The following is a 60,948-nucleotide window of genomic DNA, read 5'->3' as shown; positions in this document are numbered from 1 at the left end:
TTTTTTTCTCCATTATGGATAATGTCTTCCTGCTTGCTAATTTTTTATTAAATGCCAAACATTTTGGCTCTCAGCTTGTGGGTGCTGAATATATTGTGTTCCTTTTTTAAAATCTCTCAATGATTTTAATCCCTAGTTTTGATAAACAAAGTAAATTTCTACCTACTTCTTTTACATAGAGCAAAATGTAGTAGTTTTAAAAAAGTGTACATTCTTTAGCTTTCTCCTATACTTTTTTTTTGCCTGTCTTTCAAAACTGAACACTGAATATTTTTAACACAGTAATGTGATGTTATATATACATTTTATTTTTTTAAAATATTGTATTTATTTATTTTACAGACAGAGATCACAAGTAGACAGAGAGGCAGGCAGAGAGAGGTGGGGGGAAGCAGGCTCCCTACTGAGCAGAGAGCCCAGGACGACCCAGGACGCTGGGATCATGACCCGAGCCAAAGGCAGAGGCTTTAACCCACTGACCCACCCAGGCGCCCCTATATATACATTATAATTGCACATATTAGTAATAAAATAACTCCATGTTTTGGTAATTCATAGCATATTTATAAAATGAAAAGCTTTCTATCAAAATATACTTTTCACTGGGAAAAAGAACTAAAACAGACAAATCAATCTATACAAAGTAAAAATAAACTTAAAGTAAATTTTTAAGTAATTTTAAGTAAATTTTAAAGTAATTTTTACAAAGTAAAAATTAACTTAAATTTAAAAAATTAACTTTGGTAGGTTTCAGTGCAGGACAGTTCTTAACAAAACTATTTGCCCTTATTCCCCCAGAGCGGCTCATCTCTTGAGTTAAGATTTTAAAAAATATTTTTCATTGAGATTATTATGTTGACATTTGTTTCTCATTCCACATGCTCTTCAGCCAAGCTCTGAGCACTTACAATTTCCCTGACTAATTGTTGGAAGCTTGGTCAGAAGCATCTGGAACGTTGGCGGCAGAAGAATTTGCTGTAACCCTTGCAATAAGTGCTGTGGCCATCCACACACAGCAGTTGCATTTGTCAGATGGTCTACACCCTTCTCGTATTTACCTCAAGCTGGCAACTTTTCTTCAAGGAAGAACTTCTGAATAGCTTCACCATCTTTAAGGTCCAGTAACTTGAGAAGTCCAGTTCTCTCCTTGGCAAACTTTTGTTTCTTGGTTCTTGAGGCCTGTTCTCGAAGCTGGGGTCACTCCGTCTCTTGTGGTGGAAGTAAATATGGTACCCGATGAAAAGACTCCTGCAGACACCTGCTGTTATGGTTCTGCCCCACCATCCTCTCTTGACCAAGAAGCAGGAATGAGCTCAGCAACGTTGGGATCCAGGTGACAAAGCAGTAGCCTGTGAACCCTCAGAGCGGATCCCCCTGCTCCCACCCGATGCTTGCCATGAGCGATGCAGAAAGGCCTATGTTTGTGATCTTATAAACACTCTTGAGCTTTGTTCTGAGGCTGATTAATTTACCGGGAAACATTTTTATCCTTTCAAATTATTCCTTTAAGCTTTGTTAGGACAAAAGCAACGTTTGGTCTAGGGCTAGTTTTTTAAATCAATGCACTGAACACAGTAGAGTTTTTTTTTAAGATTTTATTTATTTTTTTGACAGAAAGATTACAAGTAGGCAGAAAGGCAGAGCAGAGAGAGAGAGGGAAGCAGTCTCCCTGTGGAACAGAGAGCCTGATACGAGGCTCGATCCCAGGACTCTGAGATCATGACCTGAGCAGAAGGCAGGGGCTTGACCCACTGAGCCACCCAGGTGCCCCTAGGGCTAGTTTTTTCACAATACGGAGGCAAAAACCTTCTGAGTACTCTACCCAATTCTCCATCATTAATGAAGTTTTCTACTCTGACTGGTGGGAACAGGAATGTGGTAGGTGGAATTCTAAGATGACTCCTCGTGACCCACACCTTTATATAATCCCCTCCTCAATGAGTATAGGCCCTCCCCGAATGAAGTCTTTTTTTTAAATACTGCACAATTGATGTCAAGAAAGGTTGATTCCCCTAGGTGAGCCTCACCTAATCAGGTGAGCCCTGAAAGAGGACTAGGTTCTTCCCGACAAAAGAAATTTGATGTGCAAGAGGGAGGGACTCAACATGAAGGAAATTATCCCTTGCTGGTTTTGAAAGTAGACTGGGTCACATGGTAAAGACCTGAAATTAATCTCTAGGATCAGAGCAGCCCCTTCTGACAGCCAATGAAAAAATGGTGTCTCAGTCCTAACAATGGCAAGGATCTAAATTCTTACAACGACAAGTAAGTTTGGAAGTGGATTCAGCCTCAGAGCCTCCAGAAAGACCCAGCCCATCCAGTGTCCTGGCATCAGTCTGTGAGTCCCTGAGCAGAGGACCCAGGTAGCCTACATTCAGACTTCAGACTTACAGAACTGTGAACTTATAAATGGGTTTTATTTTAATCCACTAAGTATGTGGTAATTTGTTCCACAGCAGTTGAAAATTAATATAAGGTATCATTCTTGGCCTTGTATGACCTCTGAGAATGGATTTTATGTTACCTCTTTTGGTTGGCCTCAAATATTTCTTTTCTGTGCATACCCTGATCAATCCTTGGTGGAAGACTGAAGTGGGACCTTCTACACATCTTTGGAGTTCTGTTTTGTGTTTTCTCCTTACTCATACTCTGCCTTGAGAACTCTAGTCTCCTTGACCTTTCTGAACTCCAAGTTCTGTCTGCTTAATTCAGGCAGGCTGCTAGGGTCTACTTGAGATCCTTCTTTTTGCACTTTTGAAATTCTCTCCAGGCTGTAAACTGGGAAGCAATAGAATTTGTCTCATTTGTTGCTGTTGTTTAATTTTAACTAGGCTCTGCAGCTAACATGGGACTTGAATTCATGACCCTGAGATCAAGAGTTTCATGCCCTACTGACTGAGCCAGCCAGGTGCTTGTCTCATTTGTTTTCTATCTCTCAGAGATCACTGCCCTTTGTTAGTTGATGTCTTGTGTTTCCAAAACCATAGCATCATATATTTCATCTATTTTATTTCGTTGTTTTGAGACAAAAGAAGATGTCACTTTTTTTTAGCAGTGTTACATAGTTATATTAGTTAGTAATGTTCTAACTTGTATTTTAAAAGTAAGCATTCTGCTAAACATTTTCCTCTTTGGTTCCATATACAACATACTTCTTACTATTTTTCAGTGTTTGACATGATGCCTTACATGTAAGCACTCAATAAATGCTTGACTTGGTTTTTAAATTTGACTTTCAAAAACTCACCATTCATTTGCAGTAACCTTTCAGAGATCTCATGGATGCCATTACTGATTTCACATTAGTTGTCACGAGTATCATTGCATAACCACACTGAAGCTGGTTATTACAATATATTGATATATGCATGTAAATGTAAATATATACTCTACTGCCTTAGTCTGGCTTCCCTAAGAGCAGCTTCTAAGATTAAGGCTTGTGGGCAGGTAATTTATTTAGAAATATGGTTTCAGAAAGCCGATGTGCTTAAAAAGGAAGTAGAACAGAGAAGGAGGAAAAGAACCAATCCACATACAAATAGAGTTGGCCACCATTGTAGAACACTGGTGTTTAATCCATCCAACTGGGATCTTTTGTAAAGTGTGAAAAAATGAGTCTCAGAACTGTCTGTTTAGGGATCAAAGGCAGAATCCTTTATCTATTGTCTCCTGTTCTCCAGTGATCAAGAGTGACCCTATGAGTATTAAACTCCCTCACATTTTCTAGTTGTCCATGTGTGAATGCAGAAGGAATTCCTACTGTGAGAGGAAGAAAAGCCTCAGGGAGGGAAATAGAACATGTATGACACTAGCCAAGGAGAAACAGTGTTCAACTGCGTCGATGTAAAACCAGTCCAATTCTGAAAGCAACTGGTCATTGCAGTGGTGGCTGAAGTAAGAGGAGAGGCCAGGAGGATTTTGGAATCATAGGGAGGGCTTGTCCAATACACAGAAAATTCTGGAAGTTATTTAGTGATATAATTTATTACTAGTTTCTAACAGTCTGAGATTGACATCCACGCAATTTTGAGTAGTTTCAAGCTATAAGAACACTAAGAACCCCAGGAAGTGATAAGAAGGAGCCATTGAAGATAATGCACTCAAATCGGCAATGATATCCTTGGAATAGTATTTTTTCCAGCACTATTGAATATATAATTGACATATAACATTGTAGAAGTTTAAATTATTAATTTGATACATTTATATATTGCAAAATGATTACCACTGTAGCATTAGCTAACACCTCCATCACATCTAATAACTACTGTTTCCTTTTTCTAGTTAGAACATTTAAGATCTACTCTCCTGGAACATTTCAAGTATATGATATGTTATGGTTAACTATAATCACCATGCTGTACTTTAGATCCTTAGAACTTATTTATCTTATAACTGTACATCTGTATGCTTTGACCAGCATCTCCCCTTTTCTCCCATCCCCTAGCTACTGGTAACCACTTCTATGAGTTCGTCTTTTAAAAAATGAGATCATATGGTATTTATCTTTCTCTGTTTGACTTATTTCACTTAGCATCATGCCCTCAAGTTTTATCCATATTATCACAAATAGCAGGATTTCCTTCTTTTTCCTGGCAAATGATATCCCATATATATCATATGCATATCATATGATATATATGTATATATATATCCATGCATCCCATTGATAGACACTGAGGTTATTTCTATATCTTGGTTGTTGTGAATAATGCTGTAATAAACATAAGAGTGCAGATATCTCTTTGATATCCTGTTTTCATTTTAGAGTAATAATTTTTAAAATCATTACTGTTAGAGTTCTGTTTCTGGCCAGATTTACCTTCCTGCCTAAAACAACAGAAAAACAGGCAAAATATATGAAACAGAGCTTTTCAAGACACTGGATTTTAGGCAACGAAAGAGAGTGATACATGAGAGACAGGAAACAAATGTGGAGAACCCCATTATTGCCCCAGATTGTTGCCTTAAGAGAGTTTTGAGGCTATGGCACAGAAAGAAGTAAACCAAGTAGAATATGGTGGACTTCCTGGCTAGAGGAGATGAGGCTGTGTCCAGGAATACCAGTGGGGCTAGAGTTCACAGGACAGATTATATGAGAGAAGAGAACTCTACAGATTTTGAACTTCAAAGATCTTCAAAATGCCCCTTGAGTTTCAGCTGAGAACTGATCAGTGCATATGTCCAAGGAAACTACCTAAGTCTGGGGAAAGAACCATTTGAAAGGATTAGAAGAAACAGTACCTAGTGTTCACATAGAGCTGATAATAGTACCTGTGTTCAACAACCTGACTGCAAGGTCTCACAGTTCATAGAATGTTGTATTCAGAAGGTTCTTGCCTCAGTAATGAGGGATAATTAACTCTAGATAAAACACGCTTCTTATTTCATATACTAAATTTTATAATTTATTATAAAAGACCTAAAGAATCAAACTGTTTCCAAGTAATGTAGCTATATCCCAGGAAAAAAAAAAAGCTTACAAATATTTATAAGAATACATTCAGCACCCATAAAGGTAAAATTCACAAAGTCTTGTAGCCAATAAAAAATTAGCAGGCATGCAAAGAAAAGAGAGTTGACTCACAATGAAAGAACAAAGCAATTAATAGAAACTGATTCAGACTGACACAAATCTTGTAATTAGCCAAAAAGGACAATCAAACAGCTATTATAAATATTTTTCATATGATCAAAAAGTTAAGGATAGACATGGAGGATGAAACTGAAACTTCTATTGATAGAAACTACAATGTGTGAGGTGAGATAAAAAATATAATGAAAGGGATTAATGACAAATTAGGCTTTGCAGAAGAAAAGATTAGCGAACTTAAAGAGATAGAAATAGGATTTATCTGAAATACAGAAAATAAAAAGATTGGGAAGAAATTAATGGGACATTGGTGAGCTATGGGACAACTTGAAGCACTCTAATGTGTGATTATAGTAGTAGAGCAGAAGAAAGGTAGGGAAATAATGGCCTAAGGATTCCAAGTTTTATGGAAACAAATGGATATAAGAATCTTAAAAAAAAAATCCCTATCCACAATAAATAATGTAGAAAACTATACCAAGGAACACTATAAATGTCTCATAACTAGATATAGAGTGAAAATCCTAAAAGAAGCCCCAGAAAAATGTCACATTTTGCACAGAGGAACAACAAGGATTTCAGCAGATTCTTCATCAGAAACAATGCAAGCAAGAACATAATGGACCGATATCTTTAAAGTACTGAAATGGTGATACTGACCCTGTAGAATTCTATACCCAATGAAAATATCTTCTAAAAATGAACACAGAAAAAGTACTCAAAAAATACTTATGCACAAATGTTTATAGCGGCATTATTCACAACAGGCAAGAAGTGAAAATAACCCAATTATCTGTTAACGGATGAATGGATAAAGAAACTGTAGTATAAACATGTCGGAGAATATTATTTGGCCATAAAAAGGAATGAAGTAAAAATTAAAAAAAAAAAAGGAATGAAGTACTGGTAGCTGCTACAATGTGGATGAAACTCAAACACATATTGCTAAGTGAAAGAAGGCAAAGACAACAGGTCACATGTTATATGATGTTATTTATATGAAATATCTAGAATAGTTTAATCTATATTGACAGAAAGCTGAGTAGACTGGAAGGAGGGAGGTATGGGGAGTAGTTGCTTAATGGATACAGGGTTTTCTTCTGGGGTGATGAAAAATTCTGGAACTAGGTAGAAGTGATAACTGTGCAACAATGTGAATGTGCTAAATGCCACTGAATTTTGCACTTTCAAATTATTAATATTATGGTATGTGAATTTCACCTCAATAAAATATATATCACTTGACCATGGGTGGGAAAACTCAATATAGGAAAGGTGTGAATTCTCACAAATTGATATACAGATTTGATGCAATTTCTATCAAAATTTCAGCAAGAATTTTTGTAGATATAGACAAGATTATCCTAAAGTTTATATGGAAATAGGAAGGAACTAGAATAGCTATAGAAATTTTGAAAAAAAAAACAAAGTAGGAAGAGTCAATCTGATTTAAATATTTAGTACATAGCTACTGTTGGAATGTTTGGCACTGGTGGAAGAATAGACCCACAGATCAATGAAAGAGAATAGAGAACCCCAAAACATACCCATACAATTGTAACCAACTGATCTTTGGACAAAGGCGCTGAAGCAATTTAGTGGAGGAAGGAGAGCCTCTCACAGAATGGTGCTGAAGTAATTGAACATCCATATGCCAAAAAAAGAAAAGAAACAACAAACAACCCAAAAAATAAAAATCAAAAAAGCTTTGACTTCCAACTGCACATTTTATATAAATATCACCTCAAAATGGGCCATGGTCTTGAATGTAAAATGTAAAGCCATAAAACTTTTGGAAAAAAACAAAAACAGGAGAAGATATTCAGGTTAAGGGAATAAAGGGTAAGTGAAGAGTTCTTTAGCTTGACACCAAAAGTGTGATTCATTAAAAAAAAAAAAAAGATAAATTGGACTTCATCGAATTTGAACATTTGTGCTGCAAAAGACTAAGAGGATGTTAAGAGGTTGGAAAGACAAACTACAGACCAAGAGAAAATCTTTGCAAACCATTTAGCCAACAAAGTACTAGTATCTAGAGGGTCCCGGTGGGTTCAGTCAGTTAAGCACCTGACTCTTGGTTTTGGCCCAGGTCATGATCTCAGGGTTGTGAGATTGAGTCCCTTATTGGTTGGAGCCTGCTTGGGATTCTCTCTCTTTTGCTCTCTCTAAAATAAATAAATGTTAGGGGCGCCTGGGTGGCTCAGTGGTTAAAGCCTCTGCCTTCGGCTCAGGTCATGATCCCAGGGTCCTGGGATGGAGCCCCGCATTGGGCTCTCTGCTCAGCAGGGAGCCTGCCTCCTCCTCCTCCTCTCTCTCTCTCTCTCTCTCTCTCTACCTACTTGTGATCTGTCTGTCAAATAGATAAATAAAAATCTTAAAAATAAATAAATAAAATAAATAAATGTTAAAAAAAAAGTGCTAGTATCTAGAATATATAAAGCAGTCACAACAGTAGACCAACAATCCACAACAAAATGAAAAAGACACAGGGACAGAGATTTCAGCAATGAGGATATAGAGATGAAACATCTGCACCTCCAAAGACATTTGACATCATTTAGCCACTGGGGAAAATGCAAACAAAGTTGCAGTGCACTGTCACCACACATCTATCAGAGTGTCTAAAAAGAAATAGTGACAGCAGCAAATCCAGGCTGGATGTGGAGAAGCTGGATCATTCATACATTGCTAGATGAATGTAAAATGGTATGGCCCCTCTGTAAGACAGTTTGGCTGTTACTTAAAAACGAAATATGTAACTACAACATGACCCAGAAATCTCACTCCTGGGCATTTATTCCAAAGAAACAAAAACATACGTTCACACGAAAACCATTATGCAATCTCCCTCCCTCTCTCTCACAATAATAAATAAATCTTAAGAAGGAGGGGATGGTACCTGGGTGGCTCAGTCAGTTGAGTGTCGGACTCTTGGTTTTGGCTCAGGTCATGATCTCAGGGCTGTGGCATTGAGCCCCACGTTGAGCTTCGCGCTTGATGGGGAGTCTGCTGGAGATTCTTTCCCACTCCCTCTGTTCCTCTCTGCACTCTCTCTCTGTGTCTCTCAAATAAATACATAAATCTTTTTTTTTAATGCTATATGTGGATATTTATAGCAGCTTCCTTCATAATAGTCCCAAACTGGAAAGAACTTATGGTCCTTCAGTGAGCTAATGGTTAAACAAGCCTCAATACCTCAGTACTGTGGAATACTGCCCAGCAATAAAAATAAGCGAACAATTGATACATTGCAACAACTTGGATGAGTCTATAGAGAATTATACTGTGTGAAAGAAGCCAATCCCAGAAGGTTACAGACTGTATTATTCCATTTATATAACGTTCTTGAAATGAAAAATATTATAGAAATGCAGAACAGATCAGAGGTTGCCAGGGTGTAAAGGGGGTAGTGGGGAGGGTGAGAGGCGGACAAATGGGCATGGCTACGACAGGGCACCTTGAGGAATCCTTGTGGTGGTGAAAAATGTTGTGTATCTTTATTTTATCAATGTCAGTATCCTGGGGGTGACACAGGAGCATAGTTTTTCAGGACGTTACTATCAGTGGAACTGAATAAAGGATACATGGGATTTCTCTGTATTGTTTCTTACAAATGTATTTAAAACTTTTTTAAATAAAAATGAAGGGTTTAATTTGAAAACTAGGTTTTTAAAAAAGATTTATTTGTTAGAGAGAGAGAGACAGACTGTGGGGGGAGGGACGGAGGGAGAGAGAAAATCTCAAGCTCCTTCCACAGTGCCCTCACATACCCGGGTGGTGTAAAGTCCTTTTAAGGGTGGTTTCCCCTTGTCCCTGTCTGCCTTTCTTCTAGTTATCCTCCATCATCACCACTTTTGTTCAACATCGTACTGCAAGGTATACAGATGACAAGTAAGCACATGAATAGTTTAGGGAAATGCAAATTAAAACCATAACAAGGGGTGCCTGGGTGGCTTAGTCAGTTAAGCGTGTGCCTTCAGCTCAGGTCATGATCCCAGGGTCCTGGGATGGAGCCCCACGTTGGGCTCCTCACTCAGCAGAGAGTTTGTGTCTCCCTCTCCATCTGTGCTCTCTCTCCCGAATAAATTTTTTAAAAATCTTTAAAAAATATAAAAGTATAATAAGATAACTATACATACCTAATAGAACATCAAAAATTACATCATAACAAGTATTAGCAAGGATGTGGAGTGACCAAACACTGCTTGTGTGAATGTAAACTGGCGCTATCACTTTGGAAAATAGTTTGGTAGTTTCTTAAAAAGTTAAACATGTGGGGCACCTGGGTGGCTTGGTTGGTTAAGCGTCTGTCTTCAGCTCAGATTGTGATCCTGGAGTCCCAGGATCCAGTCCAGTATTGGGCTCCCTGCTCAGCGCAGAGTCTGTTTCTCCCTCTGACTCTATCCTCTCTTGTGTTTTATCTCTCATTCTCTCTCTCTCAAAAAAAAAAAAAAAAAAAAAGTTAGACATGCATCCTCACGGCCATGCTATTCCTGGGTATTTATCCAAGAGAAATGAAGGCTTGTGTCCACACAGGGGTTTGCACACAAATGTCATAGAAGCTTTATTTATAGCAGCCCCAAACTGGAAACAACCTGAATTTCAACCTACTAAATGAATATGTAAACTGTAGTATCACCAAAAACAAATGCACTATTTTTTAAGCTTTATTGAGGTATGATTAAGAAATAAATTGTAAGATATTTAAAGATTATTTATTTTAGAGAGGAAAGCATGTACACACTGTAAAAAAAAAAACCCAATATGAAACTTACAGAATTTGAACATACTTGGTTTTAGAGGTCTTCAGTGTTTTCTAGTACCAACAAACCAGTTCCCTGAATCTCTGGACACAACCTGTGTGTTCAACAATTCAATTCAATTCTGATACTAACTACCCAGAGTTAGCATAAACCACACAAGTTAAAGGCTCTGTCCCACAAGACTGCCCCCACTTCCGATGCCGGTCACAAGTCCTGGGCCTCCTATACTTCTGACCCAACCAGCTGTAAATCGGCGCTTCCTATGATCCTCTTCTCAGGTTTAAGAATTTGCTACAAGGACTCACTGAACTCAGGAACACTGAGGTCTTGAAGGGTCCCAACGCTCCACGGAGTAAGGATGCACTACCCTATTGGTACATGAATGTATTCAATTAGGAAGCTCTCTGAATGCTGTCATTTAGGGTTTTTTCTGGAGGTTTCATCACACAGGCATGATCAAGTTTTAACTCAATCTCTGGCTCCCTCCCTCTACCTTTGGGAGTTTACAGGAGATGTAGCTGAAAGTTCTAGGTTTCTAATCAAGGCTTCATCTTTCTGGTGACCAGCCCCCTTCCTGAAACTATCTAGGAAACTACAAAGAACTGCTTCATTAGAATAAAAGATTCTCCTATCACTTGGGAAGTTACAGTGAATTTAGGGGTTCTGTGTCAGGGATTGGGGCAAAGACCAAGTATCTTTTTATGATACCACAAGAGGTAAATTCATAGCCTTAGATTTATAAAGAAGTCAGTGTAAATTAACGTAATAAGTATTCATATAAACAAATTAAAGACCAAAAGTGATCAAAACCTAGAGGAAGAAAACCATGAATTTAAAATCAGAAATCACAAAGAGCCGTCAATAAAATTTTGTAGTAAAATCCATAAGTCAGTCCTAAAAAAAATTACAATATGTAAAAATTACATATATTATAATTGTAATATTAAAATAACATAAAGGAAGAATCATACTTGCAATAAAGGATATAGGCAGGAGGTTTATAAAATTATAGGAGAATATTATGTACATATATATAGTAAGAAATTGGAAAAATCTTTTTTAAAAAGAAATTGGTAGTCCCATATTTAAGGAAGAAAACAGAAGTTGTGTTAATATTAAATAACATAGGCAAGTGAAGACAGAAGTTTCATCGAGTTCTTTCAAATTTTTAAAAAAGATAATTTTTACTGTTTTAAAAATCTCATAACTGGAGATTTAAAAAAGAGGGGAAAAAATGAAGCAAAACTTAGTCCCTTATGTATTCTGTATCAGGAAAACATTGTTCTTAAGCCCCTGATATACATTAGGTCATTTAATCCTCTAGTACACTTTTCAGATAGTTACAGTTTTTATCATATTATGTAATTGGGGGGAAAAAAAGGCACAGAGAGGTTAACCGGATTCAGACCTAGGCAATCTGGTTCTAGAATGTGTGCCCTTTAACCACCACACAAAAATGGCATCCTGCTTTTGTTTTGTTTGGAAAAACTGCATAACATTCATTCCATAATTGGTAAAAAAAAAAAATTGCATGAAAGGGAACTTGATATTCAGTATCACGTAGAAATATACAGGAAAATGTCTTAAGTAAATAATCACTAACCCAAATCTCACAGTATAGTAAATGAGTAACCTGTTCTAATAAAGTAGGCTATGTTGTAGGAATAAAAATCAGTGGATTTTTTTGAAGTCAGTTAACATATTGTTATCTTTAGATTGCTTAGTCGGCTTGGGGTGCCATAAAGAAATACCACAGACTGCGTGGCGGAAGCAGTGGGAATATGTCTTCTCACAGTTCTGGAGGCTGGAAGTCCCAGATCAAGGTCAAGCAGGGTCAGTTTCTGCTGAAGGCTGGCTTTCAGGCTTCAGAATGCCATCTTCTGGGGCACCTGGGTGGCTCAGTCGGTTAAGCGTCTGCCTTGAGCTCAGGTCATGATCTCCAGGTCCTGGGATTGAGCCCCACGTCAGGCTCCCAGCTCAGTGGGGAGTCTGCTTCTCCCTCTTCCTCTCCTCCTGCTTATGCTGTCTCTCTTTCTCTCAAATGAATAAATAAAACCTTAAAAAATTAAAAAAAATAAATTAAAAAAAAAAGAAGGCCGTCTCCTCACTGTGTCCACACATGGTAGGGAGAGAGATACAAAGAGTGTGCTCTCTGGTGTCTCTTCTTACAAGGACACTAATCCTAGCAGATTGGGTCCCACCCTCACGACCTCACTTAACCTTAACTACCTCCTAATTGCCCCATCTCTGAAGACAGTCAACGTTCAGAGTTAGGGCTTCAGCATAAGGATTTTGGACACAGTCCACTCTTCAGCATTAGGTATGTGATCTGCACATTGAATGCTATCAATACCCTAGATAAACTCCACTCATTTTTTATGAAAGTATTTCAAAAGTTAGCAATGTATATGAACACTTAGTAGAATAGAGAACTCCATTTCAAATTAATAGTCAACCACTTTCTTAACGGTGAGAAAGGAAAAGTATTCATGTTAAATCTTAAATGAAGCAGGGGTGACCAGTGTCACTATTTTTATTTGATATTATTTACAGGACTATATAGCAAAGATCATAAAATACGGAACAGAAATGACAAGTAGTACTACCATATAGGATAAGGTAATTCTTTTATTTTTCTTTTAAAAAGACAATTTTATTCTGGAATTTTTATATGAAATATTAATTGGCTTCTAATTTATATAGATGTGTTTGCCATTGAGCAAAATCTTTTGAATTTTGATTTCTTGCTCTAGGCTTTCAAATAAAGGTGGTTACTTACAGAATAATAATGGCATTTAAAAAGTCTTTATAAAATACAATGGTAAGTGGAAACATATTTATAATCTGTGGAACTTGGACGAGTCAGAGTGCCACATTTCCTTTTTGCCGGAAATAAATAATTTTCCAAGTAATTTGGTCTTGTTTTCTTTTTTCCGTCATGGAAGAGCCATGGGTTTTTGTTGTTGTTGTTTGTTTGTTTGTTTGTTTTAATTATTAAAAAAAATACAGCATAAAAATGTACTATCTTAATTATTTTTAACTCTTCAGTACAACACTGTTGACATATTGTTGTTGAACAGGTCTCTAGAACTTTCTCATCTTGCAAAATTGGAGCTCTATAACTACTGAGCCACATCTCCCCCTTTGCTTTTCCCCTCAGCCCCTGGGAACCATATTCTACTTTCTGTTTCTATGAATTTGGCTACTTTAAATTCCTCAGATCAGTGGAATCATGTAATGTGTATTTTGGGGGCTGGCTTTTGCACTTAGTATAATGTCCTCAAGGTTCATCGATGTTGTATCATATGACAAGACTTTTTTTCTTTTTTAAGGCTGAATAACATTCCCTTATATTCAATACATTGAGTAGAAAAACAGCTCTTCAGAAAAGAAACCCGAATAGCCCACCTGAACATTAATTATAAGTGGATTAAAGTTCACTGTCAAAATCCAAACCATAAAAATTGAACATTTACTAAGTATACTCTGAATGGAGAACTTTCCAAAAATAAGAAAAATTGAAAGCAACAGGAAAAGATTAATAGATTTGATAATGAAATTAAAACATTGGAATGTCAAAAACATAAAATTAGACAGGAAATATTTTAAGCAGCTACAACACATAATGGCTTATCAGCTTTATCTTCAATATGATAAGGAATGTTCCAGAACTAATGGAAAATAAGTGAAGAACTCAATCATAAAACAGAGAAATTAAAATGGCTGACAAATTTAAAATTATATTTAACCTTAAATGTAATTAAAGAAATAAAATACTATAATAAGGTTCTATTTCTACGAAATCAATGTGATAAATTTTTAAAAAGGGGTAATTGCCCTATTGCTGAGGAAAATAGGGAATCTGATCTTTCCCTCATTTCTGTGGTACAACTTGTCTGAAAAGCAATTGGGGAATATCTATGTAGAGCCTTAAAGTATCCATACACCAGTAAGGCATTTTTAGGAAATAATCAGAGGTGCAGATCAAGATTTATTCACTAAGTAAATCTTTGTAACATTATGTAAAATAGGGAAGATGTGGGAATAGCAAGAATGGCCCACAGTTAGGGGTTGATTAAATCCTTTTCAGTATGTACACAGAAACAATACGATGCAGTTATTAAGCGTTATTTTTTTAAAAGATTTCATTTTTTTTTTTATTGGAGAGAGGGAGAGAGAGACGAGACACTGAGAGAGAGCAGGAGCAGGAAGGAGAGGGAGAAGCAGGCTACCCACTGAGCAGGGAGCCCAACGCGGGGCTCGATCCCAGGACCCTGAGATCGTGACCTGAACTGAAGGCAGATGCTTAACCGACTGAGCCACCCAGGCTCCCCAAGAAGCATTATGAAGCATTTGTTCATGATCTGAGGAAGTTAAGATATAAATGCTAAAGGGAAAAAATCAGAGTTCAAAATTTTATATCAAGAATTCATCAACTTTCACTTTTCCTTTACACTTTTATAAGTTCATATTTTCTTCAGAATATATGTCTTACCTATATTTGGAACATGGACAGCATTGTTAAAAAGAAAGAGATGTGGTCTCTCTGCTCCCCATTGGGGAAGGAAGGACTATACTTCAGCATGGCTGGATGGGTCCTGGAACCACCTCATCCAACTGGTCCCATTCAAGATTCTGCCCTGTGGTGCCTCTGCCCAGCGGTTCCCTTGTCTGCAGCAACACTAGCAGGGCTGGGGGAGGTGGGACATGTGCAGCTATTTTGTGACTACCCATTTACTGCATACGTGATTCTGATTGTTTGGAAGCTCCTGACCGTTGAGCTATAGCTGACATTTCTGGCATGTGTTACAGCTTCCCTTCACTGCCCTCGGGCCAGCCAAAGGTGCATGTACTGCCCTTGCCTCCAGATATCCAAAACCAATCACCTAGGGCCCAACCTCAACTGTTCTTCCTGTGCCACGGCGTTCAGACCCTTCAAGATCATGGGCACCCTGCCGGCGCTACTCAAAGTGTGGTCTGCGGACCAGCAGCGTGGACATCACCTGGGCGCTTATAGGAATCCAGCATCCTTGATGGAATTAGCATTTTAACAAGATCCTCAGGTGTTTGTGTGCACAGTAGAGTTTAAGAAGCCCTGGCCTCAAGGAGCACACATTCTCATTTGTCAGCAGTTCATTTAATAGGTGATCTGGAGACCAAGAAGATCCCAATATTCTTGTGGTATACAAAGCGATTGTTAGTGCTTCTGCTTTATCTATTCATCACAGAAAAAAAGAGTTATGAAGTTTGGTGCTTTATGCAAGCCACTGTTGTCAGACACTGTTAAATGGAAGACAAATGTGAAAAATTAAATCACCACAAAGATCTAAGAGTGTCAGTGCCCCGTGGGAGAGTTGTCCTAAGACGCAAGTAATAAATTGACAAAAGGATGATTGAGACAACGATGACTATTGAGACTGAGAAGAGGAAGAGATGGTCTGTGAACAGAGCGGTTGCAGAGGAGTGATCTTGGATCTGGGCCTATAATGATTAAATGCCCCATGGAAGAGGGCAGGCTGTGGTGAGCTCATCCCTGGACATGGTCATGGTGGATTTGCGGTCTGGATGGGGAGTCTCCAAACACTAAGGAGCATCAGCGTGACTGGGAAGGCTTATTAAGACACGAATTGCTGAGCTTCTGAAATTGTCTTGAGTTTCTCGTCCCATAGATCTGGAGCAAGGCCCAAGAATGTGCATTTCTAACTAGGTCTTAGGTGATACTAATTTTGCTAGTCTGTGGAACTACACTCATTTAGAAGAAATAGCATGGGTCTTGGAGCCAGTTTTGGTTCAACCGCTTCCTAATTTAGGTGGCAAGTCATTTTTTTCTTTTTTGAGGTTTCTTTTTTTTAAAGATTTTATTTATTTGTTTGAGAGAGACAGAGAGAGATCACGAGCAGGAGAAGGGGCAGAGGCAAAGGGAGAAGCCGACTCTCCACTGTTCCGGGAGCCCAATGCGGGGCTCGATCCCAGGACCCTGAGATCATGACCTGAGGTGAAGACAGAGGCTTAACCCACTGAGCCACCCAGGTGCCCCTATTTTGAGGGTTCTTTTTGAGAACTGGAGAATTCTAATATCCACCACACCGGTGTTTGTGACAAAGGTCTAGGAAAGCATGTTAGTATTAGTATACTGCCTGGTACAGAGCAAGTACTACTAGTTGAACTTAGTTTTCATTGTCTTCCCCAGAATAATCTCACATGACAAGGCTAGCCACCGACATCTTCACTGGGAGTGAAGGAATGATGTTCTTGGTGTGAAGGTCACTTGGGGGTGGGTATAGGATTTTTTTGGAGAACCTGGCGGTGAGCCTTCCATACCATTGCCATGAGCCTTCCATCCATTGACACAAATGGGTTCATATGTTCTGTGTGGCTGTGTTGGTCATCTTTAACTCTGATGACAATTAATATTGTTTGGCAGTGGGTCAAAACAAAGATACCTTGTGGCTTAGAGACCAATGCCATTTCAAGCATACGCCCTAAAGGAATGACATGAGAAATAGAAACTAGAGCTTACATTCCATCAGGGAAAGATAAAAATCTATCTTTATTTTAGAACTTAAAATTCGAAGGTGACTCCTTTAGGCTTTTTTTTTTTTTTTTTGAGAATTTCAAGCAAGCCTATATATTTGGAAGAATGTCTGATAGGCATCCTCTAATTTCAACACCATGAACAAAATGCTTTGGCAGCGAAACCTCTTCACCCCATCACAACATTTTTGGGAACTGCTAAGAATCCTTAAAACACAGGTGTTTTTATTTCATTGCATTTATTGACTTCAGTTTTAGTGTCCACATTAATGGGATCCATCGAGACAAAGAGGACCTTCCTATGAAAACAAAATGGATGGGTTGTCCTTGTACTACCATTAGTCCATGAATCATTATTGGAATTTGTTTATTAGATTACAGATGATAGCTAATTAATCACTGAGCCAACCTTTGAAGATTAAGACAGAAAACAAGTACATTTTGGTTGATGTGGAGGAAAGAGAGGAACGTTCTGTTGCAGAAGTCATGGCCCAGTTGAGTTTGGGACACTTAAGGGTCATCCTCTGGACAGTGGGCAAATGAGGGAAGGAAATGAAGCAGAGAATGACATAGGAAAGAGGACAAAGTTTTCCCACTCTACAGTCTCATTTGAGGTTTCTAAATAAGACTTTGGGCCTATTCCTGTTTCTTTACCCTCTCAATAGCTGAACTTTAACAGAGAAAACATGTCACCTCCCAGATTATGTGTCTTTACTGGCTCCACTGGTTGCCTTCTGGATCAAATTTAAACTGCCTATTTCAAGAGCAGCCAATATCCCTTCACTCTCGTGGTGCATTGTATAAATAGCCATCATGGGCAATTAGTGTCTCTGATTTTTTTCTTTCTAAATAATGTGGTTGAATGATGTTTCATATATTTCAGTTTTTCTCTCCCCAAATCATGTCAAGTAAATTATATTTTCTTATGCCTTGCAAAGTTCATGCATATATTGCTTCAACTGTGATTAAAAAGGATAAGAGGATTAAAAAAACAAGGATACGAACCAGCCACTCACTCACATTTTATGAACATAAACTCTCCGTCAGAAGATGTTCTTAGGAAAAAAAATTATTTTTTATAAAGAGAAGACTGTTTATTTTTTATGTAGTGAATATGAAGTTACTGTATACCATTAAATGGAAATTTTTTGTTGTTTATTATTCTTTCTTGTCCACCCACATACATCAGTGTTACACACATTTGTTGCTCTGAGTCACTTTAAGCTACCCATAAATCTGTATTCTCAGGACCCCAACAGTAGAAAAAGAAGTATGTCTGAAAAACAAGGACAAGAATACTTTGGACTTGGGTTCTCAAGGAATGAATAACTTCTGAGGCTCAATGCCTGAGACAAAGACTGAGAAGGAGGGGGTTCTAAACTTGGAGGGGCAGCACTTGACCCAAGTGCCAGGTAGAGTCTCCATGACCACACGAGTGATGCACAGGTCATTCTGCTCCAGTCTACACTCTTGAAGACTTCCTGTTTGGCTCTGGAGTACTATTCTGCCATGAGAAAGGAGGATATCCTGCCATTTGTGACAGTACAGGTGGACCTTGAGCACATTGTGCTGGGTGAGAAAAGTCAGAGAAAGACAAGTAGAGTATGATCTCATATATGGAATCTAAGAAAGTCAACCTCATAAAAAATCAAGGGGAAAATGGCGGTTACCAGGGGATGGGGGTAGGGGGATAAAATTGATGCTGTTTAAGGGTACCGACTTTCAATAAGTCATCAATAAGCCATAGTGATCTAACGCACAGTATAATGAATGTGGATAACAGTGTTGTACTCTAATTACATAATGTGATAAATATTGATAAAATGGCCACCATATGACAATATATAAGTCTATCAAAGTGACACATCGTACACCTTAAATTTACACAATATGTCAAATATATTCAATTAAAAAAAAAGACTTCCCATTTGGGCAACAGAATGATCTAATCCTCTTATTTTCTTTTATATTCTATTTTATTTCATGATCACTTCAGGGCAGGTAGCCACCACTGGCCCAAAGAAGGCAAAAGGGCTCAAAATTTGTTTCAAAAGGTGACTTCAAAAGATTGTGCTTGCAGTGACCCCCTCAGCTGCTTTGTCAGCACCCGAAGTCACCACCCCACCCTGCAGCATCTTTCCCTAATTCTCATGGCCCTTCTGGTGCTCCAGTTTTTACTCACTACCTTGCACCCAGGCTCCTTAAATGCAGCCAGTCACACAGACTTCCGGGTGTTGAGCCCAGGTTCACACAGGCTGCCGCCCACCCAAACCCCAAAGTCCAGTCCAAAGTCCAGTCCAAAGTCCTATCTTCCAGAGAGCCAGAGCAGAAGAAGGCAAGCTTAGGCCCTTCTGTGTGGAAGAACATATGTGTGGGAGAACTGGGCTTTAAGAGGATGGCTTGGGTTTGTGGAGCAGAAGCTGATGGTACCCCATCAAGGAACCCTCAGTCCTCGCCATTACCCTGTGCCCTGACATGATGGCTTCCTTCTTCAAGTACCTCGGCCTCTGTCTGAGGGCTTTCTCTGGCCTCGAGTGAGCTAGACTTGTAAGGGGGTGTGTTGGAAGTGATGGGCAGTTAATGGGTCTAGAAGCAGCCCTCAACCAGTGACTAACAGAAAATAGTGGATAATACCTGAGACCCCTCACCCTTCAGGCAGGGTGACTCCAAGATGTGCTCTAGGCAGTCCTCCAGAGGCCCCCCGTGAGACTGAGTACCAGTTGCCCATAGCAGTCAACTTCTTATTAACTCAGCCTATGTTGGTTTCCTTTCTTTCCCCATCTCGCTAACTGCCTCTTGCACTATTGCTTCCTTGCATTACCCTTCACATCCATGTCTTGGGGTTTGCTTCTGATTCAGTTTGCAACTAAAGAGCTAGAACCTGGGATAGGCAAGGTTCTGGCTGCACGTAGCAACTGGGACCATGATGAGAAACCAGATGTCATGTTAAGGTGAGACTTTATTCCATGGTGACTGGGTACTGAGTATTTCAGTGGACACCAGTGCTAGAGGATCATTCTGGAAATAGAAGAGTGGATTGGAGCAATGGTTCTTAAAGCATGGTCCCTAGACCATGAACATAAGAATCATCTGGCAACTTTAGAATAATGCAAAACTTCTTGCCTCTACCCCAGACCTGCTACATATCAATCTGGGGTTGGGGCCCAGAAGCCTGTGTTTTCATAAGCCCTCTAGGTGAATCTGGTGCCCCTAATCTTTGAGAACTACTGGCATACAGAGGACGAGAAGTTGGTAGCATGGAGACCAGTTATGAGGCTACAGTGCAAGCTTGGTGAGAAACTATAAAGGCCTGAGCCATCAGTTTTGATTCCCTTCTCCTTGCTTTTTTTGCCTTGGCCCTGTGTTCTGCATGCCGTGTACTTAATAAATATTTTTGGCTTGATGTCTCCCATCCATTATCTAGCAAGAGGGAGTGGTAATAGGAGGGGCAGGGATGGAAAGAGGCTGGGTCAGGTGACTTGGTTCATATGAGGTTCAGCCACCACGGACCACGTGGCATTTTGAGCATTATCCCTTTTGCAGTTCCAGGGACAAAGTCTTCCCCCCCAAAGAAATCAGGGCATCAGCCAAATCTGATGTCTTCTTCAGGAGACAGCAATAGCTACTCCCCCTTCAGAAATCAAGATCCCATGGCTTATGTGTGTGGAGCCTGAGAAGTATTGTAAATCTGAGAATGAAATCCCCATAAACTGGGTAATAAAAGCTTTTTAGCAGAAATTACTTCCTGAAAAGGGAACATTCTGTGTGGACAAGGGGGAGGGATAGGGTCTGGGAAGATGGATAGGAGGACTCCTGCTAAATGGCCTAAAATCCCAAATTAGTTTGTGTTAATTTAGGACCTAATCTGTATTATCATTATTATTATTATTATTATTATTATTTGCTGTTGCTTGAAAACCTTTTCTTTTTTATTTTCAGAGTCAGCTTGACCAGGGTCTTTTTAAGTCATGAATTTCAGAACCCCATAATTATGCCCCGTAACCTTGTCCAATGGCATCCCAGACTTTCAACGCCTGCTTATGGGCCTGTGGGAACTCAGAGTCCCCCAACAGTCCCCAGGGCTGGGATGGGTGAGCAAGACGTGGTTGGCAATGGCCCATCCCACCGGGGTACCAGCTCCCAGAACAACAAGGCCTTTGACTGAGGCCTTCACTGGAAACTGGATGATATTCTCTGGGCCAAAAGGAGCAATTGGAAAGGTAGTTTTGTGGGTTGGCTTCCAAGCCAGAGTTGAAATTAGGCTGTAGCAAGTCTGAAAGAAACCTGGCAGAGGAGGAAAAGGCCCTCCCTGTGCCAGGAACTGCATAAACCCATGACCAATCAAACAGAACCAATGTGGTAAGGAAATATTTCTGACTGGCAAAGATGGCTTCACCATCTAGTTGATTTACCGTAAGTGGTGACGGCCAGGGTCCTGCTTGGTGGAGTGTGGCCTGTTGAAGGAGAGCCTGGATGGAATGATTTCTACGTTATTTATCTTTGATTTAGGAAACAAAAGTATGCCTTTTCAAGAGGAACTGAAGAGGGGAAATCTTTTATGATTGCAAAACCTTAGAAGGGCATCGTATGCCCTTCTTACCCAGACAGATTGAATTTTCTTTATGCAACATAGCTTGAGCTATGTTGCATAAAATTAACGAAAATAAGGATGCACACGGACAAGAATTTACTAGGTGTGTGGACATTTTTCATAAACAAAGAGAAATAATTCGCTTGAAGAACAAGTTATGGTTGGCTATGCTGGTGGACTTCTCAAGTCAACTGGGGTTGCTTTATAGATTAAATATAAAGTTGTTATAAAATGAGTAAGCACAAAACCTCTTATCAGATAGGAAGAATAATGGGGCCAGCTTAGCCACTTTAAAGCTCCCGTAGCAGAGGGGCCTCGGGTTCTATCCATTTCTCTCCACTGACTTTTTGGTTTTCGCAACAGTATCTCTGGTTGTCATAACAACCAACTGTGGCCTACTCAGTTCAGTCATTAAAAACATAGGTTTTAACTATTTTGGTGAGTCTCCTGGTCAATGTGTACAAGTCTGGCAGTGATTGGCTTGATTGCTCAGTTATCAACCTGCGGGTGGCCAAAGAACCAGGGAAGGCATCTGGAGATGCGCTGGTCCAACTTCTTTTCCCAGAAGTGAGGTCCAGAAGGGGAAAGGAACACCCAAGTCCTCTGGGTAGTATGGGCTAGAACTGGAACGAGACTCCCAGAGCAGAGTGCCACATCTCTCCCTACCATCTCATCAACCCGCAGCACCTACACTTCATTGGCAGAAATAAAACAAGACTTTTTTTGTTTTTAATTCTGCTTTTTCCCCAACAGAAGTTAATCCCCCAAGGACATATCTTAATTAAGGTAGCACAAGAAAAATAGCAGCAATAACTATAAAAATGATGCAAGATAAATATGGGCATTCTTTGCAGCTTAATTTATTATTACTTTAAAAGGGTTGTAAGAGCTTGCCTTGCTTCTGTGAAACATAGTGCATTTTTGCAATTCCCCACAGTTATAAATTAATATAGGCCATTAGGGATGAGGCTAATGGTGGAGGAAGACTATCTCATGGGGAATACTCAGCACCTGAGAAAATGAACAGCTGTGGTGTACAGACCCCCAGCCAGTCCTACAAAGGATACAACTTGTCACAAAACTAGTCCCCGCAGAGGCATATTAATTTCTAATAAATAAGCCCAGTCGCTTTTTTTTCTTTTAAATTGTTTTCCTCTATAAGCACATTCCCATGTTACTCTGCACAGAGTAGTTTGGGGCTCTGTATCAAGGGGCTCTGTGGGCCCATCTTAAGCCAACCCAAGTGAACGCTCTATGGTGACACTTGGCTCTTCCCTCTTGGGAAGTCAAATTCACAGCTGAGATGATGTGCTAATGAGAAGAAAAGCTAACATATTTGCAGGCTGGTGAGCTATTATCAGCATATCCAAAAGTTCCCCTTTCAGAAATATAAGAAAACCTCAGTATCATTCTAATTCCCAGTGCAACAACATAAAATCCAGGAAGCTTCCGGAAAAATGAGGATTGGGGGGGGAAATATATATATATATATATCAGAAGCGTCCCCACCACCCCCCACCATCCTACAAGTTTGCTGAGAGAGGTCTGAAGGAATTTAGCAACTCACTGGGGAAGGTTTGAGATAAAAATGCAAACCTTATGCCCCTACAGACTCCTGGTTAGAAATGTAGTCACTTTGAAACTGGAAAACCAAGGCCAACTCTTAGACTTACGGTGGCCTTATGGAGTCAGAGAAGCAAGGCGATACGTCTGAAGATTGAAGATGTGTGCTATTTCCTACGAAATGATACAGTTTCTAGGCAAGCCAGACCTGGGCGAGCTGTTGATTTCGAAGACCCTATCCCTAACCCCTTCATTCCATCCCCAGTGTGGCTTCACGCTTCGCTAGTGCTTTTGTTCAGGAGACTTAAATGTCCAGTCCAGCCTTTTCTGACCCAGGAAAGCAAATGTAGCCTCTCTTTATATTAATAATAGTAATAATAATAATAAAACCCTGCAATAAATTAATGCAGGAGGATGAATGTGCATCTGGGTGTTAGGGATTTTGATTTATCACAGCAGCTCTGGGCTTCTAAACAATCCCAGCTGCCTGCTGTCCTTCCCACCCCCGTCAATCCTCTCTCTCTCTCTCTCTCTCTCACACACACACACACACACACACACACACTCACAGCCAAACAGAAGCACTAAATGATTGGAGGTAGATGGGCCCTCGGAGAGCAATGTTGTAGCTGTGGGTATCACATCACACTGGGGTATCACCCCCAGAGTCTCTGAGCATGAAGGGAATGCCATTTAGAATACCTTCCATTGAATGGAAAGTTAGTTTGATATATTTGTTTTCACTTTATTTCAGTAAAGGAACAATTGACCCAATAACCGGCTCATGATAAATCACGGCAAATTACCAATATACCCAAACTTGACCCAGTCCTCAGGTGAGGCTGACATAGGACAGAGCCAAAACGTACAATTGGTTTGCTATAAATTATTTTTTTTTCCCTAAAAAAGGTCAATATCTCCCTGAAGGAATCTCCCTGTTATTAGAACTACTGTGGGGGGCGCCTGGGTGGCTCAGTGGGTTGAAGCCTCTGCCTTTAGCTCGGGTCATGATCCCAGGGTCCTGGGATCGAGCCCCGCATCGGGCTCTCTGCTCAGCAGGGAGCCTGCTTCCTCCATTCCCTCTGCTTGCCTCTCTGCCTACTTGTGATCTCTGTCTGTCAAATAAATAAATAAAATCTTTAAAAAAAATAAAAAGAACTACTGTGGCACAGCTTTCAGAAAATGGGATCAAGACAGGAGTAAACTAGCAAGTCATCATTTGTGATCCGGAGAAACACAGGGTGGTGTCTTCAAGGGATAATTTAACATGGAGTGTGGTTTTCTCTAAGTGAGAGGAAGATTAAGTAAGAAGGAATTTTGTCCTTCAAATTCATTGTTTCTTTATGACAGGTTATAATTCACACTCTGGGTTGGAAGGTACTTCAATGATAATTGAATGATTATGGAACCCATTAACCAGTTCAATGCCTTAGGGAATAGAAAGGCGCACTGAGGCATAACCCCTACCCTCAAGAAGCATGTAAAGTGATGGGTAAGGCAACACTCGCACCTGTGATAGGATGCTAAGCTGTGCAGCAGGAAAGGGGACAAAAAACCACGGTCTGCTTAACCCAAACGTGTTATATATATATCATATATATATGATACATACATATATATATGATATATATGATCTAGTTATTCCTCACAGCAATGTAGACGAGGTAGTTGTGTTATTCTGGTTTCAAAGATGAGGAAATGGAGGCTTGGAGAAGTGAAGTAGCTTCTGCAGTGAAGCCAAATTGACCACCCCAAAATAGGTCTCTTTGGCATGTGGATTATTTTAGAATGATTCTTTTTTTAAGTTTAATTCCAGTATAGTTAATATACAGTGCTAGATTAGTTTCAGGTGTACAGTAGAGTGATTCGACACTTCCATGCATCACCCTGTGCTCATCACAAGTGCCCTCCCTGTCACCTCTTTCACCCATTCTGCCCCCCACCAACCTCTCCTCTACTTAGGCTGACTTTTTTTTTTTTTTTTTTTAAGAAACCAAAGACTCAGGGCACCTGGGTGGCTCAGTGGGTTAAGCCTCTGCCTTTGGCTCAGGTCATGATCTCGGGGTCCTGGGATCAAGCCCCGTATATCCTGCCCCCCCCCCCGCCTGCCTCTCTGCCTACTTGTAATCTCTCTCTCTCTGTCAAATAAATAAAAATCTTTAAAAAATCTTAAAAAAAATCTTAAAAAAAAAGAAACCAAAGACTCAAGAAGTTTTTCTTTTTTGCCTTTCCTGTTCCAGAGAGAGAGCTATCACCACAGATAACTACAGTATAATATGAATTAGGTGTGGTTTGTTAAAATTCCTCTCTGTGTTCTGTTTTTCCTGGACAGCTCAGCAAACATTTGCTTACCAAACAGTTACTCTTTTTCATTTTCCTGTGAAATGTTTCCATCCCTTCCTTCCTTCTTCCTTCCTTCCTTCCTTCCTTCCTTCCCTCCTTCCTTGTCTTAGACCCCTACCTCTTCCTCCTTAGGTCCAGATGACATATAAGCCTCAATTGCCTGACTGCCTGTGAGCATCATATTCTTATGGAGCCCTTGTATGTAATTTTATTTATTTTTTATTTTTTTTAAGATTTTATTTATTTGACAAAGTTCACAAGTAGGCGGGGGAGGGGGGAAAGCAGGCTCCCCGCTGAGCAGAGAGCCCGATGTGGGGCTCGATCCCAGGACCCTGAGATCATGACCTCAGCCGAAGGCAGAGGCTTTAACCCATTGAGCCACCCAGACGTCCATGTAATTTTATTTTTATGTAATTTAAATGTTATATAATTTAAATTTTATTTTCTCCTGTTAGTCTGTCTCATGTCTTTGACCAACCAGAAGAATCTTGAAAGGTAGATAAATTTTTCTCTCCCCGGCACTTCCCTAAGTTCACCCAGCTAGCAAATGGTAGAGCTGGAATTGAAGTGGAGCCTGTCTCACTCTGGAATCTAGGCAAGCGTCACCATACCACATTGCCTTCTGTAGCTTTGCAGCACAGGCCAGGGGAGTCAGGGCTGTGGAGTAGAGGGAGCTCCCTGAGATTTAGAGTACTATATCCAGGAAAGGTTTCAGAGAGCAGGTGGGAGGCAAGTTGGTTCCCAACATGGATGAGCAGAGGAGAGAATACCAGGTGAAGAAACAAAATGGCAAAGGCAGGCATGAAGGACACTCAGAATGTTTTCTACTTCTTGGACACTCACTTAGCTGTTCAACTCAGCATCTCACTTAATTCCCCTCACAACCATCAGAACTATCCAAAGGCAAATTCTCAGTCTTCATATTACTTATTGGCAGTATTTGACCTAGTGGATCACTCCCTCCTCCTTGCAACTCTCTTCTTGGGATCTAGGACACTTGGCTTTTTGAGTTTTCATCTTCTTTCTGGTTATTCCTTTTCATTCTTCCTCATTTCCCTGACCTTTGATTGGAGTGCCCAGGCCTCAGTTCTTGGACATCTTTTCTATCTAAACCCATTCCTTTGGTGACCCCATTTAATCTGAATAATTGTTTCAATATCATAAATATCATGCATTTACACACACATGCATGTACACATGAATAAAATTCCCAGAACTTCCAGGGCCAGCCAAGATGGAGTAAGCTCAGTTAGTCCATCTCTCCCATTAATTACAACTGAAAATTCTGGACGAAATACAGAAAGAAACTACCTGAGGAGTCTAAAAACTAAATAGTAGCTGGCGGGCAGGAAAGGTTAGTCAAAACTTGGAGAGCAACCAGTACCAGTGAGATTCCTAATTCTTTTTTTCTCTTGTACTTCCTGACTTGATGTAAAGATGGCCTGGGGGCTTGAGTCACAGAACATTGAACTGGGGGTTGGTATCCAAAGCTCCAGTAAAAATCCTACGCTTTCTGGTCAGAGAACTGGGAAAAGGGACAACTGAGAGTCAGAGACTATGGGGGAATCCTCATTTTTAACTCTTTTTTCTCTCCTGGCTTTGTCCTGAGGTCAGCCCCAGTTGCAGATCTTCACTGCTGTTGTGACTATGTTGGTGGTGTTTTAGGCACCTGAACTTTATCTCCATGGCTACTGGAACCAGGAAGAATGATCCCTGTGTGTGAAGAATGTGGGAGGAATTCCCATTATTTTTTTTTTCTTGCTCTTCACCCTGAGGGTGGTTCCAGTGATACAGAACTGTGTGACAGTGACAGTGTAATGGGGCAAGGGAGGGCTAAAAGTCTGAGAAGAATCCAATTTTCTGGTCAAAGGAATTGGGAAAAGGGGAAGTTGGGAGCCAGAGAAAATCCTAGAGAGAAGGAAGTTGGAAAAAGGGAATCCCTCTAGTTCTGTGTATGAACTGATACACAATTTATAAAGACAATGACATTGAATCCTAAAATGATATTGGAACCACTTCCCACAGAAAGTGGGACAAAACTTGTGGTCTTAACCTAACTGTATTGATTTCCTGCTTAAAACAACAACAACAATAAAATCTATTGACATTTCACTTTCAGGAGGATTTTAACAGAACCTAGTCTCATAACATAATATCAATATGCCTAGAATGTGATCAAAAATTTTTCAACCTACAAAGAACCAGGAAAATCTGACCAGTTCTCAAGGGAAAGGACAATAAACAGATGCCAACACTGCAATGATCCAGATGTTGGAATTAACAAAGACTTGAAAGTAGCTATCATAACCATGTTCCATAAACTGAAGATGAACATTCTTGTAATGAATGGAAAGATAGAAATGCTCAAGAGAAAAACAAGAACTATTAAAAAAAAAAAGAAGAAGAAGAAAGGAACCAAGTTGAAATTTTAGGACTGAAAAATATGGTATCTTAAATTAAAAAAATTTAAAAATCACTGAATGAAAGTTTGACAGCAGAATGGAGATGAGTGAGCTTGAACAGATAATTAGAAATTATCCAGTCTTAAGAACCAGGGGAAAATATTAAAATGGAAAAAGTTAAAGATTGAAAAATATGAACATAGCTTCAACAAATGGTGCTAAATGAACAGAGCTTCAATAAATGGTGCTAGATGGGGCACCTAGGTGGCTCAGTTGGTTAAGCATCTGTTTTCATCTCAGGTCATGATCTCAGGGTCCTGGGATCAAGCCCCACTTTGGGTTCCTTGCTCAGTGGGGAGTCTGCTTCTCCCTCTCCCTCTGCCCCCACACCCCTCATGTTCATGCTATCTCTCTATCTCAAATAAATAAATAAAATCTTAAAAAAAACCACAAACAAATGGTGCTAGAACAATTGGATACTCAATGTAGAAAAAAAACGTATGACTATGCCTTAAGTTTTATGCAAAAATTAACTGCAAATGGTTCAGACCTAATGTAAAACATAAACTCACAAGACTAAAAAGAAGATAAAGGAGAATATTTTTGAGACCTTGACTTGGGCAGTAGGTTCTTGGATATGAAACCAAAATCATGATCTATAAAAGAAAAAAGTGATGAACTGGACTTAATCAAAAATTTAAAACTTTTGCTTTGCCAAAAACACTTTTAAGAGAATAAAAAGATACCACAGACTTGGAAAACACATTTATGAATCACGTATCTGATGAAGGACTTGTAAGCAGACTATATAAAGAATTTGCCATGCTCAACAATATGAAAACAAACAGCCCAATTAAGAATGGGCCAAGATTTTAGTGGACATCTCACTAAAGAAGATGTTTGGGTAGAAAATAAGTACATGAAAAGAAATTCATCATTAATCATCAGGGAAAGGCCAATGAAAACCACAATAAGACACTACTGCACACCTACTAGAATGGTTAAAAATAAATTTTAAAAACATTTCAAATCTGGGGGCGCCTGGGTGGCTCAGTGGGTTAAACCTCTGCCTTTGGCTCAGGTCATGGTCCCGGGGTCCTGGGATGGAGCCCCGCATCAGGCTCTCTGCTCAGCGGGGAGCCTGCTTCCCCTCCTCTCTCTCTCTCTCTGCCTGCCTCTCTGCCTGCTTGTGATCTCTCTCTCTGTCAGGTAGATGAATAAAATCTTTAAAAAAAAAAAAGAAAGATTTCAAATCTGATACTGCTGGTAGAAACACAAAATGGTGGAGCTGCTTTGAAAAACAGTCGGTCAGTTTCTTATCAAGTTAAACGTACACTTACTCTATGATCCGGGAGTCCTGTTCCTCATAATATGCCCAAGAAAACTGAAAACTTTTGTTCACACCTAAAAAGGTTCATGTGTATACCAGCTTTATCGTAATTGCTCACTCAACCCAGATGTCTTCAGTGGGTCAGTGGGTGAACAAACAATGGTACATCTATAGAGTAGAATACTACTCAGCAATGAAAGGAATGAACTGTGGATAAACAAAACATGGATGAATTCAAACGCATTATGCTAAGCCAAAGAAACCAGATCCAAAATGCTACATACTATATGATTTCATTTATATGACTTTCTGGAAGAGACAAAGCTCTAGGGACAGAGAACAGGTCAGTGGTTGCCAAGAGGCTGGGGATGATGGATGGGTTCGATTACGAAGGCGTGGCATGAGGGAATTTTTTAAGATGATAGAATAGTTCCCTATCTTGATTGTGACTGTGGCAATATGACTATGCATTTTTTTCAAAACTCATAAAATTGGACAACAAAAAGGAAAGATTTTGCTGTAAGTTAAAAAAAAATACATTTAAAAATTCTTCCGAATACTTCTCCAGATCAGATCTGTCCCTGTCAGTCATATATCTATCTGATATCTGCACTTGGGTGTTTACTAAGTATGTTAAACCTAACCTGTCCTAAACCAAACTCCTGACATACCCCCCCAAACCTGTCCCCCACACAGGCTTGCCCATGTCAGCTGATGGCAGCTCCATTTTTCTAGTTGTTCAGGCCAAAATGCTCAGAGCCATTCTTGACTTCCCTCTTTCTCTTATACCCCATATCCAATGTCTCATAAATCCAGTTTTCTTATCCATGGAGAACAAATTCAGAATCTCATTACTTCCACTCCCACCAACCTGGTCCAAGCCATCAGTGTTTTGCAATGACATTCACGCCAGACTCACGGCTTCTGTAGGGCCTGGAGATGTACCACCCACTGCCTTTTCCAGGAAGGACTTGTGCTCCGCAGAGAGCCTTCAGCTCTTAACGCCTTCAAAGTCGGCTTCAGCTGCCCAGAGCCCCATCACTCCCTCTACTACAGAGATGCGCGCCTCCTTGCTCTTTCCCAAGCAGACAGTCAAGAGACCTGCCTCAGAGCCTTTGCACCTGCTGTTCCCTCTGCTTAACCACTCTTCCCTTAGATACCCTCCATCTTAGTCTCCTGGGGCTGCCATGAAAACACTGCAAGCTTGGTGGCTTAAAACAAAAGAAATATATTCTCTCATAGTTCTGGAAGCCAGAAATCTGAAATCCCAGGTTTCACTAGGGCCATGCTCCTTCTGAAGTCTCTAGGAGAGAACCCTTCCTTTCTTCTTCCGGATTCTGGGGGCTCCAGGCCTTTCTTGGGTTATGACTGCATCCTTCCAATCTCTGCCTCCACCTTAATGTGGCCTTCTCTGTGTCTGTGTTTGTGATCTCCTTGTGTCCCTGTTATAAGGACAACTGTCATTGGATTTAGGCCTCACCTGGATAATCTAGGATGATCTCATCTCAAGATCTTTAACTTAATCACATCCACAAAGACCTTTATTCCCCCTAAGTAATGTCACATTCACAGGTCCCAGCAATTAGGAAATGGGCATAACCTGTTGGGGGGGGCTGGTGGAGTGGGTAGACTACCACTGAAGCCATCACATCCTCTTAGCTCAGTCCTTCATTTCTTTCAAATCTTTCCCCAGAAGATGCCATTTCAGTATGTGACCTTTCCCCAACACCCTACTTAAAATCGAAGCTTCCCTACCCCCTTCCCCATGCTCTCCCCTGCCTAATTTTTGTCCACAGCAGTTAACTGCCATCTGACAGGCTGTATATTTTATTGCTTTACTCTTTATTATTATAATCAATCCACCTCCCCCATTAGAACCAGCACGGTTTTTGTCTATTGTATTCACTGCCATATCTCCATCTTCTAGAACAATGCCTGGTGTGGTACCAGTGTCGAATGAGTGATTAGCTCCATTTTACGAATGCTTCAACAGGCATGGTGAGGTCAAGTAATTTGCCCAAGTGTGGCATTCAAAGCAAGGCTTCTCACACCAGAATTCATGCTCCTAATTGTAATGACAAACAGTTCCGGACCAAGACAATTCCCTGGGGTGACAATGACTTCTAGGGCTGTCTGCTGTCTCAGGGTTGAGCAAACATTGAACTGACTTGTTACCCTTAGACCTTCTGGGATGTGTGATACACTTCTGTCATCTCAAGGTTTTGCCCTGCTCTTGCTTTTCCTAGGTAACATTCTCCACTAAAGAAATTTTCCCTTCCAACTAGCCTAAATCTTTTATGCTGTTGTAGAGGTTTGGTTCTTCTTCTGCCCTGAGTGGCAAGAGAGAGAGCAGCTGGTCTCCAGTCCCCTTGCATTTGGAGATTATTATCAAATCACCCTGTGGGCATTGCTGGTCCAGACAAAACACAACAGACAAGGTTTTTTTAGCTTTTTCCAAAAATCTCATTTTATTGTTTCCCCTCCCTCTCCCTTCTCCTCTTCCCTGCAATGGGTTTCTGACAAAATGCAGGATGAGATTTTTGGCTTGTAGCGTGCACTGCCCTTAGGTGACGTTCTCTAAATAATGAATGGAACAGAACAACATATTTAAAAATGCATGTTTTGGCACAAATTCAATTAGTGGTGTTGGCACTTGCTAACTTAGCAAATAAATGCATTTTCTCTGACAACCAACGCCAGACTGAGCTCTTAATGCCTATTTCTGGGGGAGTTGTAGTTTGCAAACTGTACTTTCATAAATAGCAGAGGATGCCCAGAAGGAGGGGGAGAGGCAGGTAACGGTCCCACCCAGTTCACAGGCCGGGAGACTGAGGTGGGGAGGGACTGCGTGCCTCCACGTTGGACAGACAGCCTGGGGCTTCCCATCCTGGGTCACACTGATTCATAGAACTCCAGAGGCCAAAGGCATTTGCTCATTCCATCATGCAAGCTTCTCTGGAAAGCAAGACCAGATAAAATCCAAGCCGATGTTTGGATGGACATTATTCTGTGCTCTGTCGGCCAGATTCTCAGCCTGTGAAGCTTTGTGGCAACGTGTGTGTAGCCTCATCTCTGGCTAGTTGATGGGAATTTCTATAATAAGGGTAGCTGAAGCCAAATTCTCAACCAATATAACTCTGTGAATTCCCACAGAATTACGTAAGTTGAGAATCTGGCCTATGTGTGTACATGCATGTATATAACTCAGATTATTTTATGAGGTCAGTCGTAAGGATGACCATAAAAATCTCTCTATTACATTACTATTTTTTTTAGGGGAGTCATGATCTTAGGCTGGGATTCTGTAGTAGAATAAGTGGGAAATTATATGTGTTTGTGTGTATACATGTGTGTGTGTATATATATGTGTGTGTGTGTGTGTGTGTGTGTGTATATACACACACACACACACATATATGTTTATCTACTGGATTCTGTACAAGAATACGGAAATTCCATGTTATTTGAATCCACTGGGCGCAGTTATAACTTTGTTTTGTTTCTGTCTTTCCAGGAAATCTTGTTTTCCTCCATTTTTTGTTTGATTGAAGTATGGTGACCCCAGTTTGGGACAGTCCTAATCAACCCTGGACAGATGAGCTCTTCAAATTGTTCAGAAAGCACTTGAGAATTCCATTCAGGAAGTTCCAAACACTAGAGCAATTCAGAGCTGGCTGTCAGTGCCTCCCCCAGTGCAGGTGGCTTTTATCTTTGTTGTATATTGTTCAATGAAATATTTTGGCCATTTGAGTTTAGTTTCAATGTAACATTGAAACCTGTAGAGAATAAATCCCATATGTGCAAGAGGGACTAACAGCAGAGAAAGAGACATGGAAACTTTTGCCTTCTCCCTGCAGCCATTGGTCCGGGGCCAGCCCTGGTCTGCGTTGGCAGAACGTATCAAGCCTTTCAATGAATACCATTTCTTGTGCTGTGTGAAAATGGTTGGTGGTCTTGGTCTGGTGGGTCTGTGTGGGTAACTGCCTACACCACTGGCCTGAGCCCAGCAGCTGGCACCGACTCTGTGACGCAAAACCTAAGGAGCAGTTGGACCCAGTGGAGAGAATCTCTCATGTCTCTGGGCCGAGGCTGATGGGAAGCATTCTGAGACCATCTTTGATGACTCTGACCGCGTAGACTGGTTTTCTTCCGGGGCAGTGTGGGTGGTGTCTCCTCAATGGTTTCAAACTTATGTCACATTTCAAGGGCGTTTCAGAAAATTATTGAGCAGATTCTGCATTCTCCAAGCCTCAGGCTGGGCTCTGAGCTGAAAGAGGGAATCCAAGCTTTAAGGAGTTCACAGCCTGGCAGGGAAAAGGAAGGTCAAGGACATGCCCAACTCATGGCATCCTGGAGCTGAGCAGCAGTGAGGTGCAGTGAACTACACACCCTTGGGCAGGAGGTGGGGGGAGGTGGGGAAGGGACCCAGCAAAGAGGGGAGAGCCAGGTATTAAGACCTTGAAAGAAGAGTAGAGCTTTGTCAGGAGGTGGGAGCGGAGATGGGGGAGAATGTTCCAGGATGAGACTACCCCATGTGCAAAAGCACAAAACAATGAAATATGCAAATGGTTTGGGGAATTTCCTTCAGCGGCTAGCCTCTCTGCCTCTGAGATCATTCTTTCATTTTTCCCCCTTTCCTTTCTTTTCTACCCACACATTCTTAACTCCATGGGCTAACACTTCTCACATTGCTACATATTTGCATTTGCTACCTTAATCACATTTTTCCTGCTCCTTTTTCTGGCTAACTTCATCTCATCCTTTAGAACCCCTCTTAGGTTTTTCCAGGACTCCCTCCCTGATTCCTCTCCTCCCCAGAGACAACATTTGACATAAATCATGGTATTTTCATGGCCCCTTGTACACAGATCCATGGTATTGTCATTGGCGAGACCCTTGTGACAGAGACTGGGCCTCTCAACTCCGTGTCCACTATACTTAAAACTGCCTATTGTTGGGGGGGGGGCATTTTCCTCTAACCTCTTAAGTTTTGTCATTAGGGGCCTGCAAATTAAACTGACAAAAAGAAACAGATTAGCAAGAGGAGAAAACCAGATTTAAATAGAAAGCTATGCTCAGGAGTTTACAAAGAAACATGACTTCACATGGTTAGAATTTTTATATACCACCTTAATAGAAGATGGAGAGAGGCAGAAGGGTACTTCTGGGAGAACAAATGACTTTTAGGAAAAACAAATGGGAACATAGAAAAATAGATGGGAAATATGATAGTTCTATGACAATCCCTGTTGAAGTGATTTCTTATCCAGATGCTGACTTATGCAGACTTCTCTCTTCAGTGATAAGAGTCAATCTTTCCTGGTTGTGAAATTCCCAGGAGGGTATTTATGGCAGTTGAATTATTTGGGGAGGTATTGCTTTTAGGAAGGGGGGAGTTTAGAAAAAGTCTTCTAGTGCAGCTGTGGACTTTCAAATATCTTTAACTCAAAGTAATCCTTTGACACTGGCGTATTCTAGACCTCTTCACTAGCACATAGTAGAGGCTTTCAAAACATTTGGAGAACAGGGCCACCTGGGTGACTCAGTTTGTTAGGAGTCTGCTTTCGGCTCAGGTCATGATCCTAGGGTCCTGGGATTGAGACCTGCATCAGGCTCCCTGCTCCACGGGGAATCTGTTTCTCTCTCTGTCTGCCCCTCCCTCCTGCTTGTTCTCTCTCTTAAATAAATAAAAATATTTAATTAAAATATCGGTGAACAAAGAAAGTATTCCAAACCTGTTCCTTTTCCAGTGTTTGGTAAAAAGCACCATCATTGGTTAGTTGCCCAAGCCAAAACCTAGGAGTCGGTCTTGATTTCTCTCTTGTGCCACATCTCATCCATTAGCTGTTCTTGTCAGCTCTGCCTCCAAGATACACCATGAGTCTATCCACTCCATCTCCACTACCATCCACTCCTCTCAGGAACCATCATCTTTTGCCTGGACAACTACAAGAGCTTCTTAACATGTCTCTCATAATTTCTGCCCTTGTCCCTGCATAACCAACCACCCACACAGAAGCCAGAGTGACCTTTCTAAAGGGCAAATCTGCATATGTCTGTCTTAGCTCCCTAGTAAAAAAAAAGTTGGTGGTAAAACTTAAATGGTAAAGTTTATAGGGAATATTAGGATATCCAATCCCAGGGAGCTGGAGTGAGGAATGGAGGAAGTGAGGCAGGGAAGGATGGCAAGCCAATGGAGGGTGTGGTGTTGACCTGGCTACTTTTTTGAATCAAGTGACACTGATTGCTTAAGCTAATGGACTGGCTTCCAAGAAGCTCTGTAAGGACTATACCCCAAGACCACCTCTCCAAGGGAAGGTAGGGGTAAGAATCTACCAACTCCTGTCTTCTGTGAGTCAGGAGACATTAACTCCCCATAAGATATCAACTCCCTGCCCTTTGGGGTTGCACATGTATAAGCTGTATACATGCCCCCTTTTCAAGGAGGGTGAAATTCCCAGGGGAAGTGAGAGGCACATGAAGGAGGCATGAGGGGAGGTGATGGTGGACCATGTCTATGTGACATTAATCACAGAGCTCATACAGAGCCGGTCACCACTGTAGTCAAAGCAGACAAACTAGCCAAGGGCCCAGTGCACAGGGGTGGCTGAGAACATTTTAAGTGATGTCTGAGAAGCATTGGCTATAATGTCACTTCCCAACCTCACACCCTCCAATGGCTTCCTAGTCATTCTGTCTAATATGCCTAGCCTACAAGGCTCCTGCTAATTCCCCAACCCGTCCCCTACTTACCCTTTTTCATACATCTACTTCAGCCACACTGACCTTGATATTTTTTTTTGAAAATACCACCCTTGTTTTCATTCCAGGGGCTTCACATTTACTGGTTTCCCTCCCTGCAAAATTTCCCCCTCAGATTCACATAGCTGCTGTCTACTTGTCACAGAGGTCACACACCCCGAAAGCCCCTCCTTTGAAAGCCCTTCCCTGATCACCTATTCCCACCCAGGCAGTCTCCACCAGATCATCTGGTTTTATTTTCCCCATAGCACTTATCTCCATCTGTAATCACCCCAGTTATTCCTTTGCTTACATGTAGTCCTTCTCCCATGACTAGAATGTAAATACCATGGAGGCTTAGAGCTGGTGGGTGGAAGTTCTGAATGCCGGGCTCAGGAGGAAAATGGACCTGTTTTTATCTGACCTGAGGGCCAAGCTTTCTGAGGCTTCCAGGTAATTGTTGGTGAATCAGATATAATCAATAGAGAGAAAAAGAGAGAACCGGAAGAGGTCCATCCCCCAGAGTGTGATGGCACCTTTACTTCTACTAGTAATAGTAAATTCTGATTTTGGTTCCTCTTCGTCCCCATTAAAAATCTGTTGATGGTTGCTCATTATTTCCAGAATAAGTCCTCCAACCCTCAGGTTGTAGAAGACTATAGAAGATTCTCCTTGATCTGAGCTCTGGCAACCCAGTTGCTGGGACCTTCATCTCCCTGCTTTCTTCCCTGCTTGTTCTTTCACAGGACTGCCGAGGATGGATGAGCATGTCGTGCACGGTACCATTCTAGAAGGCGCCATTGTCATCTTTGTGAAGAGCATCCCCTTCAGCTCAACCTGAATCAGGTAGACCTGCCCTGCCCTCTGTCCACAGATTTCCGAAACACCCTGCTCACTCTTGACCCCAGGGCCCCTGTGTTTCCTGTTTGCTCGGCCTAAAAGGCAGAATTCACAATGTCGGCGTACCTAAAAACTATCGTGTCTTCCAGGAAATGTTTCCCTCTCCTCTGTGCCCTTGTAGCATCCCGTAGTGTTCTGATTACAGTACTCATCCCAATATGCTATAACTGAGTCTGATGGTCTCTGTCCTCCTCCAGTGTGGCTGCATCAGGTGGTCCATCCATACAGTGGAATAGTCTTCAGCCTATAGAGGAAGGAAATTCGGACACATGCTACAACATGGATGAACCTTGAGGACATTATGCTAAGTGAAATAAGCCAGATATGAAAAGTTAACTATTGTACGATTCCACTTGTAGGGGATCTTTAGGATAATCAAGTTAATAGAGACAGAAAGTAGAATGGTGGTTGCCAGGGTCGGGGGAGGAAGAATGGGAAGTTAGTGTTTCACTGGCACGGAATGTCAGTTTTGCAAGATGAAGAGTTTGGGAGATTGGTAGTGCAGTAGTGTGAATGTAATGAGTGCCACTGAACCAACCATTCACAAATGGTTACAATGGTAAATTCTGTTATGTGTATTTTACCACACTTTAAAAAAGTTTCGTTTAAGGGACGCCTGGGTGGCGCAGTTGGTTAAGCCTCTGACTCTTGGTTTTGGCTTGGGTCATGATCTTGGGGTTGTAAGATCAAGCCCCACGGGGGGCTCCGTGCTCAGCAGGGCATCTGCTTGAGATTCTCTCTTCCTCTCCCTCTGCCCCTCCCCCCACTCACACGTATGCGGTCTCTCAAATAAATACATCTTAAAAAAAAATTTTTTTTAGGGTGCCTGGGTGGCTCAGTGGGTTAAAACCTCTGCCTTTGGCCCAAGTCATGATCCCAGGGTCTTGGGATTGAGCCCCAAATCAGGCTCTTTGCTCAGCTGGGAGCCTGCTTCTACCTCTCTCTCTCTCTGCCTGTCTCTCTGCCTGTCTCTCTGCCTGCTTGTGATCTCTGCCTGTCAAATAAATAAATAAAATCTTAAAAAAAATTTTTTTAAGGCTATAACAATATGTTGCATGCCCACATGTTCCGGTCAACACACCATCAAATGACGGAGTCTATTTCTACTCCCCCTGAGCCAAGGAAAACCACTGTGACCGCCTTGATAAATAGTAGGCAGGAGAAGTGCTGCTCTGTGACTTTCTGAGACTGGGTCATAACAGCTAACATAGCTTCTGCCTGGGAAATGCGCCTTGGAATCCCGGAGCTATGATGTGAGAACTCCAGGTACTTAGAGGTCACTCTGTTAGAAAAACCACAAGGAGAGACCACCTAGAGATGGAGATGCCTGAGGAGCAACAGCTGTCCCAGCCCCCAGCTGTTTGAGCCTTCCCAGCATCAACCCCCGGACATAAACCACCTTGGATGGTTCTAGCTGTCCCCCACCTTCCAAGTGCCCCCACCCAAAGAATAGAGCACATATGAATTGTCTCTTCTGAGCCCTACCCATGTTACCGAAGTGTGAGCAAAACAAATTTTGGGCGGTGGGGGAGGGGTGTGTGTGACCATTTTGTCCCAGCTTGCCTGGGTCTTTCCTGGTTTTAGTACGGAAAGGGCCATATCCCAGGAATCCCTTCAGTCCTGGGCAAACCAGGATAGCTCATGTTATAGCTGGGTTGTATTGTCCCAAATTCATAGGTTGAAGCCCTACCCCTGCCCAAGACTTCAGAAATGTCACTAGATTTGCAGATTGGACTTCTAAGGAGGTGATGAAGTTAAAATGGGGTCAGAGGGTGGGTGCTAACCCAATCTGACTGGTGTCTTTGTAAGAAGAGGAGATTTGGACACAGACAACACAGACTGAGGGGTGACCGTGTGAGGACACAGTGAGAATATGGCCATCTGCAAGCTAAGAAGAGAGGTTCAGAAGAAGCCAGTGTTACTGACATCTTGATCTCAGACTTCCAGTCTCCAGGACTGCAAGAAAATACATTTCTGGGGCGCCTGGGTGAGTGTTAAGCATCTGCCTTCAGCTTAGGTTGTGATCCCCGGGGTCCAGGGACTGAGTTCTGTTTCAGGCTCCCTGCTCAGCGGGGAGCCTGCTTCTCCTTCTGCCTCTCTCTCTCTCTCTTTCTCTCATGAATAAAAAATTAAAATCTTTTTAAAAAGAAAAAAAGAAAAGAAATTTCTGTTATTTAAGCCACCTGGTCTGTGGTATTGGTTATGGTAACCCTAGCAGACTAATACTGTTGGTCACTGTTTTAGAATAAATGTTTGCCCCTCACGACCCCCCATATGCCCAATTCATATGTCAAAGCCCTCACCCCTACTGTGATGGTATTTGGAGACTGGGCCTTTGGGAGGTCATTAGGTTTAGCTGAAGTTTTTATGATGGGATTAGTCCCCTTACAAGAAGAGCAGGAGCGAGAGATCTCTCTTCTGGGCACACACAGTGGAAAAGCCATGTGACAGCATAGTGCAAGCCAGGAAGAAGGCTCTTACCAGGAACCAAATCTGCCCGCACTTTGATCTTGGACTTGAACTCCAGAACTGTGCGAAAGAACTTTCTGTTGTTTAAGCTGCCCAGTCTATGATATTCATTATGGCAGCCTGAGCAGACAAGACAGTTAGCTTGGTTGTTCTTATATTGAAGCCCTAAATTTCCGGGGAGGTTTCTCATGTAGTAGCCACTGACCAAGCCCAACTTGACGCTGGACTTCTTGAGGGCCAGGTGTTTATTTTTCATCATTACATTCCCAGAACTTCATATGTAAATATCCTCCCCCCTCTCCCCCGCCCCAATGTCAGAATGACTAGCAGTACAACTGAGTACATTGCGGTGGGGGACAGTAACTGTCCCAAACGGGCAGCGTCGTAGGTGAATTATATAATTGGGTTTTAGAATGTCTGAGTACATAAAGCTGTGTGACAAAACGATTGACTGTAACAGGTTAACCCCATCCTTTTCCTCCTGGCAAGCGTAAGCAATGTGATTCCTTCTATTTCTGCAATTGCTCAGTGGCCTAATCAGACCTCTTGCTTATTTCATCTCCCACCCGGCAGGGGCTATCGGAACACATAAAAATCATCCTGGCTTACATCTGCTTCCCCAATCATGACTGGCTGGGATTTGAGACCATTATCTGTCTGTAATGATGTCTCTCTTCTCTCAATAGTGTCCAGATTTATTGAATTTGAAAGTCTGGGATCCTTCTTCCTAAGGACAAATCTCCTGGGTTTACCACTCCTTGCCCAAGTCTCAACTCAGAGTCACCAACAGCTGATTGGCCTACGCTAGTTAGGGTGCAGGTGTACGCCGCTCATGAAATAAACACACGACTCACAAGTGTGCATGACCCAGAATATTACCCAGATGTGGGGACTGAGTGCAATGGTATCATCGGTGGGAGAAGCACGTGAGCCGCTGCCGTGGGCCGAGGCCCTTGATGGAGATGAGACATGCCGCGTGGTGAAGGCCACACCAGTGGATCCCACCCTTGAGCCACAGCCTGATTCTGTCATCACTACAAGATTGTTGATTTCAGGATAAACAACTGAGATTAAAGGGAAAAAAAAGTCCCACGGCTCTCTGCCCATTTTGGAGCTGGCCTCTGCAGTTTCAGCATGTTGATAATCAGTAGAACAGTCTTTGGCCCAGGAGACAGGCTGTGGGACACCGAGTCCTCTCACTTCTGTTTGCACGACTGCCTGAGCAGAGGGCAACAGTGCTGGGGTGGGACAGTGACGAGGACAAGAACAGCTTTCTGGGACTTGCGCACCAAGAACTCCAGTCTCCCAGCTCGAGAGAGAGGAGGTGGCAGCCAAGAAAGAGGAGGTAATTTTTATGTTTTAAATATTTTACTGAGGCATAATAGGCAAACAGGAAAGTACATAAATTATAAATGTACAGCTTGATAAGTTTTCTCAAACTGAAAACACTTACGTAACGCACCCAGATCAAAAAACAAAGCGTGACCCGCAGCATCCCGGAAGCCCCCTCATATTGCCCCCTCCCCCATTCACTATTCCTGTTCCCAAGGGTGACTTCTATCTGGACATCTAAGAGTATGGATAAAATTTTGTCTGTTTGGGGACATTGTATCAATCCAGTCATCAACAGACACCCTTTTTGGGAGTGGTTTCTACTGCTTGACATTTTCTCTGTAAAGTTTATCGAGATGTTGTGTGACATTGTAGGCCATTCATTCTCCTGGATATATCGTATTCCTTCGTGTGCCTACCTCCCAGTTTTTCCCACTGTTGGTAGGAACTTGGGTACTTTTGACCATCATGGAGAGTCCTGCTATGAACATTCCAGTCCTTATCTTTTGGAAATGTAAGTAGACATTTCTGTCGGATGGAGGGTTAGGGGCAGACTTGCTGGATCAGGAGGATGAGGAGGTAGGTTGTGGCTGCTCTAATCCATTTAGGAGACATGGTTGAAAGGAGTAGAAGCATGGATGTTCATTGTTTTGGTGTGTTGCCATCCCACGACTAGTCCGAGGAAATTCCAAGAGAAGAGGAAAAGAAGGTATGGCATCTCCCCCTTCGCTTTATTTTCTGGTGCTTTCTCTCGCGCACACACACACCTAGGCATGCACTGCCTGGCCTTCACTCTCCTCATAACATGGGCTGCAAGGAGAAGGCTTCTTCTTGAGGTATTCTGAGGAACTGTCATAAAGACCTCTTGCCCCCAAATATGCCCCCCACTGGTCTGATGTTGATGTCACAATTTCCTCTGCCAGACATGATAAATGAATGACAAATGGTTGTGGAAAAGGTAATGTTCTAACTTGAAAGACCAGCGCAGGCCAGTCTGAGGTCAGGTTCTGGGAGCCCAGGCTGGGCACCAAAGCTGAGCCATTTAAGCCAGATGGATGTAGGCTGGGGCAATTACCAGGTCATCGTGGTTCTGGGCCTCCAGTCTGAGCGGGGGTCCCTGTCAGAGTCAGGATTTGTGGACAGATGAGATATCAACCCTGACACACATTGGAACCTCTTGGAAGTGTTTAAAAATCCTGACGTGCAGGCCATGCCCAGACCGAGCAAATCAGACACTGGGGATGAGCCCCAAGAACTAGTACTTTCTAAAGCCCCCCCACCAGCCCATTGCCAGGAGTTCCAGGGTGCAGCCAGGAGGTAATTTTGCTCCACACGGTACATTTTGACCCCTGGAGGCAATTCGGCCATGTCTGGAGACATTTTCCAGCTGTCACAACTGGAGGCAAGCGCTACTGGCGTCTAGTGGGTTGAAGCCGGGGGTGCTGCCAAACACCCTACAGCCCAGCACAGCCCCCACCTCACCCCAAATGGCAATCAGACTAAGTAGAAAAGCCCCGTGAAAGACAAATTCTCATGAAGAGTGGGACCCAGCATGATCTTTTTTAAAGTCTGAGGCTTTGTCTCAGTGGGTTCCCTTGATCAGGATAATTGGATGACAAGTTATAATTTTGAGCTAGGCAATTTCTCCTGTCTCCTGCCTTCTAGAAGGGAAAGATGACATCTTTTTCTCTTCACCTCCCCAGAGAAGTAACCTGCATGAAAAGAACCAGGAGAAATGATACGGCAAATTTACTTTCCTACCTGTGGCAATGTTCAGCGTGTGTCAGGGTTTTGGAATAGCAACTGGGTAACGTGTCATTGTCCTCATCGCTGAGTTTGGGCCAGGTCCCATGGCGTGTAGAATTTCCTTTGTCATATGAGATGTGAAAATTGGAATTTTTATTTCTTACCATACTGTAGGGCTTGTTGATGGCCTGCTGTTGGAGTTTTGGGTGATTATATCTTAGATGGAGAGATTAGAGAATGCCTTCACGTAGCATAACAAAATTCCTTGAAAATGGTCTGGACCATTCTGGACAGCTTGACACTTCTGCCCCAGAATTTTCTAGCACACATTTTCTGAACCACTCACTTGAGATACTGGCTTATAATAACATTTAAATGTATCACCTGTTTATATTTTACACCCCAAGGAGAATGCTCTTGAGAGTAGGGACTCTATATTTTATATTTTTATAAGACCCACCCCACACACAAATATGTCTATTATAATCACGTCTACTAAAGTGCTGTGTATGTTTTAAAAGCTCAGAAAATGATTATAGGGGTGCCTGGGTGGCTCAGTCGGTTAACCGTCTGACTCTTGATTTCAGCTCAGGTCACAATCGTAGGGTGGTGAGACGGAGTCCTACATTGGGCTCCACACTGGGCATGGAGCCTGCTTAAGATTCTCTCTCTGCCCCCCACCCCCCCAAAAAAAAAAGAAAAAGAAAAAAGAAAATGATTTTTAAAAGAAAGAGAAGGAAATGAAGGAGGGGAGGAAGAAAGGAAGGGGAGAGACAGAGGGAGGGAGTGAAGGAAAGAAGGAGGGAAGGAAAGGAGGAAGGAGACTTGATGTGAGCCCTGATAGATTTGGATCATCTAATTATACTAAAGTAATGACATTCTACAAGGTGTCTGATCATCCAGGAAACATAGGATAAATTTATCGATAAGCAGTCCATTAGCTACATTTTCAAATGTTTCTAGACTTCCTGGATGCCCTGGAGTATATGTATTTATGTATTAATTTATAAATTTACACATCCTTTCTTTTCTCTGTATTTTCTCTGTATTGTATATAAGCTCTTCAGGCATTCTGTAATATAGCTATTTTCATATATTATATTATATATAATGTTACATGTATCACTTCTTTTCAGATTAACTCTTGAGCCCGTTGCTTAAATGTAAGGGTATTTCACCTTAAAGGATTTCTGGCATTTGAAGAAAAACATAGTGAGCCTCTTATTTGAAATAGAAACTAACATTTCTCCTGTAGGTTCTTCATTTTGGAAGATAGTCTGTTTTGAAGAATTCGGGGGCAGGGGATGGGGAAAGAAACCAATCTCTCATCCGAGTGGTGCCTTAAGGTTTGGGTGGCACTGGTTTTCGGGAGACGATCTGCTGAACCAGAGGTTCCGTGCAGGCTTGCGCTGGGACTACCTGGAAAGGCTTATTAAAAGAGCAGGTTTCTGGGCCCTCCTCCAGACTGGCTAAAGCAGCGTCTTAACATCTCCATTTGAGGCAAACTTCCCTGGTAATTCAGTGCACCCAAGACTTGTTGTGTTAAAAACAACAGATTTTACAAGTCCCCAGTGCCACTGCCCGATACGTGCAGATGTGTGGCGAGTAGCGATCTCAACAAGTCCCCTTGTAACTAAGGCCAACAAATAAAAGCAGCTAAGTGGAGAGAATTTCCATGGGCGCTGGCTGCAGCCGGCTCGCCGCCAGGAGCATCCTTTTGGGGCTGCTTTTATGAGAAGGAGGAATATGTAGTTGGGTTCTCAGAGGAAGTGTCTTGTAATAACAGCCAGTGGAAATGGCAGTAATCATAAGCAGCAGCCACTGAGTGCTCACTCAAGGTTAAATGGTGTGCTAAGCACATGACATGCCCATGCGCCCGACCCTCCGATGAGGCTAAAAGGTAGGTAGGGTTGTGATCTTCACCTTACAGGTGAGGTGCAGAAAGGCAGTTCGATCAAACAAGTCAACCCATGAAACGAAGGGCCCTAGAGGAAATTGTTGGGACAACAGGAAGCTTCAACAATAACAAGGACTATGATGAAAAAAGTTCAGTAATAATTAAGAGGGAAGACACTGGATTCATGAAACAAGAATGTGACATGATCAAATAGAACACATGGGGGCGAAGTCCAAGTTCTTGGAAATTAAAATAGGGCCCTTAAAATGTTTAGTAAAGGGTTGCAAGATAAAGTTGAAAATAGGGGCACCTGGCTGGCTGAGTCGGTAGAATGTGTGATTCTTGATCTCGGGGTCATGAGTCCGAGCCCCACGTTAGGTGTGGAGCCTACTTTAAAATATATATATATCTTAGGAAATAGAACAGGAAAGAGTGAGAAATGCAACCTGGGGGAGAGGGGAATCAGAAAATCAGATGGAAGACATTTCACCAGCCTCACCACTCCCCACGACCCCCGAGCCAAGTCCGGCCTGGGGGAGACCTACCTTTGTCGAGTACTTGTGTGTGTGCCATGCGTCAAGCTCAACACCGTGTGTGTTTGACTGATGTAGGGCTCTAATTCAGAGATCTGAACCACTCAGACGGAAATCCCCAAGAGTGAGGACTTGTGTTTCCCTCAAGTGGCATAGTGAAGAGTCAAAGGGATGTCAAGACTCAGGTCCAAGATGGCTCCGGACAGTGAGATCAGCGCCAAAGGAGGGCTCAACTGATCTGAGTAAGGGAATGTGAGGGAATTTAACTTTCATCTCATTGTCCCCTCCCACCCACCCAGGAAGAAGGAAGGGGACAGAGAGACAGAGATAGAGGTAGAGAGGAAGGCCAAAAAGGGCTAAGTCACGTATTTGACAGCTGGAGTTATAGTGAACAAAAATGGCTATGGAACTTTGTAAGTGTGTAAGGTGGCGAATAGTCGATTTTAAGAGTGTGAATGGCTGCAAGGCTAGCCTCCTCTTTCTCCCCGAGAACTTCAGTGATAAAATCTGCTCCTCACAAGACCTTGTGTGACTGGGTTGATTTTTAGATGTGTGGGAATACACTGTGACAAACAGGGACCTTCTGTGTGGCACACGCAGTGGGGAATCTGGAACAGGACTGACTCAGGAGAAGGAAGAGCTGGCGGCCAGCCGTGGCTGGGACAAACATTAACCACCCCACCCCATTATCCCCAACACTTCAAGTCCCCCAGAGAGATGCGGAGTGATCTGGGACCTTCTGCACACATTGGATGCCGTTTGACCAAACATTGTTTGAAACTCAAGGACAGGGTTACCTTAGCTGACATCATTGTTACATAAACATGATTTCATTTAAATTCATGACAAATCTGCGAGTTAGTCCTTACTGTCGTGATTTTACCAGAAGAGGACATGTAGAGAGGTTAATATGGAGGTTAGAAGACTTACCCACTTTTAAGTGGCTGAGCTGGGATTCAAAGCCAGGCCTCGTTGGTTCCAATGCTCATGCTTCTCCCATTACACTGGGTCCCACAGAAGGGATGATATGCCAAGTTCAAGGCTTCAACCCTTTGCTGAAGGCACTGCATTTCCGAACTGATGGCTTTGATATGGCTGAAAAAACTCAAGTGTGGCATAGCCTTTGGTCTAAGGGTAGGTAATTTATCTCTATAACATCTCCTGATTGCTTGAGGCTTTTACTTCTCTCCTCCTCCTCCTCCTCCTCTTCATCAATTCCAAAACCTATTCTGTTTCCTTCCATAAGCAAGCCAGCCTGAGCTATAGACAGCCTCATTTATTTAAACTATAAAGGAAGAGCCCTGGGAAGTTAATCAGACTGCCAGGAATCTGGAATTCGCTGATGAATGGACATTTGGCTGAGCATAGTAAATTCTCAGCTAATTGAAAGCAGATAACAAGAGTAATGCATCCACCTTGAAAAATATCACATTCCTAATAAATAATTGGAAATGGCAATCTTTTGACATATGAACTGAGAGGATAAAGTCTTAAATAAATTCTGGACTCATTCCTGTCACATATATTACACTGTATTTAGCAGTTGTGCTATATGAGAAGATTAAAAGCTGTAAATCTCTTTGCAGCACCATCTATGTCTATGTTTTAAACCCAGAATAAATAGGAGTGGGGTTTTTCGAATACCTCATAGAATATTGACTTCCGTGGTTTTAATGTTGAGCGCATGTGTATGGAGGGGTGGGAGTGGTCCTTATTTCCCTCTTCTTCATTGAGCCCACAGTCAGAGGAAACAGATATTTAAAGACATCCAAGAGTCACCCAGTCATCTGACTATTGACACAAAATGCATCTTCTAGAATGTTCTTGCTAACCCTGGTGTGATCTGTGGACCAGAAAAGCATGGACATCACTCAAGACCTTGTTAGAAATGCAGAATTTCAGGTCTCACCTCAGAGCCTCATTTTAACAGGATTCCCAGGCAATTCTTGTGCACATTCACCTTTGAGAAGTCTTGCCATTGTGTTCAATCCAGGATGAGTCTAGGTAACTTGAGCGATAGTAGAGCCAATGGGATTTATTCAGGATCGATTTCACCCCAGGCTCTGGGATAAGCCTAATGCTCAAGGCTGTGTACTTAGACCTTTCTTTTCCCTCCTGTCTCCCCCTAGGAGCTGGACTCTGCCTCCTGCCGATCCTGACTTGGTGCTGAGCTCCAGAAGCCAGGTCCTTGTCCTGCCCCACTCCCTCCCTCCTACTCCTCAGTTCAGTCTCTCTCTCAGGGGCTCCATACTGTTTGGGGCTCTTTTCCGGTGGACTGAAGATCCCAGGCCCCTTCTTAGACTCTGGGAAACTGCAGCCTTGCCCGGGGATGTCTTGGGCCCAGGCACCCATGGGTCTTTGCCTCTTGCCAGCTTCCGGAGACCGTACCCACCAGCGTGCTCAGTGAGGCCAGGGTGCTACGGTGGCCGGGAGCCCACAGGTAGACTACTGAAGGGGGAAGCACAGAACTTCTAACATCTGTCCCTGCTCTGGAATCCTCTTCGATTTCTGGGTGCTGCAGACTCCCTGAGATTTCTAAAGTCAGTTACTTTAAAGTGAGGTGTTTTAGCCATCATTTCTTGAGCACCTACTATATGTTGAAGTACTCCACCAGAAGTCATTTCCTTATATTGTCTCATTCATTTCTCACAACAGCCTAACAAGAAAGATTTTATTTGTTTATTTGAGAGAGAGAAAAATTACAAGTTGGGAGAAGCAGAGAGAGAGAGATTTTATTTATTTATTCATTTATTTGAGAGAGAGAGAGAGAGAGAGAGAAAGCACATGTTGAGAGAAGCAGAGAGAAGATTTTATTTATTTGAGAGAGAGAGAGAGAAATCACATGTTGAGAGAAGCAGACTTGCTGCTGAGCAGAGAGCCTGATGTGGGACTCGATCCCAGGACCCTGAGATCATGACCAGAGCCGAAGACAGACACTTAACTGACTGAGCCACCCAGGTGTCCCGCGTTTTTGAAGTTTTATTTAAACACGTTGTACTGTAAAATGCACAGATCTTTGTTATACAGTTAGATGAATTTTGATGCATGTATACACCTGTGTAGCCCATACCACAGTTAAGATACAGACCATTTTCCTCACCACAGACAGTTCCCCTCTGCCCCTTTTCAGTTAATTCTCACCATTCCAGATGCCACTATTACTCAACTTCTAACCCCAGAGATTCATTTTGGCTATTCTAGAAGTTCCTATCGATGGAATCTTGAGGCGTGGTACTCTTCTGTGTCTGGCTTTTTCCACTCCACGTGAGGTCTGTGAGCGGCAGCCATGTTGTTGTGTGGACCAGCAGCTCCTGGTGAGATATTTTAATCCCCATGTTACCTGCGTGTAGCTGAAAGATTGGAAGATTGGTTTTATGAGAAGGGCCAGAGCTGCTATTAAAATCCAGCTCAGTCTGACTTAAAACCTCATGTAGCGTCATCTTCACGCTTAGGTTCTGAGTTGCTTCAAGGTGAAACTTAAGCCAAAAGGATAAATTAGAGCCAGTCTACCATCATTTGGAAAGAACAATTCGACTGCAATGCTGGTGCTGTGTGATTTTTTTTTTTTTTCCCCGCTCTTGGGCCTTTCTGATATGAATAGAAGTATCTATATTTTATTGCCTTTTACTCCTATAAGACTTTCCCCACCCCCCACGTAACTTAGCTAATCAATTTGTTTCAGTTTTTCTTTAAATATTTAAAATGGAAAGGATAGAAATATATTAAAATAATGACTAAAGAATTAGTCATACATAAGGGTTGCTTTCCTACACCATTCCAGGGAAAGAAAAGAATAAGAATATCTGGAATTTAGGGTAAGTATAAGAAAAAATTTTCTGATAGAGTTAATTATTTAATCAGAATGGATTACTACTAGGAACATGCTTGGCAATTTTTTTTCAATTTACTATAGTTGATCATGCCCAGTAAGATTAAACCTGTAATTGCCTTAGACACCATTATTAAATTATTACTATTTTTTGGCTATTTTAGAACACCTGGTTTTCTTTCACTTTCCTACATAGCTTTTTTCGTTAGATTGTTCAGTCATTCCCACAGCTTTCCATGAAGACTTTCTGAAATTTATTTTATTTATGTGTTTATTTATTAAAGATCTTATGTATTTATTTAACAGAGAGAGCAGGATCAAAAGCAGGGAGAACAGGCAGAAGGAGAGGGAGAAACAGACTCCCTACTGAGCAGAGAGCCCGACACGGGGCTCCCTCCCAGGACCCTGAGATCATGACCCCAGCTGAAGGCAGATGCTTAGCTGACTGAGCCACCCAGACGCCCCCTATTTATTTATTTTTAAATATTGATTTATTTATCTGAGAGAGAGAGAGAGAGCGCACACGTAAGGGGGAGGGGCAGAGAGAGAGGGGGAAAAGAGAATCCCAAGTGAACTCAGCCCTAAGCACTGAGCCCAATATGGGCTCGAGCTCATAGAATTCCCCATACCCAGAATACCATTACATATAAACATGAACATGTTGAGCAGACTTACTGCTCTGTCCCCCAGATCGTTAATGGGAAGGCTAAAATCTAACAGATCCAAGACTGGACTTCATGGCCCTTGTTCAAGTGTGAGGTTCATACTACCATCCCACTGATAGTAAAGTTATTTAGAGCATTGTGTTTATCTGTCCAGCTTTGGGCAAGCTATATGGTGGCTCTTGATGGGCAATTTAGATGAAGATACTCCGTAAATGTTACATCCTTGTGCCGTTTCCAGAATGTTACCAGGCAGAGTAGTATAAAGGCTTGGATGGACAGATCCAAGATTTAAAAGCAGAATCTGCCACTTACAAGCTGAGGGACCTTGGGCAAGGCACTCAGCTTCTCTGAGCCTCAGTTTCCTCATCAACAAAATGGAAATAATAATAGCAACTTCACAAAGTTGTCAGGATTAATGGTGTTTTTCAGGTGCTTGGCATATCTAAGAGACTGCTATTTGACGGCCACTCCATTCATAATGAGCCTCTTTGAGTATGAACTTTAACCTTGTGCCCTTCCCCCAAAACTGTATGGTTTGGACCACAAGGATTTTTCTATGTTGCTAATGAGTCCGTTGTTCCAAATAAAATCAAAGTCTATTTATTTATTTATTTATTTATCTATTTTAGAGAGAGAGAGGGAGAGAGCAGGAGAGGAGCAAAGGGAGACGGAGAGAGAGAATCCCTAGCATGCTGCATGCCCAGGGCGGAGCACGATGAAGGGCTTCATCTCATGACCCTGAGATCATGACCTGTGCCAAAATCAAGAGTCGGACACTAAACCGACATAGCCACCCAGATGCTCCAAAGTCAAAGCCTCTTAAAGTCAAGAGCAATTATATATATTATCCAGCAGTTTTAAGATGAAAAATTCTGTTAACTCCTTACAACACTATGAATTTTGGGGCGCCTGGGTGCCTCAGTCGGTTGAGTGTCTGCCTTCGGCTCAGGTCATGATTTCAGGGTCCTGGGATTGAGCCCCGCATTGGGCTCTCTGCTCAGAGGGGAGTCTGCTTCTCCCTCTTCCTCTGCTCCTTTCCCCACTCATGCTTGTTCTCTCACTGTCTCTCTTAAATAGATAAATAAATAAATAAATAAATAAATAAATAAAATTTTTTAAAAAATTATGAAGATTATTTTCCTATGTCCATTTTCTTCTTAGGACTTAACAGCTTATCCTGCTCCAATTTTATTCCTATCTTTTCCGAAAACAAGCAATGACGTGTGTCGTTCTGTAATTTCTGGGGCCATCCCTTTTCCCATTTTGTTATGTAACATTTGCACAGGCACCTTTTATTATTCCCACACAACTTTATTATTCCCACACAACTTTATTAGTAAAACCTCCTTCCAGATGGTGGGCCAGTCACTGTCACTTCTATGTAACCTGGAATGAGGCAACAGGTCTGGTCCATTCCCGTGTAACCAGAGCATTATAAATTCTTTTTTTTAAAGATTTTATTTATTTATTTGTCAAAGAGAGAGAGAGAGAGAGAGCAGAGGCAGGGGAAGGGCAGGCAGAGGGAGAAGCAGGCTGCCTGCTGAGCAAGGAGCCCAATGCAGGCTTCAATCCCAGGACACTGGGATCATGATCTGAGCTGAAGGCAGACGCTTAACTGACTGAGCCACCCAGGCATCCCTAACCAGAGCATAGTAAAATGACCTTGCCCATGCAAAATACCACAACACATTGCTGTCACGCTCCCCATCTCAGACATGACCTGTCCTTGTTTCCATTTCAGTGGCCACTCATTCATGGGTAGTTTGATCTACGCTAGGTCATTAGTAAAGATGTAAAATAAAGACATACTGATGGCCAGGACCCCCTCTCCAGAGTTGGCTTGTTTAGAAAACCCTGAAATGATGAAAAGGGCCATTCTTTATGGTATCACAATGAACTACCCTCTTTCCATGAATTATAAAAATGGTAGGTCCAGGGAGTGTAGAACATGTCACATGTTTGATGTTTAATGATGAGTCTGTTCCAGAGACTGAAGAAATGTTTGTACCCAGCAAGCTAAATCTGGTTTGAATCTGGACTTGAATGTTGTTCAATGGATCCAAGCACACTGAAAAATCATGAACAAAGGGGATATTAGGATAACACAAAATGTCCTGCTTAAGTTTACCCTTCCATGGCTTTCCATTTTATAAAAGAGACTTCTGGAATGCCTGGGTGGCTCAGTGGGTTAAGCATCTGCCTTCAGCTCAGGTCATGATCCCAGGGTCCTGGGATAGAGTCCCACATCGAGCTCCTTGCTCAACAGGGAGCCTGCTTCCTTCTCTGCTTGCCTTTCCCTGTGCTTGTGTTCTCTTTCTGTCTCTCTCTGACAAATAAGTAAAATCTTTAAATATACATATGTGTGTGTGTGAGTGCACACGCGTGTAAAAGAGACTTCTAACAAAGCTGTGTGTGGAAGGGGAGTTGCTTTCGGATGAATCTTGATTTACCATCTTTATTTTTGTGACCTAGAGTATCAGTTTGCAACACCTAGAATATTCATGGATCTAGGCATTGATCATTAACATCACAAAGACACAACAAGATATGATGTACTTCTTAATAGAAGAACACACACCACCACATATGAAATTATCTTGTCAAAAAGAACAGGAACAATGAAGACAGAAAACATATGAAATGACACCATGAAGATGTCATCAACAAAATCCAGACTGTGGGACGTCTGCAGAACAAGAAAACAGAAAGAGCAGAGGTACCTAAAGGAATAAAGAGATTTAAGAGACAAATTATTCAATCACAGTATGTTGACTCTATGTAGATACTAGTTCAAACAAACAAATGGTTAAGAAAAGATTTATGAAATAAATGGAAATTTGAGCACTGACTAGGTATTTCATGATCTTAAGGAATTATTAATTTTTAAAGCATGATAATTCACTGTGCTTATGTTTTTTTGAAGTATCCTTATCATTTGGAGATGCAATATTGGAATATTTACAGATAAGATGATCTTATGTTTGTGATTTGCTGCAAAGTTATAGGAGGAGAGGAAGAAGTAAGTGAAGGGAGTGATAGATGAAAGAAGATAGGTACTGGCTGAGGTTGGGTAACAGGAGCTCATTGTATTATTCTCTTTACTTTTATATTCCTTTTAAGTTTTTCATAATAAGAAAGGTAAACCAACGCATTGTGAGATCCTGAATCCCAAAAGTGAAAGTGAAATCAAGCGAGGTACTGATAGATTAAATTAGGCTCAACATCTTTCATAGGTTTACACAGAGAGGTGGATTAACGCACGAAACTAGAGTTTCAGCAAGACTCGAAGGCTCTGGCCCAAGGTTCTGAAATTGGTACTCAGCAGGGCCTGGCTCTGAACCCAAGTCCTTGTGCCTTACGACTCGTACTTCTAACTCCCAAGCTATCTGTCTGCTGCGTATAGGTGTAGAAGAGTCAGATAAAGAGGAGAAAAAAAACCCACCTTATTTATTGATTGGTGTCTTTGTACCAGGCACTTGACACACCTATTATCTCATTTTAATCCCAACTTTAAACCTCTGGGTAGGCCTTTATGAACTCAAGTGTACAGAAGGTGACATGGAAGATGAGAAAAAGAAAAGAACTTTCTCAGAGTCCCATAGCCACTAAGTAAAGGATTGAGAGTATTCACTGGGCTCAGTCCGAAGTCAGCACATCCTGGAGCCACTCTCAGGACAATGAAAGAAATATATGTGCAAACAGGACATAGTCGGTTGTGCGATAACATGACGTTTGCACGAGTGTACTGCCTTCAAAGGATGGGAGAGGATCCCACCTTCATTCCTTCCACAAACTAGGGAGCTCCAAACTTGTGTTTTAACATAGGTTTTTGCAGCAAGAGCTTTTGGTGCTCCGCCTTGGCAAAGTGACACCCCCAGCGTCAGCTACTTCTGTCCGCTTTCAGGAACTCAGCCCACCCAGGACAGTGCGGAATTACAGGAGTTTGTGTGAGTGAGCATGTGTGTGTGTGTGAAGTTAACACTCTGGGGTGGGGTTTGGGAAGTTGGGGGTGGGGCAAGACCCTCCCCCACTGGGAGATGGGAGTCAGAAGAGAAATGCTCCAGGTTTCCATCTTTTGAAGAAACAATTCCAGCGCTGAGACACGGTTGGCCATTCTTCAGAAGGTCTGTGTTGCCCACAGAGATAACCAGCTCAGCATGTTATCTTTTCACTCCGTCTCGCATTCCCTGTTCCTTCGTGCTTGCTTCCATGATCACCTACCAGATGAAATCCCTACACCCAGCTTCTTGTCTCAGCTCTACTTCTGATGGAACTTAAACCTTTCTTTCTCAATAAAAAAAATTCTGAGTCCACTCCTAACGTATGTGTGTTTGTTCATTTATAAATTATATTCATGATTACCTCATTATATATACCATGAGCATACACTAAGATTCTGAAAGGGTGATATAAACATAAAATAGGAAATATTTTTAAAATAATTTTGAAAAGTTTCTGTTTTCAGTTTATTTGTTATAGTTTACACAATGTGGCAATATTATTTTCACTACTTACAAAATTTATAAAAGATAAATAGGCATTTATTGAGGATGCGTACTCTAAATATTCTTTTGTTTTGCACTCTAAATATTCTACTGAACGGTTGCACATTAAGAAATTGAGACACCACTGCTCTAGACTGGCTTTGGCCATTCTATTTTTTAAATAGACTTGCTTTTTTGAGAAACTTGAGGCTCACAACAAAATTGAGCAGAAAAGTCAGAGAATTCTCATATACCCCCTGCTCCCACACACGTACAACCTCCCCACTATCAACATCCCACACCAGAGTGGTACATTTCTTACAATCAATGACCCGACCTTGACACACCATCACCATCAAGTTCACAGTTTACATTAGGGTTCACTCTTGGGTACATTTTATAGGTTCAGGCAAATATAAAATGACAGGTGTCCACCAATATAGCACCATATAGACTAGTTTCACAGCCCTAAAGGAACCCCTGTCCCCGATCTGTTCGTCCTTCTTTCTCCCCTAACCCTGGGCAACCACTGATCTTTTTACTGTCTCTATCATTTGGCCTTTTCCAGAATGTCATATAGTTGGAAGTATACAGTGTGTAGTCTTTTCAGATTGGCTTCTTTCACTTAGAAATATGCATTTACATTTCCTCCATATCTTTCTATAGCTTGATTGCTCATTTCTTTTTAGCTGGATAATAGTCCGTTGTCTGGATGGGCCACAATTTATCCACTAACCTATTGAAGAATATCTTGGGTGCTTACAAGTTTTGGCAGTTATGAATAAGCTGCTGTAAACATCTCTATGTGGAGTTTCGTATGGCCATGAGTTTTCAACACTTTGGGGTAAATAACAAGGAACACAATTGTTTACATTGGTAAGAAACTGCCAAACTGTCTTGCAACATGGCTGCACCATCTTGCATTGCCACCAGCAATGAATGAGAGTTCCTGTTACTCCGTATCCTCACCAGCATTTGGTGTTATGGTATTGTCAGTGTTTTGGATTTTTCCCATTCTACTAGTTGTGTCATTGCATCTCAGCGTTGTTTTACTTTGCAGTTTCCTAATGACATGTGATATTGAGAATCTTTTCATATGCTTATGTGTCATCTGTATGTCTTTGTTGAGGTGTCTGTTCAGATATTTTGCCTATTTATTTACTTATTCAGACTTCTTAAAATTAAACATTTTAAAATTTTAAGGTAAGAATACTTTCACATGCATTTATAAGAAATTCTAAAGAGAAGTATCATGTTTCCTTTACCCATTTTCACCAAGGCTACTATAAAACAAAACAACACAAAATAATATTTTGCCCATTTTTGGATCGGGGTGTTTGTTTTCTCATTGTTTAATTTTAAGAGTTCTTTGCATATATTGGGTAAGAGTCCTCTATCAGGTATGTCTTTTACAGTTATTCTCCCCCAGCCTGAGGTTTGTCTTATTCTCTTGACCATGTCTTTCACAGAGTGAGATGTCTTACTTTGAATGAAATCTAGCTTATCAATGATTTCTTTCATGGATTGTACCTTTGATGTTGTACCTAAGTCATCACCAAACTCAAGATCATCTGGATTTTCTCCTATGTTATCTCCTGGGAGTTTTTTAGCTTTGCACTTTATGCCTAGGTCTATGGTCCATTTTGAGTTTCTGTAAAGGGTGTAAGGTCTGTGTCTAGGTTCTTTTTTTTTTTTTTTTTTTTTTGGTATGTGGATATTCAGTTGTTTCAGGACTGTTTGTTGAAAAGATGAAATTTTCTCCATAATATTGCCCATATTCCTTTGTCAAAGATCAGTTGACTATATTTGTGTACGTTTATTTCTGGGTTCTCTATTCTGTTCCACTGGTCTTTTTATCTGTTCTTCCACCAATACCACATAGTCTTGTTGTGAAGTCTTATTGTAGCTTTATAGTTAAGTTTTGGGATAGGATAGTGTCAATCTTCCAAATTTGTCTTTCTCCTTCAATACTGTTTTGGCTATTCTGAGTCTTTTGTGTCTCCATATAAACTTCAGAGTCATTTTGTTGATATTCACAAAATAACTTTCTGTGATTGCGATTGGGATTGTGTTGAATATATAGACCAAGTTGAGAAGAACTGACATCTTGGCAAGATTGAATGCTCTTATCCATGAACATAAATAAAACATCTCTTCAATTAATTTAGTTCTTTGATTTCTTTCCTCAGTATTCTATAGCTTTCCTCATATAGATCTAGTACATATATTATTAGATTTATATTTAAGTGTTTTGTTTTTGAAGGTGCTAATGTAAGTGGTATTGTGTTTGTTGTTTTTCTTTTTACACCAAAAGAATTTTATTCTATTTGCTTTATTATTATTATTTTTAGATTATTTATTTGTCAGAGAGAGAGAGAGAAAGTGCACACAAGCAGGGGGAGAGACAGGCAAAGGGAGAAGCAGGATCCCGGCTGAGCAAGGAGCCGGACATGGGACTCGATCCCAGGACCCCGGGATCAGGACCTGAGCCTAAGGCAGATGCTTAACCTACTGAGCCACCCAGGTGTCCCTTTTCATTACATTTTTAGTTTTCATTCCATTATAGTTAACATATGGTGTTATATTAGTCTTGGGTGTACAACAGAGTGATTCGCTAATTCTATACACTACTCAGTGCTCATCATAAGTGTATTCTTGAATTCCTATCACATATGTCACTAATGTCCCCACCCACCTCCGCTCTGATAACCATCAGTTTGTTCTCTATAGTTAGGAGTCTGATTCTTGGGGCACCTGGGTGACTCAGTGGGTTAAAGCCTCTGCCTTCAGCTCAGGTCATGATCCTAGGTTTCCTGGGATCAGGCTCTCTGCTCAGCAGGGAGCCTGCTTCCTCCTCTCTCTCTCTGTCCGCTTCTCTGCCTACTTGTGATCTTTGTCTGTCAAATAAATAAATAAAATCTTTTTTAAAAAAAGGGTCTGTTTCTTGGTTTGTCTCTTTCTCTCTCTTTTTTCCCCTCTCCTTATTTGTTTTGTTTCTTAAATTCCAGATAGGCGTGAAATCGTATGATATTTGTCTTTCTCTGTCTGACTTATTTTGCTTAGTATTATACTCTCTAGCTCCATCCATGTTGTTGAGAACGGCAAGATTTCATCCTTTTTTTATGGTGAGGTAATATTCCACTATATATATTCCATTCTTCTTTATCCATTTATCTATCAGTGGACACTTGGGCTGTTTCCATAATTTGGCTATTGTAAATAATGCTGCTATGAACATAAGTGTGCATGTATCCCTTTGAATTCGTGTTTTCGTATTTTTTGGGTAAATACCCCATGATATGACTACTGGATCACAGGCCAATTGTATTTTTAACTTTTTGAGGAAACTCTATACTGTTTCCCATAGTGACTGCATCAGTTTTCAATCCCACCAACATAGGAGGTATTGTATTTTTAATATCAAATTCCACTTGTTCACTGCTGGCATTTAGGATGGTCACTGACTTTTTTATATTAACCTTTTATCCTTCAGCCTTGCTGAAATCACTTATTACATCCAGGAGGGGGTTTTGTCTTTTGTTTTGTTTTGTTGTGAGTTCTCTCAGATTTTCTATGTAGGTAATCACGCCATCTGCAAACAGAGATCGTTTTATTTCTTCCATGCCAATCTGTATACTTTTTACTTCCTTTTCTTCTGTTATTGCACTATTTAGGGCTCCTAGTACAATATTTAAAAGGAGTGATGAGAGGGGACATCCTTGCCTTATTTCTGAACTGAATGAGAATGTTTTAATTTTCTCACTATTAAGTATGATGTTAGCTGTGGGAGGTTTTGGGGATTTTTTTTAAGATTTTATTTATTTATTTATTTATTTATTTGTGTGTGAGAGAGAGAGTAGGCACAAGCAGGCAGAGTGGCAGGCAGAGGCAGAGAGAGAAGCAGGATCCCTGCCGAGCAAGAAGCCCGATGCAGGACTTGATCCCAGAACCCTGGGATCATGACCTGAGCTGACAGCAGCGGCTTAACCAACTGAGCCACCCAGGTATCCCTGTAGGTTTTTTGGTAGATGTTCTTTATCAAGTTTCTACTCCTAGTTTACCAAGACTTTTTAATTATAAATGGGTGTTGGATTTTATCAAATGTTTTTTCTGCATATACTGATATAATTATATGTTTTCTCTGCTTTAGCTTGTTGATGTGATGGATTGATTACATTCATTGATTTTTGAATAATGACTCAGCCTTGCATACCTGGAATAAATCCCACTTGGTAAAAAATAATTTTTATTATTGTTAACTTTTTATTATGTTACATTATTATTCATTTGTATTATTAAACATGAACAAAAACCCTCTTTGATCATACTAAATTTACTTTATAAGCGAGAGCAATGCAATTGAATATGCTTTGTACTTCTTGAAAATCTTAGTTTACCACTTTGGTCTGGTGTTTAGTTTGTTTTGATAAAATTTGGCTTTAATGGTTTGACATGGGTGGAAAAGACATTGGCAAGGATATATACATTTAAAAGGAAGAAGTAGGGACGCCTGAGTGGCTCACTCTGTTATAAGCCCTCAGACTCTTGGTTTTGGCTCAGGTCATGATCTCAGGGTCCTGGGATCGAGTCCCACGTCCAGCTCCATGTTCAACGGAGAGCCTGCTTGAGGATTCTCTCTCTTGCTCTCCCTCCCCTCCCCATGCTAATGTTCTCTCTCTCGCTCTCAAATAAATAAATGAAACTTTTTTTAAAAAGAAAAGAAGATCATTGGTTGCATTGACTAATTACAACAATCATTTTATTTTTCTAGCCCTATGTCAGTCATGCAAAGGTTTTTGTTGAAAACTGGCTAGTGAATTTCTATCTTTTAATATCAAATTGTTCTAATAAAGCAACCAGAAGATGCATGTTTGAGAAATCTCTTTATTTGGAAAATAATGTAAACAAGACTGAAAAAATCTCATCTCTGTGTTTTTGACAAGTGTGCACGTAAGAAAGCTTTTATAAGTGTCACCCAAACACACTGTTTTCTACGACAGACCTGTACCTCTGAAGCAAATAATACATTCTATGTTAATAAAAATAAAAACACAATAGGGGAAACTTCCAAACATCTCTGCTCTCTCCATGGCATAGATTTGTTTCAAAAAATAATCTCTCCCTCATTGAAAAAAATATCCATTTTTAAATCTTAAAGAGCTAGATTATGTGCATTCATAAAAAGTTTCTCCTAAACAATAAACATTATGTTTACCGGTCATCCTAGGGAAAGTCAGCAAATTTGGAACCGTTATCGAAAGTAAAAGAAAAATCCAGAATTCATCGTTTAGTTTCACTCCTTTTAAAATTGCTTTTCCATAAGCTCTTCCATCTACCGTGGAAGCCATTTTCATGGTTTTGCCAATCCCATCAGGCAGTTTTATACACATTCTGCTGTTTAAGATAATATAATACACAACACCACCTAGCTGAGTATCCAAACTGCAAATCCTTACAATGCACAGATGCCAAGTCAGTAAGGGAGGATGCCACTGTATTTTTACACTTTCCTTTTAATTGAGATGAAATTCAAATAACACAAAATTGACCATTTTAACCATTTTCCAGCGTACAGTTCACCAGCTTGTAGCATATTCATAATGGTGTGTAACCATCACCACCAATTCTAGAACCCCCCAAAAGCAGCCTTGTACCCATCAAAGAGTCACTCCCCAGTCTGCCCTCTGCCCCTCCATTGCTCCATCTGTTTTCTATCCCCATTGCATTTTTGAAGCTCTTTCTTTTCCCTCAGAATACGGTGCCTACTGTGTGAAAATGCCAATTCAGCCAGCATATTAAATATCATCAAAGCCTATTTAATTTCCTCTTTACTTTTTTTAAGATTTTATTTATTTACTTGTCAGAAAGAGAGGGTGCACAAGCAGGGGGAGTGGCAGGCAGAGGGAGAGAGAGAAGCAGACCCCTTGCTGGGCAGGGAGCTCGATGCAAGGCTCGATCCCAGGACCCTGGAATCATCACCTGAGCTGAAGGAAGAGGTTTAACCAACTGAACCACCCAGGCGCCCCTCTTCCTCTTGAAAAATGAAAATTATGGGTCACCTGGGTGACTCAGTCAGTTAAGCTTCTGACTTTATCTCCGATTGTGATCTTGGGGTCCTGGGATGGAGCCCCTTATTGGGCTCTTTGCTCAGTGGGGAGTCTGACTCTCCCTCTCCCTCTGCCCCTTGCCCTACTGTGCTCCCTCTCTCTCTCAAATAAATAATAAAATCTTTTTAAAAAGTAAAAATAAAAATGAAAAATGAGAGAAATTCTAATGATTTCTTTCTGAAGACTGCAACAAGCCTTTAACTGAGCACAGTTCCCAGAATGCTGTAGGTGTTCTGCAACTCATTGTTGGATGAACAAAGCAATTTCCTTCTTTATTTTAAATCTTTCTCTTTGTCTCTCTCTTGAACACAAACACACACACACACACACACACACACACACACACACACCCCTTTCCCTTTTACGTATAAAACAAATTGAAGCTAATACGAACTTGTTACTTAAATTTCAGGTAGACTGAGAATTGCATTAGTCACCACGTTCCCTTCTAGGTCTAGAATTCCATGAGGACACGCACTGGTAGGGTGTACATCTACTGCTGTGTACCTGGAACGGCGGGGTTTTCCTGGGACACTGAAACAGTTTGGGGCAAACCAAGACAGGTTGTTCCCTCCGTCTACCTGGGCATCTATATCTTTGTTGGATGTCCTCATCAGAACCTCTGCCTTGGGGGTGTGGGTCCAAAGCTCCAGCTACCCAGTCTGCTGCATTTCCCTGTCTGCCCACTCTGTTCCTGGGGCGAGTCCTCCTTGGAGGAGGCAGGGGCAGTTATTATAAATAGGATCTGGGCCTTCCTGGCTTCCTAGCCAAATATCATCAAGATTGCATATTAATTTCTCAGACACCGCCAATCCTAACCTTGATTCAGCTTCACAGTCAATATTGTTGTTTTCCTTTTTAATTTGAAAATGCTTTTAGCAATGTCAGCTTCATGTCTACAGGGAGGTCGAGACCTCACAGCAGTTTCTAGATCCCTCCCAGGGACCTTTGAGCACTTTGGGGGTGTGGGGAGAAGGCTACATAAGTCACAGGATGTCTTCTCCATCTGTTACACCAGCCTCTTCACATCCAGAACATGCAGGGACCCAGCCCCCTGCCAGAGGCAACCATGACATTGGGAGTGTCTTCAGGATCATCTCAGAATTCCCAGGCCCTATGGCGGGGA

At 41.4% G+C, this 60,948-nt stretch overlaps 1 protein-coding gene and 1 long non-coding RNA gene across 2 annotated transcripts; both read right to left on the bottom strand.

The window, feature by feature from the left end:
- Positions 1 to 869: 869 nt before the first annotated feature.
- Positions 870 to 38,249, bottom strand: TOMM20 (translocase of outer mitochondrial membrane 20). Its single transcript, XM_032842515.1, is given in 5 exon segments — positions 870 to 914; positions 916 to 1,178; positions 1,181 to 1,289; positions 36,644 to 36,795; positions 38,246 to 38,249. Coding segments are annotated over 5 exon segments (573 nt in total).
- Positions 38,250 to 38,854: 605 nt separating this feature from the next.
- On the bottom strand, positions 38,855 to 60,505 carry LOC116857985. Its single transcript, XR_004380844.1, has 3 exons — positions 60,151 to 60,505; positions 57,177 to 57,179; positions 38,855 to 38,874 (listed from the first exon to the last, which is right to left on the bottom strand). It is a non-coding gene; the product is annotated as an uncharacterized LOC116857985 (long non-coding RNA).
- Between the last annotated feature and the right edge of the window lie 443 nt (positions 60,506 to 60,948).

Source organism: Lontra canadensis, unplaced genomic scaffold, assembly GCF_010015895.1.
Source record: "Lontra canadensis isolate GAN:19392208 unplaced genomic scaffold, GSC_riverotter_1.0 scaffold131, whole genome shotgun sequence".
Taxonomy (NCBI): Eukaryota; Metazoa; Chordata; class Mammalia; order Carnivora; family Mustelidae; genus Lontra; species Lontra canadensis.
Note: the sequence above shows the minus strand (reverse complement) of the source record. Positions and strands in the feature narration are given on the sequence as shown.